The 72,089-nt window shown below is 35.3% G+C and overlaps 1 protein-coding gene and 1 long non-coding RNA gene across 2 annotated transcripts; both read right to left on the bottom strand.

The window, feature by feature from the left end:
* Positions 1-22,473: 22,473 nt before the first annotated feature.
* On the bottom strand, positions 22,474-24,916 carry LOC105443188. Its single transcript, XR_972667.2, has 3 exons — positions 24,849-24,916; positions 23,598-23,746; positions 22,474-22,769 (listed from the first exon to the last, which is right to left on the bottom strand). It is a non-coding gene; the product is annotated as an uncharacterized LOC105443188 (long non-coding RNA).
* Positions 24,917-28,826: 3,910 nt separating this feature from the next.
* On the bottom strand, positions 28,827-64,521 carry LOC115926515 (lactadherin-like). Its single transcript, XM_030991293.1, has 16 exons — positions 64,267-64,521; positions 63,471-63,626; positions 62,802-62,949; positions 60,714-60,977; positions 59,218-59,295; positions 54,945-55,022; positions 51,749-51,933; positions 50,877-51,029; positions 50,564-50,705; positions 49,766-49,950; positions 33,250-33,402; positions 32,907-33,048; positions 32,233-32,304; positions 30,737-30,876; positions 29,107-29,254; positions 28,827-28,846 (listed from the first exon to the last, which is right to left on the bottom strand). The coding sequence occupies exons 3-16, from the start codon at positions 62,866-62,868 to the stop codon at positions 28,827-28,829; spliced, it is 1,827 nt and encodes a 608-aa protein (XP_030847153.1). The 5' UTR covers positions 62,869-62,949; positions 63,471-63,626; positions 64,267-64,521.
* Positions 64,522-72,089: the final 7,568 nt, after the last annotated feature.

Here is a 72,089-nt window from a genome sequence, read left to right as displayed (position 1 = left end):
ATCTGGACATTATTAATTTGTGTGCAATTTTTTCCACTGACGAGTTGCACCATCATCTTCAGTAAATTTTTCTACACATTAGAGGTCATTTTCAAGTAGATGCCGAGGATGGGTCACAAAAAACAAAAACTAAGGCACTTTTGAGGGTTCACCCGGCGGTCTATTGGGGTCACGGTACAATCAGATTTGAAATGGGGAGAACATGTTCAAGAAATGGTGCGTAAGGCAAACAAGAGAATGTATATGTTAAGCGCCCTACTTCCGTTTCGGATACCAGTCTGTGATTTGTTGACCATTTATACAGGTTTCATTCGCCCCCTTGTCGAGTATGCTACCCCCGTTTGGCACCCAGGTCTTACCTTTTTCCAAACTAGTCAAATTGAGAGAGTGCAAAAACGTGCCCTTCGTTTGATCATGGGTTCAGCTTATTCATCTTACGACGAAGCGCTGGACCACACACGTCTTGAGAAACACGAAGTTAGAAGGGATCATCTTTGTAAGAAATTTGCCCAGGCCCTCACGAAATCTAGCCACTTCAATAGCTGGTTACCCCTTTGGAGACAACATGAAGGTTCCCGATCACTTAGAAATAAAACCCACTACCAACAAATGCGCTGTAGGACAGAAAGGTACAGAAATAGCCCTATCCCTTTCTTGATTGACATACTAAATACCTCATGAAAAGTCTAATAATCATATTATTGCCTTTGATGAATTTGCTTTCTTAAAATTCATTGATGATATCAAGATTGTGGATATTGGTGAACATTGTTATCGATGTATAACTATATAGTTATTAGGGATGATGTTCGGTTTACACATACCTTAGATTTGGATATTGATGAATCTTGACTTTTTCTTTCACCTCCTTCCATTTTCTCTCTTTTACTAAATTACTCTTTCTCTCCTTCTGTTATTCCTTCTCTCACATACTACCTTTTCTATCTTATTTGTCCCCCTCTCTCTCTCTCTCGCTCACCCACTCCATATTCATATTATGATATACATCTGCCTTTGCTGTTGTATTGCCTAATTCCCCGCATCCTACATTCTACATATATATATCTATATATATATATATGATGTTTTAAACGTAAATAATAGCCTACTTTAGCCTAATTTGTTGGGGCACTGTATCCAATGACCGGGTATTTTGTAACGCTTGTATTAAAGGGATAGTTGAGTTCTGTTTTCAGACCGCAAATGCCTTCAAAGTGCATGGTTATTGCTCTTATTCTTATCAACATGTATGACATTTATAATGCCCTGTTAGAACCTAACATTGCTATGGAGGTAATTTTAGACCCCAAAATGTGTGAAATTTAGCCAATACGATACCAATCCAGCTACACTTGAAAAAAAAACACGGCGACCGTTAATCAATCATTTATTTAAATGGGCCAGCTAATTGTAGGTAAAAAAAGCAACACGAAAATGCCAACAAAAAGGCCAACATCGGTATTGGCTGAAATACGACGTAAAACTGAAGGCGTTATTTCGTTTTTTTCTAAGTTTTTTTCTTCTCATCTCTCTCTTTCTCTTTCTCTCTTTCTCTCTGTCTCTCATCTCTCTCTCTCTCTCTCTTTCTCTCTCATCTCTCTCTCATCTCTCTCTCTTTCTCTCTCTCTCTCTCTTATCTCTCTCTCTCTTTCTCTCTGTCTCTCATCTCTCTCTCTCTTTCTCTTTCTCTCTCATCTCTCTCTCTCTCTCTCTCTCTTTCTCTCTCTGTCTGTCTGTCTGTCTCTCTTTGTCTATATCTGCCAATGTCGTTTTCCATCTTTATCTTTCATATTGTTTTCTATTCCGCCATTTGCTTACAATATAATATAATGAAAATACACATTCAATTCATTCTGTCCGTATGATGGACATAATCATAATCTATTTTAAGCAAAGCGTGACCAAAAAATGATTATAATTATATATCTTAAAAACGACAGTTCGACCCGACGTATATACCCGATGAAACACCAAAATGCATTGTTACCTTGGCATCTAGGGTCAAGGAAACCTACAGTACAAGGCTCCCATCTTATCCCAATCCTTTACTTTTAGATTACAGCGTGTCTAGTGTCTAAGTACCAGCAAAAAAATATGTACCGTGGCGCTAAGTAGAGTATTAAAGTATTAAGTATCGTGTATTTTAAATAATAATAATAATAATAATAATAATAATAAAATAATAATAATAATAATAATAATCTAATCTAATAGTCCACTCCAAATTTTATTTAACCGAAACGGAACTTCTTTTTGCCCAATTGATCGTGAGCCCGGCAGCCACTGAGCAGCGCCAGATCGACGTTGGTCTATCCCTTATTGTTGAACGCCAAACAAGGTACCAACAACTCCCATCTTTTAACGTCACATATCATGCGCATCATATTTCAAAATTTTCTTTTCATGAAGCTTCGCAATTCCGAAAAAATAATCCTTTACCAGAATGTTCATGAATGAGAAAATGGCATTGGGTTAATAATTTAAAATTGTTGCTTTAGTCTGAAGGTTCATTAGTCTGAAAATTAAATTATTCCGAAGCTTCATAATTCTGAAAGTGGGATGGAGGCTCCATTCCATTGATAACAACCTTCATTTAATAATGCCCTGAATAATATCGAGTTATCATCCTGAACACCTAGTGGGTGTATCTGGTATAACAGTTATTATCAGACTCAAGGTTTTATAGAAGCATCACTTCTGTAACTAGGCATGATAGTAAGGGATCCCTAAAACGACTTCCCCCAACAAGGATTTCCAATCCTTTACATTTAGATTATAGCGTGTCTAAGTACCAGCAAAAAATATGTACCGTGGCGCTATGTAGAGTATTAAAGTATCAAATATCGTGTTTTTTTTATCACATGCGCATCATATTTCCAACATTTTCTTTTCATGAAGCTTCGTAATTCCGAAAAATTTATCATGTACCAGAATGTTCATGTATGAGAAAATGGAATTGGGTTAATGATTCAAAATTGTTGCTTTAGTCTAAAGGTTCATTGGTTTGAAAATGAAATTGTTCCGAAGCTTCATAATTCTGAAAGTGGGATGGAGGCTCCATTCCATTGATAACAACCTTCATTTAATAATGCCCTGAATAATATCGAGTTATCATCCTGAACACCTAGTGGGTGTATCTGGTATAACAGTTATTATCAGACTCAAGGTTTTATAGAAGCATCACTTCTGTAACTAGGCATGATAGTAAGGGATCCCTAAAACGACTTCCCCCAACAAGGATTTCCAATCCTTTACATTTAGATTATAGCGTGTCTAAGTACCAGCAAAAAATATGTACCGTGGCGCTATGTAGAGTATTAAAGTATCAAATATCGTGTTTTTTTTTATCACATGCGCATCATATTTCCAACATTTTCTTTTCATGAAGCTTCGTAATTCCGAAAAATTTATCATGTACCAGAATGTTCATGTATGAGAAAATGGAATTGGGTTAATGATTCAAAATTGTTGCTTTAGTCTAAAGGTTCATTGGTTTGAAAATGAAATTGTTCCGAGGCTCCATTCCACCAAATAGAACATGTAGTTACCAATATTCAACAAACATTTGATCATATTCATAAGTGAGAGCTCTCTCTGTATTTCATTATTATTTGATTTCGTATTTTTTGATAATTTTGATAATTAGGTTAGGTTGTTTGTTTTATATATTTGATTTCTGTATTTTTCCAAATACAATAACTAAATAACAGTAACAACCATATCTTTATAATAGAGAAACTTAATATTTCATAAATTATATTATTATAAATTTAAAGTATTATCCGAACTCTCTGTGGAAAAAGTGCAGAAGACCGCAATTAAGGACGATGCTTGTCTAAAATGGCGGCATCGAAAGAAAAATCTTAAGGTGAGCTTTAAAATGAAAATGTGTTTATACAATCTTTGTGTATAAGTTTGTGAGTGTTATATGTGAGTGTATTGTGTGAGTGAGAGGATAGTGTGCATTTTCATTGGTCGACGAAGGAATGATGATAAAGAAACTTAAAGCACTAATTGTATGATGTATTCTTTTATGTCTTCTTTAATTTTATGTTATATTGTTCCATACCAGGATTATTTGTGTATTACCAATGTCCATATGTTTCCATTCGTTTTTATGGAATGGATTTGAGTTTTGTTTGTTGTCTTGTTTTTTTCTTCTGTATTGAATCATTTAATGAGTTATTAATACACTGTATTAAGAAGAAAAACAAAAACAAACAAAAAGGATTTGTTTAGGAGAGGCGGAGGGGGTTTTAGGGAAAGAAGCAGTTTGAGGTATTTTATGTTATACCTCAAATTGTAAGTGTTGTGAAATAGGGATGGGAGTTGATTATCAGAATATTTATACGTAAAAAAAATGCCTGTCTGTCAAATGTTTCAGTTATTAATCTTGCGAATTGCTCTCTTTCGAAGCAAAATAAGAAATTAATTTTTGTTATATTACAACTTCCTGACTCTGATACCGTTCTTATAAAATGGTGTCTTATAGTGCTATCTGTATCATGAAAAGTCTAGGCCACCTACCAACTACCTTACTTATCAATTATCCTACTGGTAATTATATTCATAATGTATCGTCTTTCTTTATTCCCCTTCTATTGGTTCGGATGGATAATTCATCCATAAACAAGGAGTATCAATTGGCAAGACTTTGGTCTCAGTTGGCTCCTCTACTCTAAATTTAATCATACCCATCATACTATTTTTTTCTCATCTACGTACATGTATACATGAACGAGTATAACTTGTATATGTATATGCTTTAACTGCTGTTATTCTTTGTTGTTTTTGTCTCTTAGTTTGCTATCTTCTTTTTTTAAGGATAGGCCTAATCCATTTCCTTGGTAGTAACTATAATAATTTTGTATTTTCATTTATCTAGTCTTTGAGTATACCAATCAAATTCATGACGTCTTCGCAACACGGTGTAACCGACAAACAAATAACCGTGAAAATGAGAGCATGATTATCATCTAAACAATAACAAAACAACTCGATATTTACCAACAGTGGTTTGAGATGTCACAGTTTCCGACTGTACAGGTGTCGGTGTCGTTGGGCTAGTCGTGGGTTCGGTCGTTGCTGTAGGAATAAGAGTGGGGACTATTGGAAACAAAGATTACAAAAAAAATGACTGAGAACTGGGAAGAACGGAAATTTGGATGAAGAAGATGAGAAGATGAGATGATAAACAACGAAATGTATATAATAATGATGAACAATAACAACCACAAGAAGGTCAACTACAACATTAACAACAAAAAGAACAACATCAACAACAACACTAACAAAAATATTAACAGGAAGGAAGAACCCAGAGGAAAAATACCTCGGAGCATATTCTTTAAAGCTTTCTCGTATGGATAACTTGACAACGGCTCGGGATTTGATATACTATTATAGTTGCAAGTAAAAAAAAATGAAATTGCAATAATTACCTGACTGCTAAGAAAGCATAAATTGATTTGCTTGTTAGTAATCAACCAGAGGGCCGAGGGCTTTAGTTCTTCTCCGAGGTACCTGGTAAAAGAGGATTAATGCCTTACCAAAGGGCACGAGCGCATCGACTTGGTTTCGAAACCGACTGAGCTATCGCTCCTTCATTAGTTTATTATTGGTTTAGGAGAAGATCATCCGGAGAAGAGGTGGTGGTGGGGGGGGGGGGGGGGGGGTAAAGATGGTCATGGGTGCATGTGCGAAAAAAAAAATGTGCCCTGAGATGTGCCTATTGGCAGCACTTGTAGCCTGATATGCTTGTCAGAGGATTTCTTTTTTAATTGGGGATTTTTATCACTTTCTAGAGAAATTTCGGACATGTTCCCATCGGCAGGTGTTTTGAATCGACAATAGACTAATTTGAGTGGAGAATGAAAGATATTGTAACAATGTGATGTTTTAACTTCTTTAGTTGTGAAATGTATGCCCATATATATACAAAATGTATTCTTTCTTTTCTTCTTTTAATTGTTAATACATCTTTGTACAGTTATGAATGCATGTATCTTGATGTTAACTGATCAGTGATCCCCTTACATCTCAAGGCTTAATAAGACCCGCCGTGCCTACGCGTCGGATCGCGTTGTCGCGTTACACGAACACGAACAAGAGGTTATTCAATTTGGTCCACCCATTTCCCTCGAAAAAGCTTTTATATTTCAACATGTTTTATTCATTTGTCTTTGATTGATTAAAACAAATAATGTATTACAGAAGTCTGTTATTTATAGTTTCCCTGCACTCTGGATTGCTTTTTATCTTTTTACATATTTTAATTATTTTCAATTTGATGTATATTACATATTATAACAAGTTTTGTTTATCAAGTGTGGGACGAATTATTCTTCAAAATGGTTTATAATTAAGATAGCAAACAATTTTATGGCACACCAAAAAGATATTTAGCCGTGACGTGTACATTTAAACACGGATGCGGAGGCCAGGATGCAGTCCACGCGTGGATGGCATCACGGGGAGTAAAACCCAATCCAAAACAAGTTCGAATTGGTAGGTGTTTTAGTAATTCTCTCATTCTAACTTAAATCTAACGATGATAACAACAAGTTAAATTATTATATCTCATCAATTTTCAATATAGGATAAGACAATGAACGGATAATGCCAAAGGGGCCTACTATTAACTGTTATGATAATAATGAAGTTTGGATAGCAAACAGTTTTATAATTATGATATTTTTTCTCAAATCTGGGTTAATCAGGTCATGGCGGCTGGGGTATTGATAACAACCTTCATTTAATAATGCCCTGAATAATATCAAGTTATCATCCTGAACACCTAGTGGGTTATCTGGTATAACACTTATTATCAGACTCAAGGTTTTATAGAAGCATCACTTCTGTAACTAGGCATGATAGTAAGGGATTCTTAAAACGACTTCCCCCAACATGGATTTCCAATCCTTTACATTTAGATTATAATAATAATAATAATAATAATAATAATAATATGGATATTTATATAGCGCCGGTTTCCGCCAGGCTCTGACGCTCATGGCGCTGTACATACACGTATTACTATCACAAAAATATAACATTCTTAACTAAAATAAAGTAAACTAAAACAACACAAATTATTACGCTACATTGACATGATTAAATAGCACTGTTTAGAAAGATGGGTTTTTAGAGCAACTTTGTAGCGTGTCTAAGTACCAGCAAAAAATATGTACCGTGGCGCTATGTAGAATATTAAAGTATCAAGTATCGTGTTTTTTTTTATCACATGCACATCATATTTCCAACATTTTCTTTTCATGAAGATTCGTAATTCCGAAAAATTTATCCTGTACCAGAATGTTCATGTATGAGAAAATGGAATTGGGTTAATGATTCAAAATTGTTGCTTTACTCTAAAGGTTCATTGGTCTGAAAATGAAATTGTTCCGAAGCTTAATAATTCTGAAAGTGGAATGGGGGCTCCATTACACCAAATAGACCATGTAGTTACCAATGTTCAGCAACCATTACATCATATTCATAAGCGAGATCTCTCTGTATTTCATTATTATTTGATTTCGTATATTTTGATAATTTAGATAATTAGATTAGGTTGATTTTTTTTATATAATTTTATTTCTTCATTTTTATAAATACAATAACTGAATATAAACAGTAACAATCATATATATATATATATATATATAAAAACGAAACTTAATATTTCTATATTATATTATTATAAATTTAAAGTATTATCCGAACTCTCTGTGGAAAAAGTGCAGGAGACCGCAATTAAGGACGATGCTTGTCTAAAATGGCGGCCTCGAAAGAAAAATCTTAAGGTGAGCTTTAAAATGAAAATGTGTTTATACAATCTTTGTGTATAAGTTTGTAAGTGTTATATGTGAGTGGATAGTGTGTGTGTGTGTGTGTGCGCGCGAGCCATTTTGGTCTTCGAAGGAATGATGATAAAGAAACTTAAGGCACTCATTGTATGATGTATTCTTTTATGTCTCCTTCAATTTTATGTTATGTTGTTCCATACCTTGATTATTTGTGTATTATCAGTGTCCATATGTTTACATTCGTTGTTATGGAATGGATTCGAGTTTTGTTTGTTGTTTGTTGTCTATATTTTCCTCTGTATTGAATTGTTTAGTGAGTTATTGATAAACTGTATTAAGAACAAAAACAAAAACAAAAAAGGATTTTTTAATTTTTTTTTTTTTTTTTTTTTTTTTTTTAGGGGAGGTGGAGGGGATTTTAGTTAGGGAAGACGCAGTCTGAGATATTTTATGTTATACCTCAAACTGTTAGTGTTGTGAAATAGGGATGGGAGTTGATTATACAAATATTTATACCTAAAAAATGCCTGTCTGACAAATGTGATTATCTTTTACTTTTAATGGTTTTTAAAAGATGAAATGAAGGTTCCGTGCATATGTGATAACTAATTTGAGTTATTCAATCTTGCGAATTGCTCTCTTTCGAAGCAAAATAAGGAATTAATTCTTGTTATATTACAACTTCCTCATTCGATTATGACACATATAATGAAATTAGAGAATTATGCAGTGCGTCCCAGAAAAAAAACCCGAGAATTATCGATGTTTTATCATAATTTAGTCACATTTATAATTAATAAATGACACATATTTGGAAAGCTTAGATCCTCTTCTTTCATTTTATGCAACTCATATGATGCATATTTCACGCATTTCAACCATGCATAAAGTCTTTTGTCTACGGCTGATTTTCAACGAAACGGAGTTTAGTCTTTTGTTAATTCCGTTTGTTGCTACGGCAGGTAGCCAGTGAAAACGAATTCGTTTAATAAAATTATGGAAATGCAAGCATTACATTAAACAAACAGAACTTTGTTATTCCTAGCTTATTTTTCCTTATTAAGGTGTCATATGAAAGGGCAAAAACTCAATTTTCTAGAATTGTAATTTTCTCTTTCAGATACCGTCCGCCAAATGACTTTTTGGTTTACTCTCTTCATATTCATTTTAATCACTAATGCGCGAAATATACACTATATAAGTTTTATCGAATGAAAGAAGAGGATCTAAGCTTTCCAAACATGTGTCATGTATCAATTATAATTGTGATTAAGTTATGATAAAACATCGATAATTCTCGGTTTTGTATTTTTCTGGTACGCACTGTATAATATAATCATAAATTTTTCAGAAAGATTATCTCAACAACTTATACAGTATTAAAATATTCTTTTAAATTGACGTAATATACATATTACGTAAATGCTCATTACGTCAATTTTAAATGAGAGTCAATAGTGACTCCAAAGGTTACATATTCTTTTTCAATGAGAGGCAAGCCGTAAATATCAATATTACAATTCCTTATATCATGCATGTTAGCTCCTGATGTTAGCCGTTTTAAATTAAATGAAATTTGTCTTACTAAACATTTAAATATAACTTTTAAGACTTAGACCAGCTAGCAAATTGTCATGAATTCACAATTTAACTGCGTCATGACGGTTACGATGGTTATATTAAGAAACTGGAAAGATGTTCTTCTGGCAAAAAAGACCATCAGACCATCGCGCCATTGACGAAATCAGGGCCATACGCATCTGGGACCAAGTGACTATAATGCAGTAACTCCCTGTGTACATCATCACTGTTATCCCAATTAGTAGTATCATATTGATTCTGTTTACTCTTTTTTTAATACGCATTCATTTAAAGATCTTTCAAGAAATAAATAAAAGGGCAATGTCTTTTCATTATGTTATGTCATTGCCTGTAGCAATCATGCTCGAATGACTTAATATGCCATTGGTTTCAACAGAATAATTTACCAATAAACTAAGAGAATATTACAGCTATTTTAAAACATTCAAATTAGAAGAGTTTGGCATGAAACGTGAGTGTCTGGTCGTGTATGCGTGTGTATCGTGTGTGTGTCTGTGCGTGAAAGTGTGTGTGTGTGTGTGTGTGTGTGTGTGGTGTGTGTGTGGGTGTGTGTGTGATATTGCGCGCGCGCGCGTGTGTTTGTGTGCTGGAGTTATGCACTGAAAACGATAACAACATCACCACGGCTGCATTGCGAGCTAGATCCTAACTAGAGTCACAGCTTTCACTTCATATATAAAGAGAATTAGAGAGACAGACATAGAGAAAGAGAGAGAGAGAGAGAGAGACAGTTAGACAGACAAACATATAGGAAGAGCGAGAAGAGAGAGGGAAGGGGAGGGGGTGGGTAGAGAAAACAATATTTACTCGCGCATTTTAATCTCGAATCTAATTGTGAGCTTTGACGACGTTTTGCAGTTTGTTCCATATCAATTCCTTCTGTGCGGTGTTATACGTAGTAGTGGCATACGTATCGGTGAAATAATGACATATGAAAACAGTTACTTAGTGCGGAAGTGACATCTTGATAGGGAAATCCAACACAAATATACAACTATTCTAAAAGAAGGCAGAACAATCAGAGAAGCAAACTGATAAAAGTTTTAATTACATCGCACTAAATATGAGCAAACTATGAATTTTTGCACGTTGAAAGCAATTTAGGTATAGGCACTTCAAATTAGCTGTAGTGGTAATGTCAATGTATAAAACATGCAAAATAACTAAAATTTTGACAAAACATGCTATCTATAATATATTTGAGTAGTGCCCAAAGAAAGAAGGAACTTACGAGAGAAAGCACAGAAATTAATGATATTTGTTTACACGGCAAATGGGAGATTTATCCACTTCCTACGTCACAATCCACTGACCGTACTACTAATATGAGATTAGCATAGACTAAGTGATCTCATATTTCAAACTTTCATAACTTGCTTATCATTGGTCGGATTCATTTCAAACTGTTGCCATTCTGTTTCTGTGATCTTTTAATGAGGTCACACAAAAAGTATTTATGAAGTACCTCTACCACTTCGGCAGAGAATATTCTAAAATACACAAAGTTAGACTTCTCGATACATGTGTAGATGATCTGTGCATACTTAGGCTCAACTGTACTATCTCCGAAGTGATCTATAGGTTGGGCAGGATGTTTAGCCATTTCTTCAGAAACCTTTGATGGAGGCTTCGGCCAAATGTGGCATTTCCCTTCTCTTTAGTTTCGCCTTCACTAGTCTATCAATTTTATTTTGGCAGAGGCGGATCAACCAGGAGAGAGGGGGGGGGGGGTGAAGGGGGTTTAACCATATCACATTTTCACTTGGCTGAAAATGTGATATGCATAGAAAAACGCCATCATTTGTCCAGCCCACACAGTATCCGCATCGTCATTTGGTCAAACCCCGCTTCCCCTCCCTGGATATAACTTTGTATTAAACTGTTACTTGATTTTATGCGCTGCTTTTTATGGTCTCCATTGTGTTAGTAGATGCCAGGAAAACATCACTTACGGGGCTTTAAGAAAGCCCCCCCCCCCTCCAAACAAAAAACCAAATACAAAATCGACTCGCCGCTATGCGGCTCGTGGATGATATGCCCCGCATAGTTATTGAGTCGACCCCCCACTCTGGATATAACTGTGTAATAAAATGTTACTTGATTTAAAAAGACGGCCAGGGTTACGCTCTAATTAATGTAATGAGTATAGGTATTGTTTCAGGACTGAGGTCAGTGAGAAATATAGGGAGCATAGAAAAGAAGTGCTTATGATAGAAGTTGAGTGTTTAAAAGCATTGCATGTTGTTTGTATTATAGCGCCCTCTCTCATTGTAAACTTTATTTCTCATCTTGCCGATGAACACGTCCCACTGGAAACTGGAGCCCTGCACGGGATGACATGGATAATCAGAAAGACATGGGTAGTGCAAATCTAAACAAACCTGCCAAAAAACATAACACAGAATCAAGGCCAAATAACCCTCAGAGAGCCAATCCGAATCCTCAGAGAGCCAATCCGAACCCTCAGGCCCATACCCCACACACAGTACGAGAAAGAAAGGGACAGGAAGAAAGGGACAGGGCAATACCCAGATCTCATTCCCAGATCCCAATTCCAGTACGAAAAACAAAGAAGGAAACTGCAACCCAAACTCCAGTAAATATGACATCTATTGATTTGATTATGTTTATTCTGTTTGTGGTACGACAGTTGCCTCAGTCCAGTAATGATGATAATTTCTTGGAAGCGGTAGTTAGAGCAGGCAAAGAAATTTTGAAGGTAGACATTACCATGGAAATGGTAAAAAGTCGCCTCATATGACTAATAAGTCCATATCAGACCTATTGATTGTACAATGGAACGCACAAGGCTTGACGGCGCATGGCGCAAACTTTTTATCTTCCCTTATTGATAACAATTTGTTAGGTATTCACCCAGATATAATGTGCATCCAAGAAACTTGGTTTAACGATTTTAATGTTTTGTCTATACCCAATTACGTTTGTGTTTGTAAAAACAGGCCGGACGGCAGAAGAGGTGGTTTGGTGATGTATTTAAAAAACGACATCACTTTTCAGGCGATGGATACACCCAGGAACGCCGAATACCAAAAAGTTGATATTTTTTGTAAAAACGGAGTTATCTCAATCTTCAACTATTATAATCCGTGTAAAAAGATTGAACTGATAGATCTAAATAACATGATAAGAAATGTGCCGGGGAAGTATTTGATTCTAGGCGACTTTAATAGCCACAATCCTCTATGGGGGAGCAACAAATTAGACACAAACGGTAGAACTGTGGAGTCTTTTATAGAAAATAATGATTTGGTTTTATTAAATGATGGATCTCCTACAAGGTTAGACCCATATTATGGTACATACTCAAATCTGGATTTGTCCTTAGTATCGAAAGAATTAGCACGTAATACAGAGTGGAAAGTACTATCCAATAATTTTGGCAGTGATCATAATCTGGTTTGCTTAAATTTTAAACATGTGTACAATAGACCAGGGGGTGAGAATATGGGACAGAGATGGTCTTTTAGAAAGGTTAATTGGGAAGAGTATAGAGAAGAAATTGAAGAGGCATTGAGAAAAGAAGGATATGAAAATCTTGGTGCAGAACTAAACATTCAAGGCAGATACAATGTGATTGTTAAGGTGATCAAGGAAACGTCGAACAAGTGCATTCCGCGTGTGCAGATTGCCAAGAGAAGAAAAGTAAATCCCTGGTGGAACAATGCCTGCAAGAAGGCGGTGCAAGAGAGAAATCGTCTTAAAAACAGGTTAAGAAGGTATTATGATCTAAATGATGTTAAGAAATACTTAAAGAAGAAAGCTGTCGCTCAGAAGGTAATCAGGAGAGCTCAATATGATTATTTGTTAGAGTACTGCCGTAGAATGAATAGATAATACAGACATTGGGAAAGTCTGGGAACAGGTTAAAAGAATGCGGGACAGTACAATGAACAAGCACATCTTTCACAATCTATTTGTAGACGGAAATATCTTGAAAGAATCTGAGGAAAAAGCAAATGCAATGGCAACCTATTTTAAATCGGTTGATGAATCACTTTCCGTAACTAAAAATGAAAACGAAAATATCTTGTACAATAATTCTTCAACAAATGATGATGATTGTATCAATGATGACTTTAACATGAGTGAAATGGGGAATGTTTTAAAGGAGATGAAAAACTCCTCATCCGGTAAGGATGATATTTATTTAATTATGATTAAGAATTTGCCGAACAAGGCACTCGTGTATTTATTAAACTTGTATAATGACATTTGGAAAATCTCACTTTTTCCACATCAGTGGTATGAGGTTATTCAAATACCAATCTTGAAATCCAGAAAAGATCCGACTCAAGTGACCTCTTATAGGCCGATTTCGTTGATATCAACATTCTCTAAAATTATGGAAAAAATGATAAAAAATCGCCTGACGTGGTTTCTAGAAAAAAACAGACTATTAAATCCTATTCAATCTGGCTTCCGCAAATATAGGAATGTCAAAGATCACTTAGTGAGATTGGAGACGGACATACATATATCCTTGAAAAGTAAAAAAATATACCGTAGCGGTCTTTCTTGATTTAGAAAAAGCATATGATTCGCTATGGAAAACAGGTCTACTTAGAAAATTATCTATCTTAGGCATTGGTGGAAAAATGTTACTTTTTATAAAAGCATTTCTATTGAGTAGGATTTCTAATGTGAGGATAAATAACTATATGTCTCGCCACTACACGTTAGAAAATGGAATCCCGCAAGGAAGTTCATTAAGTCCTTTATTATTTACTTTAATGTTAAATGATCTCAAGATAAATGTAAGTGATGCTAAATTATCTTGCTATGCTGATGACATTGCAATCTGGTGTTCAAATAAGGATTTAGAGCTGGCCCGCAGGAAATTACAAGAGGCCCTGCATGAGCTTGAGATATGGTGTTGGACGTGGAAGTTAAACGTTTCCCCTACCAAATCTGCAGTATTAGTCTTTACCAACAAACAAAAGAAAGATATTCTTCTACAAATAAAAGGACATAAGCTGCCTATATGCGAGCAGTATAAGTTCCTTGGTGTGAGGTTTGACTCCAATTTAACTTGGTCTGTCCATATAGATTCTATCATTGATAAATGTAAGAAAAGAATAAACTTGCTACGTTGTGTCTCCGGCACCCCTGGGGAAGTAAGTATGAGATTTTGATGATGATTTATAAAGGACTTATCCTATCCATTTTGGACTATGAGAGTGAAATGTATGATTCTGCTTGTATATCTTTAACAAAAAAACTTGACTCTATCCAATACAGAGCCTTAAAAATTATTACAGGCACAATACACAATGTGTCCTTGGAGGCTTTACAAGTTTTGACCGGGGAGCTGCCTCTGAGATATCGTAGAAGGTTGTTAAATGATAACTTTCGAATTTATTTACTGTCTAGTACTTTAAACCACCCAACAAAAGAAGTATTGGGTGATGACTATGATTTAAATAACTTAGAATGGAAGATAGGAGAAGGACCTTTTAAACTGCGATCTTTTAGAGACGAAGTAGTGGTGGAAGGGCAAACCAACTTATTGCCGAAAATCCCAGAATGGCGGTTAGCACGACCACAAGTGTCTTTCGAACACCATGGCAAAGTGCAAAAAAAGGAAATGCCTCCATTTGAAATAAAATCGATTGTTCTAGATAGCATTGGAAATTCATGGAATGGGTTTTTACATATATATACAGATGGTTCTAAACTCGAGGATGGGAAGACAGGAGCCGCATTTTATGTGTCTCATTATAATGTGGTGAAATCTTTTAGATTATCCCATGTCTGTATTATGAGAGCAGAACTAGTGGCCATACTAATGGCACTAGAGTGGATTAATACATTTATTGAATCCTCTTCGGTGGTAATTTTTAGCGACGCTTTGTCAGCTTTACAAATGATCGATTCATACTTTATTAGATGTGCTATTGTAAATGAAATTTTATCCATAATTAATATTTTGCAGTTTAAGGATGTTTGTGTTGCTTTTGAATGGATTCCGTCACATTGCGATATTAGGGGCAATGAGATCGTAGATCGGGCTGCCAAAAAAGGAGCCATGAAAAGGTGTATAGACATAGTTATACCAAATACAAGAAGTGAATTGGCAGCCTCTCGTTTGATCCATTATAACAAATTATGGCAAGCAGAATGGGACAATGCAGAACACGGTAGATTTTTATATGCTTTGCATAGCGACGTTTCAAAGCCCATACATAGACAAGGCCTATCTCGCAGAGAAGAATGCTTGATACAACAACTAAGAGTAGGTAACTGTAGTTTAAATTATTACCTTTTTCAAATTAACCAACACGATACTGGTCTTTGTGAAGTTTGTCAAGAAGATGAAACAATTAAACATTTTATTTTCTATTGTACAAAATACGACAAAGATAGACGTCTCTTAAAAGAAAGGATTAAATTGAACAACCCCAATCTGAAACAATTATTGATGTCTAACCCAATTTTTACTCGTGAATTATTGGGTTACATATACGATACTAATCGTTTTAGATAGCTTTTAAAGCTATCAGGGATCCCCTTAACTTATGTCGATCCTGTAATAATATATAAAATGAAGTATTTGCGGTTTTTCCATGAACAATTGCAACTAACTCCCATCTCGCCTTTTATGTGCCTTTTATGCAATTTCAATATTGCCTATTTTTTTTTTTTTTTATTTTTTTTTATAAAACCATATCACTATTAATTTCATTTCACCAAGGAAAGTCGCCCGTGGGCTTGATTTCCGAAGCCCACGCCAAAGCTATACACGAAATTGACTGGCGCAAATAATCTTTGAGATTGAAGAGCGCCATCTAAACGAAGAACCAACCATCTTGCAGATTGCTATAAAAGAATATTTTTACAAGTTAAATTGATATGAAATAATAGGAGTAAGAGCTCGTGTTTAGGGTTAGACCAGGAGATTATTGGAGTTTGTTTGGAAGTAAGAAAAGCTTGGAAAATAAATATTTGGATTGGAGTGGTTGGTGAAAGTTGTATTTGATGCAGATATAAAAAGATTTATAGTTTCCAGGATTTATCAATGTTTCTGGTTTTGGGATACTCTGATTTTTTTAAATTCAATTTTATTTCCAATTTACAAATAAATAAACATATGCATATGAATAATAGTGGCGGGGTCATGAAAAGCACTAAACTGGTTTATTGAAAATTACCCCCTTACAAGTATTTACATAATGTACAATAATTTAAAGCAGAGATATTTTGTCTTTATTCCATTATTATTCCATTGTTAGTTTCATTATTCATTCTTTACTATGTGCTTACTTTGAAAAAGGGAAAACAGGATAGCCCTATTGAAGTTTATGTTATTAGAATATTTGCATTGTCCCAATAATATAATGTACAAGTTAAATGTATATTTTATTGAACAAAAATTAAGTAGTGATATAGAGGTCACATGATAAGGTTATTAAACCTAGCGGGGTGTGTTTGTTTATCCATATCTGTGAATGTGTTGCTCTATATGAGTTTAATATCGACTGCTACGTATTTGCTTAAGTATTTGGCATAGGTATTTACCTGTGTTAATGTTGAGAGTTTCAGCTACATTGTACTGTGGCAACAATTTTTTAAAAGGCAAATGTATTCGTTTTATGTTTGATAAAATGACATGTTTTCGGGAATGCATGATCGCCATGAGAATCAGCATTATTAAGTGATATGTAATGTGTCAGTTACTGATTACTACTAATAAACATACCTTTTGCTTGTCCCTCTCACAGGATCCGTCTGTCTGTCATTGATCTCGAGATCTCGACCACCTCACAAAAAGAAGGGTGACTTTTGTGAAAGCACACAATTATTTTTGCGCTTTCCCATTTTGTTTATGGATTTCCCTTGTGAAAAACTGTTCTTGAAATGCCTCCCCAATAGTCCACACGTGCCTAAAATGTATTCAAATTGCTCTCCTGATTTTTAATGCCGCATGCAGAGTATTATTTACTCGTACTTGCGTGCAGAGCTTTTCATTGTCAGTGGTTAGAAAAAGATTGAGTCAATAAATTGTCATTTCATGTTTTCATAACTTAACAATACCTACTTGATCAGCCATTCCACATAACTTGAGGACAATATCTTGAAATATGCAATCCCGAGACCCGTTTCTAACCTGTAATTCTTCCATTGAGGTGTCCATGGTTGTTGATGCTTCAGTTGATACTGGGGTTAAACCAGAAAATACTTACCTTTTTTATTTAATTATTCATTTATCTACTCTTTTACATATTGAATTATTCATCGAGTTTTTCATATATTTATTTTGTATACCATCTAATCCCTTCAGATAATTATACATTTAATGCAGAGCTCATTGAGAAGTGATCTGCGATGATGTTCTGTTAAAAACCTCTATACCTATTTCATCAAAAAAATAATAATTACACTGCATTATTACATAGTAACACAAAATTGGGCATAATAGAAAGATATAAAAAACGATATTTTCAGTTCAGTTCAGTTTATTAAATTCCATCTTTAAAAACATTTTTACAAATTAAAAACATGCAATTTCATGTAAAATATAATACATAAATTGGGACAACATATACATGTGAAATTAATTAATACAAAACAGAATAAGGCACAGCTGTAAAAAAAAAAAAAACAAGAAAAGGTTTTGCCTTGACAGCTTCCTATCTAATTAGATATAATAAATATAGTAAGAAAACAAGTAGCAATTAAATTTTTGGATAGTTTCATTCAGAAATTGCATAACAACCGGCAAAAATCAAGTACACGAAATGCATTATGATATGATGCAAAAGTCAGAAGATGTCAAAGGCTAAATGTGAGGGGAAAAAGAAGAAAGGGAGAGAGAGAGAGAGAGAGAGGGCGATAACAAGCTGGCTAAATACATTCAGTGTGAGTCATGCGCAATCAAGAAACTTTGAGATAAGTTTTAAACTGTTGTAAGATGAGATGGAAGTTATATTAGTTGGAAGCAAGCTCCAAATTTCAGGTGCATGATGTCTGCAAGAATATGATGCAAAATTTGTATTAACACACCATCGATGATATTTCTTCTTATTTCTAGTATTATAGTTATGTATTGTACTGTTTGTTATTAACATATTGGATACGTTTTTAGGAAGCAGAGATTTTTCATTCCTAAATAAAAATATTGCACACAAATATTAATTCAACTGGTAAACATTTAATATGTTAAGTTGTTTAAAGATTGGTCTTGAATGAGACTGCAACCCTCTTTTTTTTAGAATATATAAAAAATGCAGTACGGTTGGGTAAGTATTTGCCCAAACAATGTTGCAATAACTAAGAAACGGTAATATAAGTGTATTGTATAACATAAGGAGAACAGATTGAGGCACAGTATAGCGGAGTTTGATGATGACACCAGTATTCCTAGACATTATCTTATTAATAAGGGATATATGTGTTTTCCAGGATAAGTTTTCGTCAATAAAAATACCCAAGAACTTGGTATGAGCAACACGATTAAGAATATTATCATTCATTTTGATTTGATATGAATTGAGGAGCTCTATAGAATCGGTTTATATTTGGAATCAAAATATATAAAATTTGACTTTCTAGCATTCAAGATTAATCTATTGCATTTGAACCAATTCGATACTTTACGCATATCAATATATAAAGTGCTATATAAAAAAACAATATCATTTCAAGTGTAGAGAATATTGGTGTCATCAGCAAAAAGAATGAATTTCAATTTATCTGAACAATATGGGAGGTCATTAATATAAATAAAAAACAGTAGGGGCCCTAGGATTGACCCCTGGGGTACACCACATGAGACTTCCGAATAATCAGATAAAACACCATAATATGATACACATTGAGTTCTACTTTGTAAATAACTTTTGAACAAGATGAGTGGTAAACCTCTTATCCTATAACAGGCAAGTTTAGATAATAATATAGAGAAATCAATTGTATCAAATGCCTTGCTTAAATCTAAGAAGACACCAATAGCATGTAATTTGTTTATTAAATAATCTTGAAGATCAAAAAACAGCCAATATCGACACATGCTTTAAAAAACCGTACTTACTTTCATCCAACATAGGATTTGTGCATAAATAACTATAATTTGTACGATTATAGACGAGCCTTTCTAGGATTGTTGAAAAGTAAGGAAGTATAGATATATAGGCCTATAATTATCAACCTTATGAATATATGAATTTATGAACAGATACAACCTTTGCAATTTTTAATCTAGAGGGAACGACTCCACTGGAAATCGATAAGTTAAAATATAGTGTATTACATTCTTTATGACATCAGGATTGAATTCATCAAGACCACAACTGTTTGTAAAATTTAATTTATTCACTACATCAATAATTTCATTTTCAGATACAGCTTTAAAATATACAGAATTGGAATTTTGATTTGGCCAAAATTTGGCAAAGTTGTCAGTATTGCTTAAGAATAAGGATTTTTTTCAAAGACAGACCAACATTTACAACAAAAAAAGTTAAAATGATTGGCAATATCTTTAAAATTAGGTAGTTGTTTCCCATTTACATTCGTGAAATTAGGTAAAGCATTGTGAGATTTACCCAGGATACCATTGATTAATTACCATGTTTATTTCTTCATATTTCCCTTTATTGCATAAAAAATTTCATCTTGTAGTAGTCTTTGCGGGCAAGTTTTAATAACGTATTAGTGTTATTTCGTATTTGAACGTGTTTCCTCTTGTTTTTTCTGTACGTGAATGACAATACCTTCCATTTATTTTATTTTGAAACCTTATCTTTTTATACAAGTCAAATGTAATCCACGGTTTTCTAATCTTTTTACGAACAGATTTAAAGATTTTCTTTACAACGCTCTGTTATATAGTATTGATAATGTTGCCGGGAACTTTACAAAAGCTGCGACTACATCGCTAAATTTGACGGTATCGATCATGACTAACAGGAGCGAGAAAAGGATTTAAAGCGCAGGAGAGAAGGAAAGAAGGGGAGAGATGAGAGCAAAGAGAGAGAAAGAGTGTGTTGAAAGAAAGAGAGAGAGAGAGAGAGAGAGAGAGAAAGAGAGATAAAGAGAAGGGATGAAAGAAAAGACAATTAATTCGTTATATACAAGGAGAGTGGTGTCTCAATTGACATGCCTTTCACTCATGTAATTGCAAATTTTACGGCTTTTTTTTTCGTCGTTGGTACGATTCTGCAGTCATCAATATGAGATTCTTCAAGCTCATACATCCGCTGAGGGCGTTCTTGGTCTGGTTCCACCTTTGGTAGGGAGGTAGAAGAGGGATTAAGAGAGAGAGAGAGAGAGATCGATCGAAAGAGAGCTAGATTTTATTTGTCAAGACAGTGCACGAGAAAATAAAAAGTATACTAACATTCAATCTTACAAAAACCAAGTGAAATCGATACTCCAACACTATTACATTTGATAATATATTCTTTGAGAATTGAATAGGCTGTTTATCAAAGTGTGATTATGGATGGCTGAGCGCTAACAACGTATAATAAATATAAAACTAACATGGTCGCAACTACATTAGAAACATCAACTCTAGAGCAATTCAGCACCCCACTGTTAATATGCCATAGAAATCACGATCTGATTATGTAAAACGTCATTGTAATGTTCGCATGTTTCAAACGGTGATAAAGAGAGCTATTGAACTTCCCTTAAGTTAATATTTCAAAAGTAGTCGCAATCATGTTAAATCGCCTTTACCTAAGTTGGAATGAACGATGTTCAGGAGTTGAACTTAGGTGATAGCTATCACTTAAGTCGATTTGACAACTATTGGTCGTTATTTTCCCAATAAAAGCCTTTTTCAAGCCCTTTCGTTTTAACCCTATTTAGCCCGGGCTATTTTGAAACTGCATAGCCCGGGGTGAGGGGGGGGGGGGCTGCTTCTAAAGCCCCCCCCCCCCTATGATCTCGGCCGTGGAACGACCGATCGCCGCGAAAATTTGCATACATGTCAAGTGAAATGTATAGAATACTATGGTAATTACAATTTTTGAAAAATGCACTCATTTGCATATTTATGGTAATTTATGCAAATAAGGTCATAAAATTCACATTTTTGCCCATAAATCAGACATTATTGATATTGAAGCATTCTTTTTCACTACATATATTTATTAGACCATTTTGAATAATAATAAAACACAAAAGATTGAATAAGCAGGGTTATTCCTCATGTTATCTATTGTTTTGATAATTTCATATGTATTTCTCTGTTTTTTTAAACTATAATTAAACTATTTTGACCTCCCAAAAACACCTAAAATATAAACAAGACCAAATAACCAATGTTTTATCTCTTTATTTGAAAAATGAGATTTCCGTATGTTTTGTACACAAAACACAAAAATGAGCGATTTTCGGGTTGACATGCAAAGACAAAAGGACACGAGACTTTGTAATGGTAGGTCCGATTTTCGAAAAATTTCTTTCAAAAGATGTGCAAGACTCGAAAGAAATTTCAGTGCAAGATTTTCTTGCGTTAAAAAATTATCGCGAAAAATGTCGAGGGGGGGGGGGGGGGGGGGGGGGGGGGGCTTCTACAATATTTTGATTTTTTTTCCAGTCCGTATTCAAATACGTATATTGCTTGCATTTGTCAGTTTTAAGACATTTGAAAGAAACTGTTGTTTATACTGAGAATCGTCTTGATAAGAATTGGAAATCAAGTATTTGGAACTAAATTATTGTTACATTTTTGTTTTTAGAAATGTTGAGAGAATGATAATATCTACTTTAATTGAATAATTTTACTAATAAAGAGACAAAAATGACAGCTATTTCGTCGCATTAAAAATTAAAAGAGTTTAGCGTGACACGTGAGTGTGTGGGTGAGTGTCTGTTGTAAGTGTGTGTGTGTGTGTATATATATATATATATATATATGTGAGAAATGAATTATGTACCTATTGCATAGGGAATTATAAACTAAAAGTTAGAAACTATGTCATGATGACATTAGCACTGCAGAGCATTACGGGCTAGATCCTAACCAAAATCACAGTTTTCACATGAAGAAAAAAACACGACATAATTTAGAATACAGGAATATAATGTGCGACAAAATATCAGCGCAGTATCACATTGAAGCTAAATTTGACGGAATAGATCATGACTGACAGGGGCGAGAAAAGGATTTAAAGCGGAAAAGAGAAGGTGAGAAAGGGGCAGAGAGAGAAGACAATATACTGGTTATATACAAGGAGAGTGATGTCTCAATTGACATGCCTTTCACTCATGTAAAATTGGCAACGAATGCAAATTACACATTTTACGGCTTTTTTCGTCGTTGGTGTGGTTCTACAGTCATCAGATTCTTACTAGCTCATACATCCGCCGAGGGCGTGCTTGGTCTGGTTCCACCTTAATTAGGGAGATAGGGGATGGATGAAGAGAGAGAGAGAGAGATAGATTTTTAGTCAAGATAGTGTAAAAGACAAAAAAAGTATACTAATATTCAATCTCTTTCTCTCAAAAGTGTAGTGAAATCGCTAAAATATATAATAGCAGTATTACATTTGATAATATATTCTTTGATAATTGAATAAGTTGCTCATCAAAAAGTGATTATGGATGACTGAGCACTAACAACCCATAATAAATGTAAAACTAACATGATCGTAATTACATTAGAAACCTAAAATCAAGAGCAATTTTAACCCCCATAATTGTTTATACCATAGGAATCATGACTTTCGGCTTACATTAAACGTTATTGTAATGATCGCATGTTTCAAACGATGATAGAGGGAGCTGTTGAACTTCCCTAAAGTTAATATTTCTAAAGTAGTTGCAATCATGTTTAATCGCCTTTACCTAAAGCGTTTGTCACAAATGCCATTACGGACGGCTACGAACGCCGTACGAACGATTTTCAGACAATATAAATTCGGGAAGACAATGGAAAAACAGGGAGATTCGTACGAAATTATCGTTCGTACGAACCTTTGTGACCATAGCATTTGTTGGATTGAACGATGTTCAGGAGTTGATTAATAAGATGTATGTGCGAGTTCTTTCTATTCATATATAAACCATTCAACCAAAGTTTTGATTAACCTTTAATTCTTTTCCTTCAAAACTTAGGCAGAGGCAAATCGACATGAAGCAGGAAAAACAATACTGTTTAGCTGTCTTTGCCAAGATTCAATTAATTAAGTTGTCAAATCGATCGTTAGCTATTTCGCTAACCTCTTTTTTGTTTAGTCCTCTAATCCAAAGGACGATGAAGCGCAGAAGGAGAGCCAGCATGAGAAATGTGAAGTACAAAATCATGGGCATCGAAATTCCAAAAGCTACGGCTTCTACCTCGTTCATATCCGCTAAAACACGTAACAGACCTGTAGGTTCATACAAAGAAGATCGATAATGTATATGACTCAACTGCGATGCAGCAGTAGCCATCATAACAAATATCATCTCAATCTTAATAGCTTCAGATTTGAATAAAATATGGTTAATTTAAAAAAGAGATGATAATTTGACTTTCAGTTTTAAAGCGATTTATATTTCATTTTATAATTCGCAACATATCGTTCAGATATACTTCATATGTACAAAATGTACCAAGTGTACAAAGTGTATTAGTTAAAGAGCAATTGAATGTAAATATGTATATAACAATTTTGGTATCCCGTGCGTTAAGATATATCAGATTATTAAATGAACGTTTAATTTTTTTTAATTTTTATATAACTTGAAAATTCCATTTACATATTTCTTGTAAATGATCAAGGGTGATTCTTGAATGGTCAGTTATTTCATGGAGATACCAATTAATTTGTATTTTACCTGCTTATATGCTTTTGTATTTATCTATTTTGTTTTTGATGCTGTTATTTGTTTTATCATTACCCAACAGGGTCTCATGGAAGACCTCCACATTGGTGATATGTGCCACCCGGTATAAATATCAGAAGTAAATAAATAAACAAATAAATACAAATATTTTTCGGTACGTAGGTATTAAATTACAGGATAAGCCACTACAGACATATGATCGACGCATGTGCAGTTGAAAAGTCATGTACACAAATCTGTAAAAGCAATCGAAACGAATGCTAGAAACGGGTTCTTGAAAGTTAGGCAATCATCACCGAGTGTGCAATCTATGGTACACAAGCGGAAGTATTCTTTTCATGAGGTCAAACAAAATGTATTCATGAAGAACCTCAAACACTTGGGCAGAAAATATATTATAAAATGCACAACGTTAAACTTTCCCTTACATGTGTAAAATATCTTTGCATACTTGGGTTCTACTGTACAAGTACCTACGAAGTATCTTCGAAGTGGTCTATAGGTTGGGCAGGATGTTCAGCCATTTCTTCAGAAGCAGTTGATTAACGCTTAGGCCAAAAGTAGCATTTCCTTTCATTTTAATATCGCTTTTACTAGTCTCTATCCATTTTATTGTGGGGAACGATAATATACGAGGTTTACCTTGAAGCTTTGGGGGCGTTGTTTTGGTCGGTGCGGTCACAGCGACAGTTTCTTCGCTCGATGTCTTCAAGGTTGTTGATGCTGCCCTGGTCGTTACATGACCGCCTCGTGTCGTCTCCAAATAAACGGTAGTCTCACCTGCAGTACTCTAATGAGGTTTTTTTTTTTAAAGAGAAGTGTGATTTTTGTGATTTTTTGTCTTCATTAGTTTCCCTTGTGAAAGAATGTCATAGAAGCAATGGCATATACTGTTCTTGAAATGCCTCCCAAAAATCCAAACATGACGAAAATAGTATCAAAATGTTTACCTAATTTGAATGCCGCATGCAGGGTAATTTTTTACTCGTAATTGTATGCAGAGATTTTCATTGTCAGTGATTCGAAAAAGATTGAGTCAATCAATTGTCATTTGATGTTTTCACTACCTAAAAACACGACCTATTTGATCAACCATGCCATACTACTTGACGACATTATCTTTCACTATGCAATCACGTGACCCGTTTCTAACCTGTAATTCGTTCATCGTGGTGTCCATGGTTGTTGCTTCAGTTGATACTGGAGATAAATAGGAATACTTACTGAATTATTTTATTATTCTTGATTTTACATGTTTATTTGTTTAAGTTTTTCATATATTCATTTCTTATATCATTTAATCAATTCAGATAATTATGCATGTGCCGGATGGCTCATTTAAAAGTGGTCTTGCATTAGGTTCTGTTTACAACCTTCGTATCAATTTTATCATAGCAAACAATAATTAAACTGCATTACCACATAGCAACACAAAATTGGGCATACTAAAAAGATATACATAACAATATGTAAACCAAATCATCCCGTCAACAAGCAAAGAGAAAATTACAGGCAGTATATCTTTCTCTGGCTTAAATTTACTGACATGACTGTAGAGCTGATGGAAAATTGTCTTAAAATTGTGATTTAAAAAAAAGTTTGTTTTCACATTTTTCTCGAACTCTCGATATTTTAGGATTTTTGATCTCTTCTCCTTTGTTAATATTTCCAATGTTTTAATTATAAAAGTTAATAATTAATTGCATTCTACTGCATTTCTGAAACTAAACAGTTGTAGTTTTAATTTTGTAAGGGTGAACCTTAATCTTAATCTTAATAGCTTTAGATTTGAATAACATATGGTTAACTTCAAAAAGAGATGATAATTTGACTTTCAGTTACAAAGCGATTTATATTTCATTTTATAATTCGCAACATATCGTTCAGATATACTTCATATGTACAAAATGTACAAAGTGTACAAAGTGTATTAGTTTAAGAGCAATTGAATGTAAAGTTGTATATAACAATTTTGGTATCCCGTGCGTTAAGATATATCAGATTATTAAATGAACGTTTAGTTTTTTTTTTTATATAATTTGAAAATTCCATATACATATTTCTCGTAAATGATCAAGGGTGATTCTTGAATGATCAGTTATTTCATGGAGATACCAATTAATTTGTATTTTACCTGCTTATATGCTTTTGTATTTATCTATTTTGTTTTTGATGCTTTTATGTGTTTTATCATTACCCAACAGGGCCTCATGGAAGACCTCCACATTGGTGATATGTGCCACCCGGTATAAATATCAGAAATAAATAAATAAACAAATAAATACAAATATTTTTCGGTACGTAGGTATTAAATTACATGATAAGCCACTACAGACATATAATCGACGCATGTGCAGATGAAAAGTCATGTACACAAATCTGTAAAAGCAATCGAAACGAATGCTAGAAACGGGTTCTTGAAAGTTAGGCAATCATCACTGAGTGTGCAATCTATGGTACACAAGCGGAAGTATTCTTTTCATGAGGTCAAACAAAATGTATTCATGAAGAACCTCAAACACTTGGGCAGAAAATATATTATAAAATGCACAAAGTTAAACGTCTCCTTACATGTGTAAAATATCTTTGCATACTTGGGTTCTACTGTACAAGTACCTCGTTGGGCAGGATGTTCAGCCATTTCTTCAGAAGCAGTTGAGTAACGCTTAGGCCAAATGTAGCATTTCCCTTCACTTTAATATCGCTTTTACTAGTTTATCCGTTTTATTGTGGGGAACGATAATATACGAGGTTTACCTTGAAGCTTTGGGGGCGTTGTTTTGGTCGGTGCGGTCACAGCGACAGTTCCTTCACTTGATGTCTTCAAGGTTGTTGATGCTGCCCTGGTCGTTACCTGACCGCCTCGTGTCGTCTCCAAATAAACGGTAGTCTCACCTGCAGTACTCTAATGAGGTTTTTTTTTTTTTAAAGAGAAGTGTGATTTTTGTGATTTTTTGTCTTCATTAGTTTCCCTTGTGAAAGAATGTCATAGAAGCAATGGCATATACTGTTCTTGAAATGCCTCCCCAAAAATCCAAACATGACGAAAATAGTATCAAAATGTTCACCTAATTTGAATGCCGCATGCAGGGTAATTTTTTTACTCGTAATTGTATGCAGAGCTTTTCATTGTCAGTGATTCGAAAAAGATTGAGTCAATCAATTGGCATTTGATGTTTTCACTACCTAAAAACACGGCCTATTTGATCAACCATGCCATACTACTTGAGGACATTATCTTTCACTATGCAATCACGTGACCCGTTTCTAACCTGTAATTCGTTCATCGTGGTGTCCATGGTTGTTGCTTCAGTTGATACTGGAGATAAATAGGAATACTTACTGAATTATTTCATTATTTTTTATTTAACATATTTATTTGTTTAAGTTTTTCATATATTCATTTCTTATATCATTTAATCAATTCAGATAATTATACATGTGCCGGATGGCTCATTTAAAAGTGGTCTTGCATTATGTTCTGTTTACAACCTTCGTATCAATTTTATCATAGCAAACAATAATTAAACTGCATTACCACATAGCAACACAAAATTGGGTATACTAGAAAGATATACATAACAATATGTAAACCAAATCATCCCGTCAACAAGCAAAGAGAAAATTACAGGCAGTATATCTTTCTCTGGCTTAAATTTACTGACATGACTGTAGAGCTGATGGAAAATTGTCTTAAAATTGTGATTTAAAAAAAAGTTTGTTTTCACATTTTTCTCGAACTCTCGATATTTTAGGATTTTTGATCTCTTCTCCTTTCTTAATATTTACAATGTTTTAATGATAAAAGTTAAAAATTTATTGCATTCTTCTGCATTTCTGAAACTAAACAGTTGTAGTTTTAATTTTGTAAGGGTGAACCTTAATCTTAATCTTAATAGCTTCAGATTTGAATAAAATATGGTTAACTTCAAAAAGAGATGATAATTTGACTTTTAGTTATAAAGCGATTTACATTTCATTTTATAATTCGCAACATATCGTTCAGATATACTTCATATGTACAAAATGTACCAAGTGTACAAAGTGTATTAGTTAAAGAGCAATTGAATGTAAATATGTATATAACAATTTTGGTATTCCGTGCGTTAAGATATATCAGATTATTAAATGAACGTTTAATTTTTTTTTTTATATAACTTGAAAATTCCATATACATATTTTTTGTAAATGATCAAGGGTGATTCTTGAATGATCAGTTATTTCATGGAGATACCAATTAATTTTTATTTTACCTGCTCATATGCTTTTGTATTTATCTATTTTGTGTTTGATGCTTTTATGTGTTTTATCATTACCCAACAGGGCCTCATGGAAGACCTCCACATTGGTGATATGTGCCACCCGGTATAAATATTAGAAATAAATAAATAAACAAATAAATACAAATATTTTTCGGTACGTAGGTATTAGATTACAGGATAAGCCACTACAGACATATGATCGACGCATGTGCAGATGAAAAGTCATGTACACAAATCTGTAAAAGCAATCGAAACGAATGCTAGAAACGGGTTCTTGAAAGTTAGGCAATCATCACCGAGTGTGCAATCTATGGTACACAAGCGGAAGTATCCTTTTCATGAGGTCAAACAAAAAGTATTAATGAAGAACCTCAAACACTTGGGTGGAGAATATTATAAAATGCACAAAGTTAGACTTCTCCTTTCATGTTTAAAATATCTTTGCATACTTGGGTTCTACTGTACAAGTACCTCCGAAGTATCTTCGAAGTGGTCTATAGGTTGGGCAGGATGTTCAGCCATTTCTTCAGAAGCAGTTGATTAACGCTTAGGCCAAATGTAGCATTTCCCTTCACTTTAATTTCGCTTTTACTAGTTTATCCGTTTTATTGTGGGGAACGATAATATACGAGGTTTACCTTGAAGCTTTGGGGGCGTTGTTTTGGTCGGTGCGGTCACAGCGACAGTTCCTTCACTTGATGTCTTCAAGGTTGTTGATGCTGTCCTGGTCGTTACCTGACCGCCTCGTGTCGTCTCCAAATAAACGGTAGTCTCACCTGCAGTACTCTAATGAGTTTTTTTTTTAAAGAGAAGTATGACTTTTGTGATTTTTTGTCATTAGTTTCCCTTGTGAAAGAATGTCATAGAAGCAATGGCATATACTGTTCTTGAAATGCCTCCCCAAAAATCCAAACATGACGAAAATAGTATCAAAATGTTCACCTAATTTGAATGCCGCATGCAGGGTAATTTTTTTACTCGTAATTGTATGCAGAGCTTTTCATTGTCAGTGATTCGAAAAAGACTGAGTCAGTCAATTGTCATTTGATGTTTTCACTACCTAAAAACACGGCCTATTTGATCAACCATGCCATACTACTTGAGGACATTATCTTTCACTATGCAATCACGTGACCTGTTTCTAACCTGTAATTCGTTCATCGGTGTGTCCATGGTTGTTGCTTCAGTTGAAACTGGAGATAAATAGGAATACTTCCTAAATTATTTTATTATTTTTGATTTTACATATTTATTTGTTTGAGTTTTTCATATATTCATTTCTTATATCATTTATATTATTTATTTCATCTGAATACCAATTAAGATAATTATACATGTGCCGGATGGCTCATTTAAAAGTGGTCTTGCATAAGGTTCTGTTTACAACCTTCGTATCAATTTTAATTAAACTGCATTACCACATAGTGACACAAAATTGGATTGGGCATACTAGAAAGATATAATTAACAATATGTAAACCAAATAATCCCGTAAACAAGGAAAGAGAAAATTGCAGGCAGTATATCTTTCTCTGGCTTAAATTTACTGACATGACTGTAGAGCTGATGGAAAATTATCTTAAAATTGTTTTTATTAATACAAAAAGAAAAAGTTTGTTTTTACATTCTCTTCTCGAACTCTCGATATTTTGGGACTTTTGCCCTCTTCTCATTTGTTTAATATTTCCAATGTGTTAATTATAAAAGTTAATTTTTTATTGCATTCTACTGCATTTCTGAACCTGAACAGTTGTAGATTTTACTTTGTAACGGTGAACCCGGCTACCCCCCCCCCCTGAGCATATCTGGGAGCGTTTCCGCAAGCATGAAACTTGGACCGTCACCCTAATACTAAATCATCTAATAAAATCATCAAATGCTTCCCTTTCTTTGTTCGAATGAAGGAGGCTTAGTTTAAACCTGAAGCTCACCTAGGAATTCTCCAAAGAGCTCCATGCGAAGAGAAATATGTTGATTCCAGGTGGAAGGTAGAAGGCGAACATATCGACACGTCATTGGCACCGGGAAGCGATTGTAAACCACGGTGTTTTGGTCACTATTGCCGGGAAAGATCTGAGGAAAACACGCAAGATCGATCACTTGAGAATAGAACAACGTGTAATTTCAAAGAGAGAGAGAGAGAGAGAAATGATATGATTAACATCATGAATAAAAAGGAATTAAGAAACATTCAATAAACGAATCACACGTGATTGGTAATCGACTAATTACCTGATTAGGGTCGAAGTATGAGTAAATTGGTACTTACGTTGTCGTTGTCGGTGTTAGTGGGGTCTTTCACTGTATCAAAGGTAATACTGTTTATACTGCAGGCAATCTTGAAGCTGGTTACCCACTGGGAATAATCCTCACGACCTTGTGTTGCCACTCTTACGATGATGTACGTAGCTAAAAGATCAACCTGAGATTTGAATGATAATTGTATCGTAAATGGAAATAGTAAAAACCATGTTTGTATATACACATATATGTACAAACTTGTTGCATTAATATGACATCTATATATAACTCTACGGAGTTCCTTCGTCAATTCCTTGTTTAAAATAACAATAGTTAAAGGTAATACAAAGTTTTGGTATGGGGTCATGAATTTGGTTCAAATGAACATATTGGAAGCATATACGTTCCTACACTATTCAGTGATCGTTGTCGCGGTCGAAATCGACTCTAAAGTTATGAAATTGTAAATAATAAACACTTTATGTTGAATAGCTCCCTCTCAAGGTTAAGATATTTATTAACCTATAAAACGATGTTTATTGACTAAAATCGACCAATTAGCTATTCTCGTTCGGAAATTATATACCACAACTACATACTCTGAGATTTTCATGGTCGAAACTACCATTGTACGGCCATAGGAGCTATTTGAAATTTATCAAAATTTACCGGGAGCACCGGTAAATCTTTATATTCAATTTTTCTCGAAAGCAGAAGGGTTTTAGGGGCTAATGTTTTTAGTGCTTATAATACATCCACACGGGCATCCAAATATATCAAAATTGTAAAGAATCACTATCCACCCATTTTTCAAAATTTCCCAAAACTTTGTAATATCTTTAAACTCAGCAATTTGTTTTTTGATTTTTGGCATTCGGACCTTGGTCTCCTTCCCTTTTTCCCTTTTTCTTTTAGGTAGGGGGAAGGGGGTGGGGTATTTTTCGGAATTTGTTAATATTTTTTGTTTATTCAGTTAAAACTGTGCCCCATATAGATGTTGATTGGTTACGTGGTTCAATTGCGGGATAGTTTATTCTTGCACGCTTGATCTGAAGTATTTATGTCTATTTGTGAATATGTATCTGTAGTAATACGGCTCAGCTCTCGGACTGGGTGTGTGCATTAAATACTTAATTAATACATGTATAATTAAAAAATGCTGTTGGTCATGAGCCCTGCATACGTCGGGATTAAATGTTAGATATAGATCGTTGAACAGATTTCCAGTTTGTCAATTTTTTCAGAAGGAATTATTATTTGAAGGTATATTTGTTGTGATCTCTTGGTTGAGCGAGTAACAAGGTGAGACAGGTTATGTGTTGTGACGGAGAGATACCCTTTATGAGCTTGAGAAGCTTTATGGAGGAAGACTTCACACAAACAAGAAATAAATTCAGGAAAAGAGACTGACCTGAATTCATTGATCCAAATCATTTGTTTTGGCAGACCATCCTCCCACCAGGGCCCCGACTTTAGCTATGTTTAACCGTGCTCGACGCGGACCGTGGTCGGCGTCGTACTCACTAGAAGCTGACAAGCTCGAATCTGGGATTTCCCCACTTTCCAATCCTAGAGGGCTTGCATCCTTGATAGGACCTTTTTACAAAGAAAGAAACTTGACTTAAATGAAATAGATTAATTTGTTCTTACAAAAGTCATTGATGTAAAAAATAAAACATATAGGCTAGAGCTGCATAGTCTTTTAACGCAATAAAACTACTGGACCTCACTTATTGGCATTTTTTTTGTATGTCAGCAAATTTCGAAGAAATTTCGAAAAGAATCACAGAGAATTTTAAGGCAGTATGTCTTTCTCTGGCTTAAATGTTGTGCTTTAATTTACTGAAATAAATGTAGAGCTGATGATAAGATGCCTTTAAGTAATGATTTTTCTTTTTCTTCATATTTTTCTCGATGTTTCACTGTTCTGGAATATTTTCTTTTTCTCATTTGTAAATATTTGTAATGGTTTAATGAAAAGTGTCGAGAATGTTTTTCATTCTAAAGCATTTCATAACCCGAGCAGTTATAGTCTTCATTCTGTTAACCGTGAACCCCCCCTCCTCCAAACATTTCCGGGGCCGTCATCTTGGTAAACTTGATCATCTAGTATATATATATATATATATATACACTACATCACATTTTACCCTTTCTTGGTTCGAATGAAGGAGACTCAGTTTACACCTGAAACTCACCAAGGCGTCTCCCCAAGAGCTCCATACGAAGGGAAATACGTTGCTGCCAGGTGTAAGGTAAAAGGCGAACATATCTGCACAACATTGGCACGGGAAAGCGATTGTAAACCACGGTGTTTTTGTCACTATTGCCGGCAAAGATCTGAGTAAAACACGCAAGATCGATCACTTGAGAATATAATAAAGTGTAATTTCAAAGAGAGAGAGATCAGTGCTACGATAAACATCATCAACCAATAAAGGAATTGAGAAACGCTCAATAAACGAATCACATGTGACCGGTAATCGTAATCGACCAATTGATTACTGATTAGGGTCGAAGGATGAGTAAATCGATACGTACGTTGTCGTTGTCGGTGTTATTCGGGCCTTTCACTGTATCAAAGGTAATACTATTCATACTGCAGGCAATCTTGAAGCTGGATACCCACTGGAACTGGTCCTTACGACCTTGCGTTGCCACTCCTACGATGATGTACGTATCTAAAAGATCAACCTGAGATTTGAATGATAATGACGTTGAAGATAATATTTTTTTTTTATTTTTTTTAATTTACATGTATATATATATATATATATATATAACAATTTTTTTGTATTAATAGGACATCTATATATAACCTTAGATGAGTTACCTCGTCAGCTTCTCAAGAAAATATTTAGCAATAGCTAATAGTTAGCAATAATTTGGAAAGAGCCTCATTTGATTATGTCGGCTTCTCTAAGAATTAGTTTTGGGATTGTCGGCATTTGAATCTTGTTTTTATTCCTTTTCAGGTGGGCTGTATATCGTACAGACCACCTTATAATTTCTTTAGAATTGCCTTTATTATTTATTTATTTATTTATTTATTATATATTTTTCTTATTTCTAACCACTTTTTTGTTGGCAAGATAACTTGGAAATGGCTCCATCAAATGCATTGAAATTTGGCACACATATGTATAGGCATATGTACAAAGCACAATAACGTTTTCAACATTGACCTTTACTGATGACGTAATCTAGGCGCCATTTTGTAAAATTTTACGAAAGTCAACTCATGATCATATCTTCATAACCAAAAGGTATTTCTCATCCATATTTATTATGATCAAGGTCAATATCCGTCCGGTCAATTTCAGGTCAAAAAACGCGCGCATGCGCGTACGTCCGCGCGACAATGCGCGCGCAAAATTTTAAAATGCTCAAAATCGTCCCAAAATCATTTTGCCTACGTTTCAAGCCATTTTAAGCATTTTGCAAAAAAAAAACGCGCGTTTTCGTGCGTACTGGTATTTTCCAACATAGAATCGCCAATTTTTCTCTGTCATCATATTTGGCACATTTTTTCAAGCATTTTGATACCTTGTTCACCTTTTTCTGACCATTGATAACGGAATGAGCGTCCGTTTAAGATAATTTCCGTGCGTGCAAGCTCTTGTAATACACAGCATACATGGGCAAAAACATGCCTATACAAAATCCATTGTAGCGCTTTAGGATGCAAGGTGAACCCAATTTTTTTCCATATTTTAATAGAGTAAGAATTGGAGATATGATTTTATGTCTCATTTGACCCTCAATTAACTCATGACGTCATCATAATGGCCTCCCAACTCAAAATTTCAATTTGCATATTATGACGTCAGCATATTTCTGAAAAATTGACTGTATCTCTGTAAATTTCCAAAGTAAAAACTTCCAAATTTTGATATGATCTAGCTTAGACAATTCTCTACAAATGTAGTTGCCACAATATTTCATTTTGACAAAGGCATCATGGCGTATTTTTGCGATTAAAGGTGGCATGTCAGTTTTTCACATTTTGCGTGTATTCTCTAAGGGACATGACTTTTTCTCAAAACTGGATTCTACATCCTGTCTTTTGCGAGCAATATCTCCGTCGTTTTAGCTTTGTTTTCGCTGAGCTTTGAGTATGTTGTAGCTGAGACAATAAGCTATGTCAAATGTGCCCTTTATTTTTCGATCAGATGCCGGGATCATGCTTATATCTCACTTGCAAAGTGGGATTTGATAATTCCATTTTCCGTTTACGTGTAATCGCTATGGGAAATGTTTTGTGATATCGGTAACGCACTTGACTTCCGACCTCGAGGTCCCTGGTTCGAGTCCGGGCGTCTCCAACAATTTCTTTTCTTCACTTTTTTTTTCTTTTTGACCTTTCACTATACCATCTCCTTTGAAGGCACCAAATAATGACATTCATATTTTAAATGTAGATCATGTTATAAATGAACCCTTTTTTATAACAGAATTTGAAAAGGCAGTGCAATCGCGAAAAAGGACTGCCCCAGGAAAAGATAATATACCTTACGTTGTTTATGAAAATCTGCCAAAAGCAAACAAGGAAATCATGCTGAATATCATTAACTTAATATGGAAAACCGGGGAAATTCCAATTCAACTAAAGCATTCTATAATAATCCCCATTCTCAAACATGGAAAAGATTCCAGAAATACATCGTCATATAGACCAATTTCTTTAACATCATGTTTTGCCAAGATAATTGAACGAATGATAAAAGAAAGACTACAATGGTATGTTGAAAAGCATAAATTATTACCCAATTTTTTAAGTGGATTTAGGAAAGGTCGTAGTGTGACGGACAATATTGTACAATTAGAAAACGACATCCAAAAGAGCATAAACTGTAATGAACATGTAATAGCGGTTTTCTTGGATGTCGAAAAGGCTTTCGATACAGTTTGGATAAAGGGTCTGGTTTGTAAATTAGCAAAAAATGGAATAGAAGGGAACATGCTGAGGTATATAGAAAATTATCTAACAGCACGAACTTTTCAAGTACGAATTGGAAATATAGAATCTAAAACTTATAAAACGCATAACGGGTTACCACAAGGGAGTGTTTTAAGTCCTCTTTTATATAATATAATGATGGGTGATATACCGACAGACCAAGATGTAAGAATATCTATGTATGCAGATGACTGCGCAATATGGATATCAGGCAGGAACATTGTACATATTACTAAAAAAATACAGAAATATTTGAATCTTTTAATTCGTTGGTTTGAAGAGTGGGGGTTTCGACTCTCACCTGTCAAAACAGTGCCCGTATTTTTTACGAAAAGCTGGAATGCCGTTCTTTTTAGGGGTTATATTTGATAAAAGGTTAACTTGGCAACCACATATCGAAAATGTAATCACGAGAAGTAAAAGAAAATTAAATATCTTAAGATGTCTAACTGGAACAAACTGGGGAAGTTCCTCGAAATCAATTATTATGGTGTACAGAGCACTTATAAGGTCTCTTTTTGATTACGGATGTGAGGCGTATGACAGTGCAGCTGCTACCACCAAAAAAGCCATTGACTCTGTCCAATACCAAGCACTGAGGATATGCGTAGGTGGGCTGCCCTTAACCTCCTTAGAATCACTACAGGTGGAAATGGGGGAAATGGATATAAGAAGACAAATGCTTTCAAGTAAATATAGACAAAACATCGAAAGATGGGCGAATCATCCGTTGTTAAAAAACATTGAACCATGTTGGCATTTTGAATACTTGAAGGGGAAAAACGTAAACAAACCTTTTGGATATAGAATACAAAGCAAGCTGGGAAAACGTATAGAAACGATAACCTACTCCCCATTTCCACCATGGTTATTCTACCCTCCGGCAGTGTCAACGGAATTAAGTACTCGAATAAAGAGAACAGATCATCCTACACAACAAAAACAAAGCAGCCTGGAAATCATACATACTAAATGGGCGACTCAATTACATATATACACCGATGGATCAAAAGTACCTGAAAGAGGGACCTCTGCAGCTGCTTTTTACGTCCCTTACTATTCTGTACATCGGAGCAAAAGGTTAGCAAATGTCACCTCTTCGTACAGGGCTGAATTGGCTGCCATCATTCTTGCTCTCAGAGGGGTAGATGAATTAGACATCTATGCGGAGGTTGTTATTTTTAGTGATTCACTGAGTGCACTTATTGCATTACAACAACAGAAGGACGAATCTTTTATTCTGGAAATTCTCACCATGACTACTCACTTAAAGAATAAAGGAGTTGATATATATGTAGAGTGGATACCTGGACATTGTGGACTAAAAGGGAACGAGATGGCGGATTTCCACGCAAAGGCCGCATTAGAAAAGAAAATAGCAGTAAATAATAATCTAAATATGTCAGAAATGAAAAGATTAATTACTACAACTTCCAAACTCCTTTGGCAAGAAAGGTGGAACAAAACCAACTCGTATTTGAAAACATATCAAAAAGATGTTAATAAACCATATATATGTTCATTAGAGAGACAACATTCAACAATTATTCATCGACTCTGCTTTGGAGTCCTTGGACTTAACCAGGATCTCCTCAGATTGAGAATTCGTGCTACTGGTTTCTGTAATAGATGCCCCAGTGAAATAGAGACTGTAAAACATTTTTTAGTACATTGCCCTAACTATATTATAGAAAGGGCTATGCTTTTAACAGAAATTAACGAATCCCAACCGGAAAAAATTATGGAATACTTAAAAAAGAGTGAGTCCAGTATACAAAAAGCTATTGTACGGTTCTTTCTCAGAACGAAACGGTTCCCTATCAGGAAGTAATACCTCCCTTGATGAACAGTAAAATATAATACAATAATATAAATATGCTAAATTACACTCAGTACATTAAAAATATAATAACATAATGTAATAAGAAAATAAAATAAGAACAGTAAAACATTATACAATATTATAATATGCTAAATTACACTCAGTACATTAAAAATATAATAACATAATGTAATAAGAAAATAAATTAAGAACAGTAAAACATAATACAATATTATAAATATGCTAAATTACACTCAGTACATTAAAAATATAATAATATAATGTAATAAGAAAATAAAATAAGAATAGTAAAACATTATACAGTATTATAATATGCTAAATTACACTCAGTACATTAAAAATATAATAACATAATGTATTAAGAAAATAAAATAAGAACAGTAAAACATAATACAATATTATAAATATGCTAAATTACACTCAGTACATTAAAAATATAATAACATAATGTAATAAGAAAATAAAATAAGAATAGTAAAACATTATACAATATTATAATATGCTAAATTACACTCAGTACATTAAAAACATAATAACATAATGTAATAAGAAAATAAAATAAGAACAGTAAAACATAATACAATATTATAAATATGCTAAATTACACTCAGTACATTAAAAATATAATAACATAATGTATTAATAAAATAAAATAAGAAAAAGTAACAACAATGATAAAAGGTATGATAAGATTACTGAATATAGAGGCTTGTGTAGGTGCTATCTTATATACATATGTATGTATGGTGTGTATGTGATATAACAAATAATCTGCACGTACTGTTAAGAAACACTAACAAAGCCCATGAATGTTTTGCTTACGATATTATTTTTCGATACTATCTTAAAAGTTAAATAAATATAAAACGAAATAATATATATATTTTTTTAAATCCAAAATTGAGAGATATAACACGTGTCGTAAAGTATTTTGGCGACAATAGTCAAATCACTGACTTATCGCCAATAACTCAAAACACAACAACAACAACAACAACAACAATATTAAAACACGTAGTATCGCAAATAATGTACTAAACAACTATATTTACTTTATTATTACCCTATTATCACTTGATCCATTACTGTTTGCGTGTAGTCCCTATGGGAGATGACTTTTTCTCAAATCTGGATTCTACTTTCCGGTCTTTTGCAAGCAATATCGCCGTTATTTCCGCTTGGTTTTTGTTGATTTTGGAGTATGTTGTAGCTGAGACTATATGCTATCTAAATGTCCCCTCATTTTTTTCAATCAGATGTCATCATGGTCTGTTGATGATGATCATCAACATCATCGTGATCATCATGATCATCATCATTGTCATCACCGTTACTATCAAGATCATCATCATGATCATCATTGTCTACATGTCTATATAACTTCTCCCTTTCTCAATACAGTAAATATTATAATCTATCATAAGACTTGAAGACAGACCACCTTATTCGTCCTCGTGACGAATTAAATTCTAGTCAGGTCTGGTGGGCTGTATAACGTAATTTCGTTAGAATTGCCTTTATCAGGTGGGCTGTATAATGTACAGACCACCTTATAATTTCGTTAGAAATGCCTTTATATATTTTTCTTATTTCTAACCACTTTTTTGTAAGCACGATTACTTGAAAATAGTTAAATCAAATGCCTTCAAATTTGGCACACATATGTATAGGCATATGTACAAAGCACAATAACGTTTTTCAACATTAACCTTGACTGATGACGTCATCTAGGCGCCATTTTGTAAAATTTTCGGAAAATCAACTCATGATCATATCTTCATAACCAAAAGTTTTTTTTCATTCATATTTATCATGATTAAGGTTAATATCCGTCCGGTCAATTTCAGGTCAAATAACGCGCGCATGCGCGTACCTCCGCGCGTCAATACGCGCGCAAAATTTTGAAATGCTCAAAATTGTCTCAAAATCATTTTGCATACGTTTTAGGCCATTTTTAGCATTTTATAAAAAATCGCGCACACGCGCATGCGCGCGCGTTTTCGCGCGTAAAACTATTACACAACATAGAATTGCCATTTTTTTCTTTCATAATATTCCACATATTTTTACAAACAAACTTAAAACCATGTTTGTCTCTTTATGACTATTAATAACGGAATAATCGACCGTTTAACATAAATTCCAGTGCGCGCGAGCTCTTGTAATACATAGCATATATGGGCAAAAACATGCCTATACAACATCCATTGTAGCTCTTTAGGATGGAAGGTGACCCCACTTTGTTTTCATATTTTAATAGAGTATGATTCGGAGGTATTGTTTTATGTCTCTTTTGACCCTCAATTAACTCATGACGTCATCATAATGCCCTCCGAACTCAAAATTCCAATTTGCATATTATGACGTCAGTATATTTATGGAAAATTGATTGTATCTCTGTAAATATTGATCGATTTTCTTCCAAATTTTGATATGTTCTAGCTGAGACAATTGTCTACAATCCAGTTTACACAATTTTTCATTTTGACAAAGGCATCATGGCGTATTTTTGCGATTAAAGGAGGCATGTCAATTTTTCACATTTTGCGTGTATTCTCTATGGGACATGACTTTTTCTCAAAACTTGATTCTACATTCCCGTCTTTCGCGAGCAATTTCTACGTCGTTTTAGCTTCGTTTACGCTGAACTTCGAGTATGTTATAGCTGCAACAATAAGCTATCTCAAATGTACCCTTTATTTTGTCTCAATTTTTTGTTGGATCAGCCCATCTATACTTGTTCCAAACAAGTATTACAAATCTACCCAATAAACAAAATCACGTGAAAATCACGCCAATATCAAGGTATCGACTTGAGGAGAGTTACGTTTTTCAAACACCGGACATTTACGTAAATGTGTTAATACGTTTATTGCATTAGGTAACTTAAAACACACGTACACTAAATCACGCAATTGTCACTGCAATATCACCATTATAATAACGTGATTATCCCTACCTTGGAGACCATGGTTTGTAAACCTAATACTCCCGTGTTTGTTTGGTTATGAAATTACATCTTCATACACGAAATTATCGCGTCACAGAAACACGTGAAGTGTTAGTGATAGTTTTAGTCAAAATATCTGCGTGAAATTCACGTGAATATTACGAGGCTGACTTGAGATGAATCATGTTCTTCATTCACGTGAAATTTACGTCGAAGAGGAAGTATGTTACTGTAACCCGCGTTCAACCTAATAATTACGCAAATGTTACACAATAAATGAACCAAAATAATGACGTTCTCATCCCGTTTCTGAACATCGTGTCTTGGATCTTCCATAATTACGTCCAGGCGCGCCGGAAGCAGTTTGGGATTAGAGGGGGTTGGGTGGGGGGGGGGGGGTGCAAACATCCCAGAAGAGAAAGCTAGTTGCAACTGGTCCAGTTGATGAACCATTTAATGCCAACTGGTAACCCTGGAAATTGAAATGGGCTAAAGGATCCAGTTGATCCAGGCCAGTTATAATTCAACTGGTCTAGCTGAGCCATTAGAACCATTCGGTAAAACTTCCAACCAGTTGAACAGCAACAATACTTCAATACTGGTACGTCTGTATTTCCAATGTAAGGGCATTGGTAATAAGTAGACTTACATAATTGAATTAATCGACAAAATTTCGTATACTTGTACTTTATTGAAATTATTTTAGTTCACAGTTAATGTTTCCCTTATTCATGTTTAACTAAATGTAATTTATACGAAGTAGCGAAATGTCCTAATTACTGGTAATTTATATTTGTGGTATTTTCGAAATAAATTGCATATAACTAAATCATCAGTAATTAAGAAATATGCTGTAAATTCAGATAAATTGTTTTAAAAACATAGATCTGCACGCACCCCATATTCAATATGCAAATGAATTGGTGTCAGCTGGGTCAACTCGAAATATGCCAACGCTCAGTCATCAACTGGTGCAACTGGAAATATGCACACTCCAGTTATCAACTGGTGCAATGAAAATATGCCAACAGTCAGTTATCAACTGGTGAACATAGAAATATGCCAACAGTCACGGGATTATCACCACGGAACTTAAATGGTAACTGTGAAACCATCAAGACACCCAAGAATAACTCATTTTCACACATGGAAAACACGGCATACCCAGCTTATATTAATAATCCGTTTGAGTCACGCGATCATCACCGCGGAACTGCTGGCACCTTTGACTACGATTTAAATAGGTATTTTAAGACACCTAATCATGACTTATTTTTTCACACCTAAAAGTCACGTATGCCCAGCTTAGATTAATAATCCGTTTGAGTCACGAGATCATCACCGCAGAACTTATGGCAACTTTGACTTCCATTTAAATAGGTGTTTTAAGACACCTAATAATTACTAATTTTTCACACCTAAAAGTCACGTATGCCCTGCTTAGATTAATATTCCATTTGAGTCACGAGATCATCACCGCGGAACTGCTGGCAACTTTGACTACCATTTAAATAGGCGTTTTAAGACACCTAATAATTACTAATTTTTCACACCTAAATATCACGGATTCACAGCTTAGATTAGTAATCAGTTTTAACTACGTGATCATCACCAAGAAAGTTATGGTAACTTTGAAACCATTTAAATAGGTGTTTTTAAGACACCTAATAATGACTAATTTTTTCACACCTAAAAGTCACGTATGCCCTGCTTAGATTAAAATTCCATTTGAGTCACGAGATCATCACCGCGGAACTGCTGGCAACTTTGACTACCATTTAAATAGGTGTTTTAAGACACCTAATAATTACTAATTTTTCACACCTAAATATCACGGATTCACAGCTTAGATTAGTAATCAGTTTTAACTACGTGATCATCACCAAGAAATTTATGGTAACTTTGAAACCATTTAAATAGGTGTTTTAAGACACCTAATAATGACTAATTTTTCACACCTAAAAGTCACGTATGACCAGCTTAGATCAATAATCCGTTTGAGTCACGAGATCATCACCGCGGAACTTATGGCAACTTTGACTACCATTTAAAAAGGTGTTTTAAAACACTTAATAATTACTAATTTTCACACCTACATATCACGTTTTCACAGCTTAGATTAGTAATCAGCTTGAGCCACGTGATCATAACCAAGAAATTTATGGTAACTTTGAAACCTTTTAAAGAGGTGTGTAAGACACCTCAGAATTACTAGTTGAATATAACCAGAGATTCACGGACAGAACAATAAGACGATTAGCCGGTGTAAGTAACGTGATTATTACCATCAACCTTGGATAACCTGTGAAACCAATCAATAAAGGTGCTTACAAGACCAAATAATTACGTATTTATCGCCACCATCGGTTAACTGACAAAAAACTCGTTGCTTGGTCAAGTGGTTATTTGGTCATAAACACTTGATTTACAGAGGTAAGTGGAATCACGTTACTCCAGTCGCGTGATAAACTGGTGGTTTTTAGGTTAGATGAAAACGTGAACAGGAGTACCTTTTTTGTTTAAATGAAGGCACGTGTCGATAACGTTTAAATCTAGTTCAAAAGGCACTATACTTTAAAATCACTTAAAAGACACTCCCAAAAGAGGTTACTTTTTAGTGTTCTGTTTATTGGGTAGTTTCTTCCTGTTTTTCTGTGAGGGAGGGGAGGAGGAATTTTCGGCATATTTGGATATTTTTGGTTTATTTTATTAAAACTGTGTCCATTTTTTAAAGAAAGTTCTTCAATTGAATGAAGGTTACGTGATTGGTTACGTGTTTCAATTGAGGGATAGCTTATTCTAGCATGTTGATCGGAAGTATTTAAGTCGATTCGTGAATATGTACCTGTAGTCATACGGGTCAGCGATCGGACTCGGTGTGTGCAAAAACTACTAAATTTATACATGTATAATTGAAAATGCTGTACACACAGAGAAATAAAAGGTGTTCTTGGGAAGTAAAACGAAATTGGAAAAAAGGGCGCCCCCCAATTACACATCTTAGGGAGTAAAACCACTGACCTCTACCACCTGGACGGATCATCGCCCAGTCCCGCCCGTGCTAACGCTTGAAGTGGGCTCCCACGCGCGGCGGCCATTTTACACTTCCAAGAGAGATAGGCTCACTATACGTTACGTACTAAAAGGCTGTACTGTTTGACCATTTATACACCATTTTTCATTACCTGGGATGTTTTGCTTCATTTTTTATTATTATAGGAGGCCTTAGAAGTTAAATCAAGCCCCTTGTTTTATTATTCTCTAGAAAGAAAACATACAAATGCATAATTATACGTATAGTTTCTCCTAATTCTAACACTTTCTCGAACTCCTCGAAGGCTATTTCGCTTCCTCTTCCTCCCTTTCATCTCTCTCTTGATATTAATGTTCATTTTACTTTAATATCTTTAGCCAATTATTTTTTTAATATAATGTACCCTCCTCTTCTCTTGGTACTTTTTTAATTCATTGCAATCCTCCTTCCGTCTCTCTTTCTAACTGCTCACTCTCTCTCTCTCTCTCTCTCTCTCACTAGTGTACCTTTCCTTTCTATCTCTCTCTCTCTTTGTTTCTCTAATTCTTACTGCTTTCTCACTAGTGTACCTTTTTATTCTCTCTCTCAGTCTAACTGCTCACCCTATCTCTCTCATTATCACCGTATTTTTTACCTCCCTCTCTTTCTAACTGCTCTCTCTCTCTCATTCTATACTGTCTTTCCAACAGCTCACTCTCTCCCTTACTGTGCTCTATCTATTATCCGTTCTTTTTGCTCTCTGTCTTTCTAACTCTCTTTCTATACGTAATATTTCTCCCCTTCGTACATCTACAAACTATATCAGAAGGTTTATTTCCAGGGTGGATGACTGTAAAAAGTGTTTCAGTATTTTCAATTAAATTAAATTAAATTGATCATCTGACATCTAGACATATTTTGTCCAAAACAAAATCGTCTTCCTTTGTGGTAGTTTAGTACAGTTTCATATATATAGGGCCCATACGAACAAGTGACAAGTGAAGGAATCATTATGTAGGAAATTCAGATACTTCCACTGTTCTAGAAGAATAAAGACTACTAGAGTAAACCGATGGTGAGAGTCTGAACACAATTCAGAGGAAATAAAATAAAATGCAACGAAATTAACCTTAATAAACAATGTCAATGCTATGCTCGAAGTTTACTAATTACTTATCAGGTGGGCTGTATATAATACAGACCACCTTATGTTTTCGTTAAAATTGCCTTTATTTCTTTATTTTATTTCTAACCACTTTTTTGTTAACAAGATAAGTTGAAAATGGCTCAATAAAATAACTTGAAATTTGACACACATATGTATAGGCATATGGAGAAAACACGGTAAGGTTTTCAACTTTGACCTTGACTGATGACGTCATCTAGGCGCCATTTTGTGAAATTTTCTGAAAATTTACTCATGATCATATTTTCATAACGGTAAGTCATTTCTCATTCATATTTATCATGATTAAGGTCAATATCAGTCCGGTCAATTTCGGGTCAAAAAACGCGCGCGTGCGCGTACGTTCGCGCGTCAGTGCGCGCGCAAAATTTCAAAATGCTCAAAAAAGTCTCAAAATTATTTTGCATACGTTTTAGGCCATTTTAAGCATTTTATAAAAAATCGCGCCGGGCGCATGCGTGCGCGTTTTCGCGCGTAAAACTATTACACAACATAAAATCGCCATTTTTTTTCTTTCATGATATTCCACATTTTTTTACAAACAGATTGATTCCATGTTTATCTCTTTTTTGCTATTAAAAACGGAATGAGCGTCCGTTTAACATAAAGTTCCGTGCGCGCGAGCCTATGTAATACATAGCATATATGGGCAAAAACATACCTATACATAATCCATTATAGCTCTTTGGAATGCACCTAGACCCCAATTTCTTTTTCATATTTGGATAGAGTATGAGTCGTAAATATGATTTTATGTCTCATTTGGCCATTAGGTGTATCGTGACATCATTATAATTGCCTTGGAACTAAAAATATGAATTTGCATATTATGAAGTCAGCATATTTATGGAAAATTGATTGTATCTCTGTATATATTGATCGATTTTCTTCCAAATTTCGATATGTTGTAGCTAGGACAATTCTCTACAAGCTCAGTTATCACCATTTTTCATTTTGATGACGTCATCATAGTGAAAATTTCGATTAAAGGCCTCATGTTAAAAATTTCATAATTTGCGTGTTGTGCCTATAGAAGGTGAATTTAGTTCACGTTATGAATCAACATGATATTGTTTTTTAAGAATATTTAAGCAGTATGTCGCTTATTTTTGCTCAATTTGGTCTCAAATTTTAGATGGCAGCCCACCTATACTTGTTCCAAACAAGTATTATATGTCTAGTTGTATTTGTATTCATAAACTTCAATAGAGTCACTCACGCTGTAATTAGCATTAGATTAAATGGGGGTAAATCTATGATAAATATACAAATAATACCCTTTTCAAGTCAGACACTCGTTGTTATCTTTAGTTTAAGACGTTGCGTGACTGTCAATTTCAGGTAACAATTAACAAGATAATATTAATTATGACTAGTAGACTAAACGTTAGAAATTGAATCTACTTAGTCTAGTCAAAATCTACTCCAAAATATTACATAGCATGGCATTGCATTGCTCTAGATCTAGTATAGATTAACAGCAATTGAAATGATCACAATCAGATTGAATTGCATTTCCAGTGACATTATGCCATACGTAATACGTACATGAAATACAACACATGGGACTACAGAGAGCGCTTTAGACGCTAACTACTTCGAACTTCCAACCTGCTTTTATAATACATAGAAAACATAGTTGAACTTTCGAATGTAATGTCCGTCAATATTCTTTATAATACTGGTTTGAGCAATTAATTGCAGCACATGTAGGCATTTTCAACGATTACATTCCTCAAAACAAAGTTCAGAAACAGAACCTGCAGTAGAGTTGTACACAAATCTGTATTCCAACTCTCTTGCAAGTCGATTTTTCGGAAGTGCAACATGGCGGACCCACGCAGTCATTTCTGTGAGCCAATGAAATGTCCAGGCGTAGAGGTCAGTGAGTAAAACACGGAAATACGCAAGGGTGTCCGGAATAGTCATTTGACGGGTGCATTTTACACCCCATTTTAGTCGGACGAGCTCTGATTGGTCAAAGCGTTTTTCTGTTGTGGGTGCATATGAGCATGCACTACAGCAATGGCGCATTGTGTCGATATAGGTACTGCCAAATGAAGAAGAATTAGCATAATTTACATAGTTTAGTCATGTTGGGGGAATTATCATGTTTCATTTGGGCCTATTATTTGTCTGAAAGTTATCTGATCAAGAATAAGGGGTTGTACATAAGGTTATATTTGGAAATTTAATGAAATTAGCAGAAGTGTCGGTTTACTAACTAGTATATATTTGCCTTCATATACGTGTGAGTAAAGGGAATATGTGGTGGAAGGCAGGATTGTGTACTTAGGTAGTTCCACAACAAGTGATACGATACATCCATCCAGGCCAGCCAAACCGAGGCTAACTTTATAGTTGGTTCTTGCAGTCTGCATTTGTGTTGAGTTCACACTAACTGTTTAGGTAAGCATTAAAGCTTTTCGACATATAATCCGAGATTCTAATCTGATTTCTTTAGAGCAGTGAAACATAGACAAAATGGTGAGAATCAGTGACTGTCAGGTGATTACGAAGCATGTCTGATTAAATGCTCGAGGAATGATCAATTGGTTGATGCTGTGCATAAGAAGGGTGTACATTCACTCCCCACAGGGTGTGGAATCGATCATAAAGGGTATAAAATTCAACCCCACGGGTGTAAAGTTGCACCCCAAGGTTTTTATTTTACTCCTTTTAAGGAGTGAAATTTGCACAAAATGGTATTTAAGACCTTTTGGTTCCATTTTCATGAAAAATGGGTTCAAATTTACACCCGTGGGGTTGAATTTTATACCCTATATGATCGAATCTTGTGGGGTGTAAATTCACTCCCTGAGGGGTTTTACTTATACAAAAAGCATTTACTCCCTATAGGGAGTAAATTTAAACCATTTTTTTCTTCTCTGTGTGTAGATCATGAGCCCTGAATACGTCGGGTTTGAATGTTAGATATAGATAGTTGAAAATATTTCCAATCTGTCAGTGTTTTCGGAAGGAAGTAATATTCGACGGAATCTTTGTTCGTGTGATCTCCTGGTTGAGCGAGTAACAGAGTGAGACAGGTCTCGTCTTGTGACGGAGAGATCCCCTTAACCCTCAAAAGGCCAAGCTATTTGAGGTCTTAGTACGGCCGGGGGGCCATTATGGCCCCCCTCCCTTAAGATCTCGGCCGCGAAGCGGCCGATCGCTGGGAAAATTTGCACGTATGTCAAGTGAAGTGTATAGAATAACTAGAAAGACTTTGTGCATTAACTTTGCAACGAAAGCATCTAGGTCTGAAGTTGGTAGTGACTGGTTCACCGAAAACAATCCAACAAGAAATTTGAGAAAAAATAAACGTTATCGTGAGCCTAGGTGTCGTACAAATCGATACCAAAACAGCCCTATTCCATTCATGACAAAATTAATGAACTTTAATTGAACTTTGTATAAACTTTAATAGAAGGGGCAAACAGACTTTAGTATGACTGATTTTAAATGATATTTGCATGTTTTTAATTACTCACTTTGAAATTAAAATAATGTTTTTAAAACATATAGTTTGGGATTATTACTATTGCTTATTTCCAATGCATGAAACCTTCGGGCGTAGACGCGGAGGAGTGGTCTATTGTTAGTGAGGAGGATGTCTGTTGTTGTTTTCTTTGTTCATCCCCTCACTTCAATAGATAACCTACCGTGCCTGCGCCTGCCAACATGGTTATGTTTTAGGATCTTGTTTATTACATCCCAGCCTTTTTAAATAGATTTAATCCACCTTAGCTAAACTGGATCATGTTTTTTTTACCCTTTACTAATTAACTGGATAAATCACTCGAGCATTATATTACATGTACCATATTTAAAGCATGACCTATAGTATTTATTCATTCACAAAAAATGTGATTTCATAGAAAATTGAACGATTAATGCTAAACATAGATTTATATTTTTGTAATTTTCCACATGCAATACTACTATTTTCAGAGTTGAAATGTTCTAAACCAGTTAATTGCCATGTACAGTATTACGCATGTATTTCTTGTTAAGTATGTAATGTTTTAATCATGTAAAAGTTATCATTTTCTTATACTCCCTCCCCCTTTCTTTTTCTCCTCCGCCATACCTGTCCTTTTGTATTCATTATTTCACTGTGAATTGTGCTGTATATTGTATGCATGGGTGTTGATGCGTTGCGTCGTGCTATTCATCAGGGGGTATATGATCTTACTGTTTCGTGCCCCACTGGTGACTGGGGTGGCGCAGCGGTTCGACGCCGGTGCCAAGAGTTGCATTATTATCTATAGTAGTTTATTATTAGTAAATGCAATTTTACCTTGTAATACTTAATTCTGTAATCCATTGCGCAATTTAGTTTTTAGCTACGAAGCATGGAATTAATGAACATTTATTGTTTACATGTTTGATTTGATTTGAATAAACCATTTATCTATCTATCTAATATGATAAATTCAATTTTTTGAAAAATTTACTCATTTACATATTTATGGTAATTTATGCAAATAAAGTCATAAAAATCAAATGTTTACCCATAAATCATATATTATTCATATCTAAGCATTCTTTTTCACTATATATATTCATTAGACCATTCTGAATAATAATACGACAAAAAAAAAATGGAAGAGCCAGTTTATTCCTCATGTTATTTTTTGTTTTTATAATTCCTTCTGTATTTCATTGTTTTTTGTTTTTTTTTAATTTCTTACTACAATTCAACTATTTTGACTCCCAAAACAACCACCTAAACTTTAAACAAGACCTAATAACCCATGTTTGATCTGTTTTTAGGAAAAATGACTTTTCCGTATGTTTTGTACACCAATCACGAAAATGAGCGATTTTAGGGCTGACATGCAAAGACAAAAGGTCACGTGACCTTGTAACCGTAGGTCCGATTTTCAAAAAAAATCTTTTCAAAGTTGCGGAAGATTCGAAAGAAAAAAGTCAGCGAGCGGCGGGGCGCCATCCATATGCGTTCCCGAGCAATCAGAAAAATTGTGGAGGGGGGAAATGGCGCCCCCCCCCACCCCCGGCCTTATTAGGGTTAATGAGCTTGAGAAGGTTTTTTGGTGTGATACTTCAAACAAACAAGAACAAAATCAGGAATATAGTCTGACCTGAAACCACTGATTCAAATCATTTGTTTTGGAAGTCCATCCTCCGAACAGGGCTCCGACTTTAGCTATGTTTAACCGTCCTCGACGCGTACCGTGGTTGGCGTTGTACTCACTAGAAGCTGTCAAGCTCGAATCTGGGATTGCCCCACTTTCTAATCCCAGAGGGCTAGCATCCTGGAAAGGACCTTTTTTCAAAGAATAAAACTTTAGCTTAAATGAAATGGATTCATCCATCCTAACAAAATTCATGTTCGTACAAATAATACATATTGGCCGGAGCTGCATAGTCTTCCAAATCAATAAAGCTACTGGACCTCACTCATTGGCATTTTATTTGTATATCAGCAAATTTCGAGGACATTTCGTAAACAATCAAATAGAAAATTGCAGGGCAGCATGTCTTTCTCTGGCTAAAATGTTATGCTTAATTTTACTGGGATGACTGTAGCTCTCATGAAAAGTTGACTTTTTTTTTTCTTCAGTTTTTTTCCATATTTTTCACTTTTTCAAGTTTCACTGTTCTGGGATTTTTATCCCCATACATTAGTTAATATTTCAAATAATTTAATGAAAAAAGTTAATAATGATTTACATTCTAAAGCCTTTCATAACCTGAGCAGTTATAGTCTTTACTCTGCTAACCGTGACTCCACCCCCCCCCCCCCGAATATTTCCGGGGCGTGTCTGCAGGCAAGAGCCCGGGACGGTTACCCTGATAAACTAGCTCATCTAATATATATACACTACATCACATTCCTTGTTCGAATGAAGACGACTCAGTTTAAACCTGAAACTCACCAAGGCGTCTCCCAAAGAGCTCCATACGAAGAGAAATACGTTGCTGCCAGGTGTAAGGTAAAAGGCGAACATATCGGCACACCATTGGCACGGGAAAGCGATTGTAAACCACGGTGTTTTTGTCACTATTGCCGGCAAAGATCTGAGTAAAACATGCAAGATCAATCAATTGAGAATAGAATAAAGTGTAATTTCAAAGAGAGAGATAAATGCTTTGATTAACATCATGAAAAAAAGGAATTGAGAAACGCTCAATAAGCGAATCACACGTGTTAACTGATTATGGTCGAAGGATGAGTAAATCGGTACGTACGTTGTCGTTGTCGGTGTTATTCGGGTCTTTCACTGTATCAAAGGTAATACTATTCATACTGCAGGCAATCTTGAAGCTGGATACCCACTGGAATTGGTCCTTACGACCTTGCGTTGCCACTCCTACGATGCTGTACGTATCTAAAAGATCAACCTGAGATTTGAATGATAATGACGTTGAAGATATTTTTTATCTTGATTTACATGTATATATATATATATATATATATCATTTTTTTTGTATTAACAGGACATCTATATGAAACCCTTCATGAGTTACCTCCTCAAGAAAATATTTAGCAATAGTTAATAGTTAGCAACAATTTGGAAAGTGCCTCATTTTATTCTATCGGCTTCTTGTTTTTCTGTAGGGGAGTGGGGGGGGGGGTCGGCGTATTTAGATATTTTTGGTTTATTTAATTAAAACTGTGTCCATTTTCTAAAGAAAGTTCTTCAATTAAATGAAAGTTACGTGATTGGTTACGAGGTTCGATTGCAGGATAGCTTATTCTAGCATGCTTGATCTGAAGTATTTATGTCTATTTGTGAATATGTACCTGTAGTCATACGGGTCAGCGCTCGGACTGGGTGTGTGCATAAAATACTTAATTGAAAATGCTGTAGATCTTGAGCCCTGAATACGTCGGGATTGAATGTTAGATATAGATAGTTGAACAGATTTCAAGTCTGTCAGTATTTTCAGAAGGAATTAATATTTGACGGAATCTTTGTTCGTGTGATCTCTTGGTTGTTCAAGTAACAAGGTAAGACAGGTTTCGTGTTGTGACTGAGAGATACCCTTTATGAGCTTGAGAAGCTTTATGGAGGAAGACTTCAGACAAACACGAAAGAAATTAAGGAATAGACACTGACCTGAATCCACTGGTTTAAATCTTTGGTTTTGGCAGTCCATCCTCCGAACAGGGCTCCGGTTTTAGCTATGTTTAACCGTCCTCGACGCGGACCGTGGTTGGCGTCGTACTCACTAGAAGCTGTCAAGCTTGAATCTGGGATTGCCCTACTTTCCAATCCTAGAGGGCTAGCATCCTGGATAGGACCTTATTTTCAAAGAAAGAAACTTGATTAAATGAAATAGATTCATTTGTTCTTACAAACGTCAAGTATCTAAAAAATAATACATATTAGCAGGAGCTGCAAGGTCTTTTAACGCAATAAAATTACTGGACATCACTCATTGGTATTTAAATTGTATGTCTACAAATTATGAAGACATTTCTTTGAACAAAAAATGTTTCCAGTGCAAAAAAATATCGGTGTCTGGAAATAAATTTACACATTATTAATTAAAAAAGTGACACAATTACTATTTTGCATGAAAAAGCAAAAGCAACAACTTTAAAAACCTTCAACTTATTCCCTGTTAGCATCCACTGCTCCCATCTTTACAAAAATTCCTGTGTCAAAATATGAACCAGAATTACACTACCTGTATATCCGTGCAAGACTGAGACTCGAATCTCAAACCTATACATCAAGGGTGTCGATTTGTATCCGTGGTTGGGGGGGGGGGATGATAGGTGCCAAAATATTGTTGGCAATGGATCAAAGCAACCAAGAGGTAGAAGCGTGCGGCAGGTTGCACCCCTCCCCAAGCGCGTAGCCAGTAGATTATTAAAGAAAGAAGATGATTCGATGTACCGTTCTCGACTCTTAATCCTTGTTTGAATCAAGTTCCCCTTCCTCCGCGCGTAGCGCGGAAGCTCTGACGTTTAATTAGATTATTAAAGAAAGAATGCGATTTCATGTACTATTTTCGACTCTTAATCCTTAACGTTTGAATCAAGTTCCCTTTCCTCCGCGCATAGCGCGGAAGCTCTGACGTTTCAGTAGATTATTAAAGAAAGAAGACGATTCGATGTACCATTCTCAACTCTTAAACCTTGTTTGAATCAAGTTCCCCTTCCTCCGCGCGTAGCGCGGAAGCTCTGACGTTTCATTTGCTTATTAAAGAAAGAAGACGATTCGATGTACTATTCTCGACTTTTAATCCTAAATGTTTGAATCAAGTTCCCTTTCCTCCGCGCGTAGCGCGGAAGCTCTGACGTTTCATTAGATTATTAAAGAAAGAAGACGATTCGATTTCCATTCTTGACTCTTAATCCTTGTCTGAATTCAGTTTCCCCCCTCCCGCGCGAAGCGCGGAAGCTTTGACGTTTCACTCAATTATTAGAGAAAGAAGACGATTCGTTGTACTGTTCTCTATATGAATCCTTGTCTGAATTCATATTCCCCACATGATGTACGTATGGAACGTTCGTTCGCAAATCTCTGCATGCAAAGCCCGAGTGGTGGGTAGTATGTTATCTCCCCGTAGTGCTTGTCGCAATAGCTTCTGGAAAGGAATTGTATACTACTGTTAGTGTTAACGGCCACTAATTAGGCATATTAATGACTATACAAAATATATGCTCTTCGTGGCTTTTTGGGAATGTGTCAGTTTGCAACAGAAATAAAGAAACGCGAATTTTGTTGAAAATCATGTGATATCACGAAGATTTTTAAATCACTTGTATAAAATTGAAAAAAAGTTATAGTTGGATTTTTTTTTTTTTTTTTTTTTTTTTTTTTTTGGGGGGGGGGGGGGGGGGCTAGCGCCCCAGGCCCTGCTAACAGTTTGCGAGTGACATAGGTCTACATCAGCTTTTCAATAAAACAAAAATAAATTGTGACATAATAATCTTACTTCAAAAATGAAAAATGTTTTAGGAAATATCAGGGAATAAAATAAAGATACAATGACGTGAATTTTAAAAAGGATGAACGGAAACAACATAACAACTAGTGAACTATCTTATAAGTCATACTAATGTCCGAAAATCTTTCTACTTGTCTCCGATCTCATCACGAATTCGTCACAGAGTTCATCTATGTTTACACTGTCCAGGATTGTCTGATGTGCATTGCAGATTGCTACTCTTGCGCTTCGCGCTTAACATTTAGCTCCTTGCTTTTTAACGCTGCGTCTTTGCATTTGGCGCATTGCATCTCTATGATGCTGTTCATTGAACAAATTGAATAAATTCATCAATTCCTGATGAAGCCGTATGAGCGAGAATTCAATTTATTCTTGTCTCATATACGGTTGTCTCATTTACTTCGTATACTGTATATGTATGTATTATGAAAATGAGATAGCAAAATGTGTATATTGATAGTCATCTTACGAGTAATAATCATTAACTACTCTCATCGGGCTCTCATCATTAATATTTCTCTTAATTTTTTTTTAGGGTGAATTATTGGGAGGGGGATGATTGTACAGGCCATCCTCCCCCCACCTGAATTATTGGGGGGGGGGGGATATATCCCCCCATCCCCCCCCCCCCCGGGATCGACACCCATGCTATACATCAACTACCAAAATGTTGAAACCACTAAAGCACCATACCTCTGACTCTGACACCTCTTGTATAAATGGTGTCTTCGAGTGATATCTGTATCATTAACAGTCTAGGTCTACTGGCAATTGCCTTACTTGTCAATTATCCTATACTGGTGAAAATATTCACAATGTATCTCTTTTTTTTTAATATTCCCCGTTCATTGGTTCAGATGGATGTTTCATCCATAAACAAGGATAGCATTTAGCAAGTTTTTGGCCTCTGTTGCCTCATCCATTATTAATTTGATCATAATCACCCTCCCTCTTTTATTCTCATCTACGTACATGACTTGTATTTGCATATATGCTTTAACTGCTGGTATCGTTTGTTGCTTTTATCTCTTCGATCGCTATCTTTATTTAAAAGAAAACGAAATGCCTAATCCATTGCCTTGGTAGTAAACAATACATATTTGTATTTTTATTAATTTAGTCTTTGAGGTTAAATAGCTATTGAATTCATCTCGTCTTCGAGTTTCTACAGGCAACATGGTGTAACCGACAAATACATAAACGTGAAAATAAGAGCACGATTGTCATCTAAAGTACTACATACTTGCTCATAGCTCTGCCCCTATACGAAAAAATCCCAAGAAGATCAAGAACAAGGAAAAGAACAACTACAACAACAAAAACAACAAAAACAATGAAACAATTTTTTTTTACCAACAGTGGGTTGAGATGTCTGAGTTTCCGACTGTACATGTGTCGGTGTTGTTGGGTTTGTCGTGGGTTCGGTCGTTGCTGTAGGGATAAGAGTGGAGACTATTGAGAACAAAGATTACAATAATGACTGGGAACTGTGAGGGACGGAAAGATGAACGATGGCGATGAGGTAAAATTTTGTTAACAACGAAATGTATATATTAATGATGAACAATAAAAAAAATAGTGTAAAATACACAATAAACAAACAACAACAACAGCAACAATAACATTAACAACGAAGAAGATATAAGAGCAAGTAGGAAGAAGCGAGAAGAGAATTAACTCGGAGCATATTTTTTAAAGCTCCTTTCGTTTAGGGATATGTTTTCGGATATCTGGACCACATGCGAATTCGATATACTTTACTTTCAAGTTAAATGACAATGCAATTAGTTAGTTTTTACATCCTTTTAAGGTACCCTACCAAAACAGTTTAACTGGCAGAGTTAAATGTAAGCCACATTTACGGAAACTGTCATCAAAATAAGGAACCCAGGGTTTGTATTATTGGTGTAGGAGGAAAGCATCACAGTAGTGTAGGATCAAAGGTGGTCATGAGTGCACATGTGAAAAAGATATGTGCCCCAAGATGTATAGCAATTGTAGCCTGTTAAGCTTTTCCGAGAAATTCTATTTGTTTTTTTACTTTCCGGATAATTGTCGGACATGTTCCAATCGGGAGGTGTTCAGAAACGACTATGGACCATTTTGAGTGAAGTGGGAATGATATTCTACTACTGTGTGTTGATGGGGATCCTGAGAGGTCCATTCTTGACAAGTATGATTGTTGATTGTCTAAGACAAGTTCCCTCTGTAGTTCACTCCTGTAGGATATCCAAGGCATGCAAGTCTTAAAGGTAATACAAAGTTTTGGTATGGGGTCATGAATTAGGTTCAAATGAACATATTGGAAGCATAAGCGATTCTACAATATTCGGTGATCGTTGTTGCGGTTGAAATCGAGTCTAAAATTATGAAATTGTATTAATACACTCTATATTCTATAGCTCCCTCTCAATGTCAATATATTAAGTAAGCTATGAAACAATGTTTCTTCAATAAAATCGACCTATTAGCTATTCCCGTTTGGAAATGATATTTCGTATCTACATATTCTGAGATTTGCATGGTCGCAGCTACCATTGTACGGCCGTAGGCGCGATTTGAAATTTATCAAAATTACCGGGAGCACCGATAAATGTTATTTTCAATTTTTCTCGAAAGCAGAAGTGTTTTAGGGGCTAAATTTTCTAGTGCTTAAAATACATCCACAGGGGCATCCAAATATATCAACATTGTATAGAATCACTATCCACCCAATTGTCAACATTTCCCAAAACTTTGTATTACGGTTCTAGGACAATTACCCCCTGGGCAATCACCCCCCGGAAAGTTACCCCCCGGAAAACTACCCCAAGGACAATTACCCCCCGGAGAATTACCCCCCGGAGAATTACCCCCGAGGACAATAACCCCCTAAGGACAATTACCCCCCGGAAAATGACCCCGCGGAGAATTACCCCCCGCGGACAATTACCCCCCAAGGATGATTACCCCCCCCCCCGGGGACAATCAGGATTCAATAGCAAAAGACGATCTGTCACGTTGAGAGATGCTGTGAAGGCTACGAGCCCATAAAATCCCGTGCATGAACCCACATTCGTTCAAATACTTGCGCGTGATCTTCCTCATTACTACACATTTTTCTTTAACTATAATCTATGCAACAACACTGTGGTTACTGTTTTCTACGAAGGATTTCTCTTGTGCAGCGTTATTTCAACTTTTTGTTCGACACGATGCCCTCTTAAGAAATGAAAAGTTTCGCCCAATCTTAAATTCTTCACAAACTATTTATTTTGCATCACTCTGGCACTCGTCAAGTGCTATGTACACACGTATGGGCACATTTGTTTCTTGATTTAGTGAACGAGCAAGAAAAACAAGGACAAGACATTTTCAAAATGGTAAAACATAATGTTGTAATCAACACACTAGCACAGATTTAAGGTATGCGGGCGCCTCACCGCCGAATGTACACGAATATAAAGTGAAATATTCGGTCATGACCTTGATACACGAATATGAGGATATTCGGGCCTCTCGTTGCCTTGATTCATCATGTTTATAATTGTGATGAATGTGGTAACAATGTGATGTCGAGATAAAAGATATATATTCGCAAAATATTGTCAGTAAGCAAGTAAAAAAGACATTTTATTATTTGTTTACATTTTATTTTCTCATGAAAATAAATACTCTACCCGTTTCTGATATTTGTTTTTCACAAAATCAACGTTTGCCAAAAAAATTGTCATGTAACTAACATTCTCTTGCGGCACCCCAGTTGAAAAAACGCTGCTCTGGAATTACAAAATCATTGAGATGAATGTACCCAAGTGCGGATACTTATTTTCTTTTAATATGGCACCGTACATACCATATATTTAACTTGAAGGCAATTTTTATTTCAAAATAAATTACAGTACAAGAAAACATATTTTAGTTCACCATGACAACAGAAATATATATATATATATATATATATATATTACATTACATTTATAAACATGAAGAGAACCTTAATTTTGGAATAGATCATGGATGAGGGCCCATTATACATACAAAGACAAATATACGATCAGCTGATTAGAAAAGTTACAGAGGATGCATAAATAATGATATCTTACATCCTAATTTATTTGTTGGGCCATTTTTGGGGAGACTAGCTGTATTAACGCGTACTCATCTGCGCGCAATGTATTGTTAAATTTCTAAGAAATGTAAATTCCGTACTTTGATTTGATACATGCGTCTTCTGGCAATTGAATTTGATTCAATACACGTGGCATATTAAGTAAAACTTCACAAAGGTGTAATGGATACAGAGCGAGAGGGGTGGGTGAAATCTCCTCCTAGGAGGATACATGTACGTCAAGCAAAAAGATTTGGCAGATGGGTACGAGGGCTTTGAATGTGAGCTACGAATATAAATATAATTTATACACAACCCCTGTACGAAACAAATCTATTCCGTCATAAATAACTAAGAAAATGAAAGTTCATGACATTTTCTCTAAATAGCAATTTGAAGAGGAGCTCGCATTATACGTCACAGTGTTACAAATACCCTGGGTGTGATTGTCCTCGGGCCGCGGTAATGGTGTTTCGAGGGGGGGGGGGGTAATTGTCCTCGGGGGGGTAGTTGTCCTCGGGTGGTAATTGTCCTCGGGGGTAGTTGTCCTCGGGGGTAATTGTCCTCGGGGGGGGGGTAATTGTCCTCGGGGGTAGTTGTCCTCGGGGGGTGATTCTCCGGGGGGTAATTTTCCGGGGGGTAATTGTCCTTGGGGGGTAATTGTCCTCGGGGGGTAACTCTCCGGGGGGTAATTTTCCGGGGGGTAATTGTCCTTGGGGGGTAATTGTCCTCGGGGGTAATTCTCTGGGGGGTAAATTTCCAGGGGGTAATTGTCCTTGGGGGGTAGTTTTCCGGGGGGTTTATACGTAAAAAATGCCTATCTGTCAAATGTGAATATCTTTTAGTTTTAATGTTTGTTAAAAGATGAAATTAAGGTTCCGTGCATATGTGATAACTAATTTGAGTTATTAATCTTGCGAATTGCTCTCTTTCAAAGCAAAATAAGAAATTAATTCTTGTTATATTACAACTTCCTGACTCTGATACCGCTCTTATAAAATGGTGTCTTCGAGTGCTATCTATATCATGAAAAGTCTAGGCCACCTACCAACTACCTTACTTATCAATTATCCTACTGGTAATTATATTCATAATGTATCTTCTTTCTTTATTCCCCTTCTATTGGTTCGGATGGATACTTCATCCATAAACAAGGAGTATCAATTGGCAAGACTTTGGTCTCAGCTGGCTCCTCTACTCTAAATTTAATCATACCCATCATAGTATTTGTTCTCATCTACGTACATGTATACATGAATGAGTATAACTTGTATATGTATATGCTTTAACTGCTGTTATTCTTTGTTGTTTTTGTCTCTTAGTTTGCTATCTTTTTCTTTTTTAAAGGATAGGCCTAATCCATTTCCTTGGTAGTAACTATAACAATTTTGTATTTTCATTTATCTAGTCTTTGAGGTAATACATACCAATCAAATTCATGACGTCTTCGCAACACGGTGTAACCGACAAACAAATAACCGTGAAAATGAGAGCATGATTATCATCTAAACAAGAACAAAACAACTCGATATTTACCAACAGTGGTTTGAGATGTCACAGTTTCCGACTGTACAGGTGTCGGTGTCGTTGGGCTAGTCGTGGGTTCGGTCGTTGCTGTAGGAATAAGAGTGGGGACTATTGGAAACAAAGATTACAAAAAAATGACTGAGAACTGGGAAGAACGGAAATGTGGATGAAGAAGATGAGTAGAAATTGTATAAACAACGAAATGTATATAATAATGATGAACAATAACAACCACAAGAAGGTCAACTACAACATTAACAACAACAAGTACAACATCAACAACAACACTAACAACAATATTAACAGGTAGGAAGAACCCAGAGTAAAAATACCTCGGAGCATATTCTTTAAAGCTTTCTCGTATGGATAACTTGACAACGGCTCGGAATTTGATATACTATTATAGTTGCAAGTAAAAAAAAAAATGAAATTGCAATAATTCAGCTCTTTGATATAAGCTACATTTAAGGGAAATATCATAAAATAAGGAATCCAGAATCGTTATTAAGGGTAGTGGTGGTTATTTTACCTGACTGCTAAGAAAGCATAAATTGAATGCTTGTTAGTAATCAACCAGAGGGCCGAGGGCTTTAGTTCTTCTCCGAGGGACCGGGTAAAAGAGGATTAATGCCTTACCAAAGGGCACGAGCGCATCGACTTGGTTTCGAAACCGACTGAGCTAACGCTCCTTCATTAGTTTATTATTGGTTTAGGAGAAGAGCATCCGGAGGAGAGGTGGTGGTGGGGGGGGGGGGGAGGGGTAAAGATGGTCATGGGTGCATGTGCGAAAAAAGAAATGTGCCCTGAGATTTGCCTATTGGCAGCACTTGTAGCCTGTTTTGCTTGTCAGAGAATTTCTTTTTTAATTGAGGATTTTTATCACTTTCTAGAGAAATTTCGGACATGTTCCCATCGGCAGGTGTTTTGAATCGACAATAGACTAATTTGAGTGGAGAATAAAAGATATTGTAACAATGTGATGTTTTAACTTCTTTAGTTGTGAAATGTATGCCCATATAAATACAAATGTATTCTTTCTTTTTCTTCTTTTAATTGTTAATACATCTTTGTACAGTTATGAATGCATGTATCTTGATGTTAACTGATCAGTGATCCCCTTACATTCTTAAGGCTTAATAAGACCCGCCGTGCCTTCGCGTCGGATCGGGTTGTCGCGTTACACGAACTTTTGCGAAAACATGCCCCTATATCCACGAATGGTCGGGTAACTCAAATGGAAATAATCACATATATTGAAGCACGGCTCTAGAAAAACGGCTAATACTATTACACATTTGTGAAAACATGCTCTTAGGTGGATTATTTATTAGAGTGTTTGTAGATTTGCTGTAGGTTTTTCAGAATGTGTCAGGTGAACTTGACATTACGCTTTGGTGATATGAGAGGTGCATTTCACAAGTGCTACATGAGGAATAAGGGCTTGATTGTTCACGACAGTTCGACCCGACGTATATACCCGATGAAACACCAAAATGCATTGTTACCTTGGCATCTAGGGTCAAGGAAACCTACAGCACAAACCTCCCATCTTTTCCCAGGATCGGTGGTGTAACACCAAGCAGTCTCATAATCATCCGGGTTTCTGCAATAGTTGTCGTCTAGTCCTGCGTTAGGATAGTTAGCTGGAGTCCTATCGTGTTGTTGAGGATCCTGAGAGGTCCATTCTTGACAAGTATGATTGTTGATTGTCTGAGATAAGTTTCCTCTGTAATTCACTCCTGTAGGATCTTCCTGGCATGCAGGTGTGTCTCAAGAAGAAGAAAAAACAAGAGTTTATTCAATTTGGTCCACCCATTTCCCTCGAAAAAGCTTTTATATTTTAACATGTTTTATTCATTTGTCTTTGATTGATTAAAACAAATTATGTATTACAGAAGTCTATTATTTTTAGTTTCCCTGCACTCTGGATTGCTTTTTATCTTTTTACATATTTTAATTATTTTTAATTCGATGTATATTGCATATTATAACAAGTTTTGTTTATCAAGTGTGGGACGAATTATTCTTCAAAATAGTTTATAATTAAGATAGCAAACAATTTTATGGCGCACCAAAAAGATATTTAGCCGTGACGTCTACATTTGAACACGGATGCGGAGGCCAGGATGCAGTCCATGCGTGGATGGCATCACGGGGAGTAAAACCCAATCCAAAACAAGTTCGAATTAGTAGGTGTTTTAGTAATTCTCTTATTCTAACTTAAATCTAACGATGATAACAACAAGTTAAACTAGACTTTAATTCGTCACTTTGACGAATTAGGTGATACGTATGATAATAGTTTACATAACAAATAATGTATTACACGATATATTATTTTGTAACATGCTTCTCCCATTATGATCTATCTATATGTCAAGTTTAAATTGTGTCCCCTTGATAATCATGGATCTAGGGAAGATAGATTGAAACAATATATAACCGTTGACCCTGTACAGTAACCAGTTACACCTTTGACTCTAATTTACATCATGAAGAACACATTTTGACGATTTTATCTTATTCAAAGAAATGAAAATGTAATTGATAAATGATTATCATTATTATGATAATGATGATCATGATGATAATGATCATGATCATGAGCGCGATCCTGATTTCTAATTGAAAAATTGAGGAATAATTTAGATAGCATATAGTCTCAACTACAACATACTCAAAAATCAACTAAATCCAAGCAGAAATAACGGCGATATTGCTCGCAAAAGACAGATATGTAGAATCCAGATTTGAAAAAAAGTCATCTCCCATAGGGATTACACGCAAAAAGTAATGGATTAAGTGGAAAAAAGGGCAATAATAAGGTAAATACGGTTGTTTATTATATTATTTGCAAATCTAGGTGTTTTAATAATCAAAGGAGATGGTACAGTGAATCTGGGATGACATAACTCTCAAGTCCCAGAGGGTCAGGGTCATTTAAGTTGGCTGTAAGTTATTAAAAGCGTGACAATTTATAGCACAATTTAGGTAGTGGTGGTCAAATATGCAAATATGAATGAGTGGTCCAATCAGATGAACATGCAAATCTGGGTATGAGCAGACAAAAGGTCATTTTAAGGTAATTTTAAGGCCCTCACCGAGACAACTACGTGATGTTTGCTGATTAATACACAAGCAAAACATTCTATGTTCTACAGGTAGATGTACTCCTTCGAAAAGGGGTAATCAAAAGCTGTTCGGAAAGACTTCAACTGTGGACAACTACAATTTAGAAATTTACCCCGGAGGACTGGGGTACATGCTAAGAGATCCTCAAAAGTTCAATCTCAACCCTCTCTAAAAAGAATAATGTGGAGCCCGGCCTTGCGTCAATTGCCTTCTACAACACGAATTCTAAGATACAACAATCCTCAACACTCAATGCCATATATCATAAACTAACTGAAATCTTAACTTCAGTCCTTGAACAAGGACTATTCCTAACCCTAACTTTTAACCTAACCTAAAACCAAATCATAAGCATAACACTAAGCCTCTATCATTGGTGAAATATATCCCAGAGCAATTGCCGCCGGAGAAATTGAAGATGGAGCAAACAATGTTGGAGCGTCACTAGTTTTAAAACTTACCTGTGAGAGGGCCTTCACCGTAGATCTCCATTCGAAGACTGATGTGGCCTAACCAGCTGACAGGCATCAAGCGAACATAACGGCAAATCTGGGGCACAGGAAGAGTGTTGGTCACGATGGTGTTGCGGTCAACATTACCGGTGAAGATCTTCAAAGAAACAGGAAAATCAATCCATTTTTGAATAATTATGACTCAAATGATTCTCCAGTTAATTGCAATCAAACCAAAGAGAATCTGATTTAGCATGCTGAATTAAAAAATATGTTTGCATCTACAGTGCCTATACATTTGTTTCTATTTAAATTTATTTTCTAATGACAACAATTTCAAAATTAAGAGACCTAGTAATAAAATAGAACAAAATGAAATGGATTGAACATTTTTAACTTGAAGTGCATTTCTTGCTGTAATATATTAACACATATAAACAGTTCTTCAATCCTACCTAATAATTTTCTCCTCTTATACTCTGTGTATGCGGAATAGTTAATAGTAAACCAAAAATGTGTGTCTGTTCTTGAGGTAACGATTGCATTTATTGTTGAAAGAAATTATCCTAATATCAAAATATTCAAATAGTTTTCAATGAGAAATCAAATGCCTTCAAAATTCTTCAAGAATAGAGTCCAGATAAAATTAACTAATGAATAATTAGAGAACAAACTTACCCTGTCAGCTCCAGGATTTGTAGAAATTCCCTGCACGGTGTGAAGGATCGTGCCATCAGTACTACAAGCAAGCTTGTAGCTTGTAACCCACTGGCTTAAATCTTCTCGCCCTTGAGTCGCAACTGAAATGACACGGTAAAGGTCCAAAAGATCCACCTTGTAGAAAGAAAAGAATGGGACGAAGAATTCTTGATGTTTATCCTCATATTCATCTAATTTGTCTATCTCCATGAGAAAACTTTTAACCAATGATCATGCACCTATCAATGAATTTACCTTGCTTTCATTCAGTTCAGCTCATCAATAATGTAACTATGGCAATCTTATAGTAGCTTTACCTAAAGAGAGGAGAAATAAATCTACGAACTCATAAGTCACCTCAAAAATTGGCGGGAAGAAAACAAATTTGTACGGTGTCAGTGACTTTTTCATTACTGACATGGTGGCAGCGGTGGGATATGAATCCATGGTATAGAACTGACTGGTGACTCTTTCATTAATGACCTGGTGGTAGCGGTGGGATATGAATACATGGTATAGAAATGACTGGTGACTTTTTCATTACTGACATGGTGGCAGCGGTGGGATATGAATCCATGGTATAGAACTGACTGGTGACTCTTATTACAGAATTATGGCAGTGTATGGATACAAATTAAACTATGGCATCAAAATTGACTGTCGACCCTTTTCATTACTGATACGGTGGCAGCAGTGGGACACGAACCGATGCCATAGAAATAAGGGTTGTCTAAATGTTTCGTGTCTGAATTGGCCTAAAAAAAACCTTTCGTACCTGGATCCACTGGTTGGCATTGTTTGTTAGTGCAGACCAGGCTCCACGCAGGTTACCGACTCGGGCCAGGTTAAGACGACCTCTCTTTGCACCATGGTCAGCATTATACTCACTGGAAGCTGTCAGACTTGAACCTGGGATGACATAACTCTCAAGTCCCAGAGGGCCAGGGTCATTCAAGTTGGCTGTAAGTTATTAAAAGCGTGACAAAATGAAGAAAAACAATTGTTGGAGACACCCGGACTCGAACCAGGGATCTCGAGCTTGGAAGTCAAGTGCATTACCGATATACCAAAACATTTCCCATGGCGATTACACGTAAACGGGAAATGGAATTCTCAAATCCTACTTTGCAAGTGAAATATGAGCATGATCCCGGCATCTGATTGAAAAATAAAAGACACATTAGTGATAGCTGATTGTCTCAGCTACAACATACCCGTTAAACAAAGGAGATATTGCTCACGAAAGACAGGAATGTAGAATCCAGTTTTGAGAAAAAGTCATGTCCCATAGAGAATACACGCAAAATGTGAAAAAATTTACATGCCTCCTTTAATCGCAAAAATACGCCATGATGCCTTTGTCTAAATGAACAATTGTGAAAACTGCGTTTGTAGAAAATTGTCTCAGCTAGAACATATTAAAATGTTGTAGAAAAACAATAAATATCTCTAGAGATACAATCAATTTTCCAAAAATATGCTGACGTCATAATATGCAAATTTAAATTTTGAGTTTGGAGGCCATTATGATGACGTCATAAGTTATTTAAGGGTCAAATGAGACATTAAATCATATCTCCAACTCATAATCGATACAAATATGAAAGAATATAGGGAGTTTCTATCTATTCTGAAGAGTTACAATGAATTTTGTATTGGCATGTTTTTGCCCATGTATTGTGGGTAAAGATAACGCAGGCCCGCGCGCGCTGTCAACTTTGACGGACGCTCATTGTGTTATTAAAAGGTGAACAAGTTATCAAAATGCTTTGAAAAATGTGCCAAATATGAAAACAGAGAAAATTCGGCGATTCTACGTTGCAAAATGCGCGTATGCTCCAAATGGCCTAAAAAGTATGCAAACAATATTTGGAATGATTTGGAGCATTTTAAATTTTTGCGCGCACGTAAACGCGCGGACGAACGCGTGTATGCGCGTATTTGCGCACCTTTTTTGACCCAAAATTGACCGGACGGATATTGATCTTAATCATGATAATTATGAATGAGAAATAACTTTCCGTTATGACGATATGATCATAAGTTGATTTTCACAAAATGGCGCCTGGATGACGTCACGATGACGTTGAGTCTATGAAAAGTCACGCAGTTCTAAGTTAGACTAAGATCTATCATCATGGCAAGTTTCATGATAATAGCTTAAGCCATTCTTGAGATACCCTGCGAACAAAATTGAGGAAGAATAATAATAATTAACTAGACTTTAATTCGTCACTTTGACGAATTAGGTGATACGTATGCTCATGTGTAACATAATGAAGAACGCATTTTCACGATTTCATCTTTCGTTCACTATTCCCATTATGGTCTATCCATGAGTGAAGTTTCAACTGTAGGACAGAGGAAGACAGACCAAGAGAATAAGAGGGAGGCAAGGCAAGAGAGAGAGAGAGAGAAGGAGAGGGTGAAAGAGAAGAGAGATAGATAGATGCAGAGACAGAACAAAAAAGGAGAGGGGCAGAACATGAGAGGAGAAAGAAAAAAGAGCAAGAGAGAAATGCAATTGAGAACAATGCCATCCAGATGACCATGATTAAAAGTGGTATAGCGCCCCCTTCAGGTATTCGATTGAGGATTGTTATATAATTATGATAATTGACATGTTACCTATGATTGAATTTTTGACTATGATAACGTCATGATAATGTTAGATAGTCTACATAAATCTTGTGGAAACTTGTCCCAACATACTAAAAAATCAACAAAATCCAAGCAGAAATACAGGCGATATTGCTCAAAAGACAAGAATGTAGAATCCAGATTTGAGAAAAAGTCATCTACCATAGGGATTGCACGCAAAAAGTAATAGATTAAGTGAAAATAGGGTATTAATAAAGTAAATGGGGTTGTTTTATACATTATTTGCGAATCTACATGTCTTAATAATTAAAGGAGATGGTACAGTGAAAGGACAAAAAGAAAAAAAAAGTGAAGAAAAAAAATTGTTGGAGACACCCGGACTCGAACCAGGGATCTCGAGGTTGGAAGTCAAGTGCGTTACCGATATACCAAAACATTTCCCATAGAAATTACACGTAAACGGGAAATCGAATGCTCAAATCCTACTTTGGAAGTGCAATATGAGCATAATCCCGGCATCTGATCGAAGAATAAAAAGCAAAATTGGGATAGCTTATGGTCTCAGCTACAAGATATTCGAAGCTCAGCGAAAACTAAGCTAAAACAACAGAGATTTCGCTACACTAAATTTTCCATGAATATAATTACGTCATAATATGCAAATTGAAATTTTGAGTTTGGAGGCCATTATGATGACGTCATGAGTTAATTGAGGATCAAATGAGACATAAATCATATTTCCAACTCATAATCTATCCAAATATGAAAAAATATTAGGAGTTTCTATCTATTCTGAAGAGTTACAATGAATTTTATATAGGCATGTTTTTGCCCATGTATTGTGGATAAAGATAACGCAAATCCGCGCGTGCTGTCAACTTTGACGGACGCTCATTGCGTTATTAAAAGGTAAACAAGTTATCAAAATGCTTGGAAAAATGTACCAAATATGATGACAGAAAAAAATCGGCGATTCTATGTTGCAAAATGCCAGTACGCGCGAAAACGCACGCGCATGCGCGTGTGCGTAATTTTTTTATTAAATGCTCCATATGGCCTGAAACATATGTAAAAAAAATTTGGGATGATTTGGAGCATTTTTAAAAATTTAGCGCGCGTAAACGCGCGGACAAAAGCGTACGCGCATTTTTTGACCTGAGATTGACCGGACGGATATTGATCTTAATCATGGTAAATATGAATGAAAAATTACATTCCGTTATGAAGATATGATCATAAGTTGATTTTCACAAAATGGCGCCTGGATGACGTCACGAGGATTTTGAGTCTCTGAAAAGTCACGCAGTTCTAAGTTAGACTAATATCTATCATCATTACAAGTTTCATGATAATAGCTTTATTCATTCTTGAGATATCTTGCGAACAAATTCGAGGAAGAATAATAATAAAAACTAGACTTTAATTCGTCACTTAGACGAATTAGGTGATACGTATGATAATGGTTTACATAACGAATAATGCATTACACGATATATTATTTTGCTTCTCCCATTCATATGCTTCTCCCATTATGATCTATTCATATGTCAAGATTAAATTGTGTCTCCTTGATCATCATGGATCTAGGGAAGATAGATTGAAACAATATATGACCTTTGACCCTGTGCAGTAACCAGTTACACATTTGACTCTAATTTACATCATGAAGAACACCTTTTGACGATTTTATCTTATTCAAAGAAATGAAAATGTAATTGATAAATGATTAGCAAAATTATGATAATGATGATCGTGATGATCATGATCATGATCATGAGCGCGATCATGACATCTTATTGAAAAAATGAGGGTTGATTTAGATAGCATATAGTCTCAGCTACAACATACTCAAAAATCAACAAAATTCAAGCCGAAATAACGGCGATATTGCTCGCAAAAGACAGGAATGTAGACTCCAGATTTGAGAAAAAGTCATTTCCCATAGGGATTACACGCAAAAAGTAATGGATTAAGTGAAAATAGGGTAATAATAAAGTCAAAAGGGTTATTTATGACATTATTTGCGAATCTACGTGTTTAAATAATCAGAGGAGATGGTACAGTGAAGGTCAAAATGAAAAAAAGTGAAAAAAAAAGTGTTGGAGACACCCGGACTCGAACCAGGGATCTCGAGGTTGGAAGTAAAGTGCGTTACCGATATACCAAAACATCTCCCATAGCGATTACACGTAAACAGGAAATGGAATTCAGAAATCCTACATTGCAAGCGAAATATGAGCATGATCCCGGCATCTAATCGAAAAATAAAGAAAACACTTTTGATAGCTCATTGTCTCAGCTACAACATATCCAAAGCTCAGCGAAAACGAAGCTAAAACAACGGAGATTTTGCTCGCGAAAGACAGGAGTGTAGAATCCAGTTTTGAGAAAAAGTCATGTCCCATAGAGAATACACGCAAAATGCGAAAAATTGACATGCCTCCTTAAATCGCAAAAATACACCATGATACTTTTGTCAAAAATAAAAATTGTGAACATTACATTTGTAGAAAATTGTCTCAGCTAGAACATATCAAAATTAAAAAGAAAATTGATCCATATTTACAGAGATACAACCAATTTTCCAAAAATATGCTGACGTCATAATATGCAAATTAAAATTTTGAGTTTGGAGGCCATTATGATGACGTCATGAGTTAATTGAGGATCAAATGAGACATGAAATCATATCTCCGACTCATAATCTATCCAAATATGACAAAATATTAGGAGTTTCTATCTATTCTAAAGAGTTACAATGAATTTTATATAGGCATGTTTTTGCCCATGTATTGTGGATAAAGATAACGCAAATCCGCGCGTGCTGTCAACTTTGACGGACGCTCATTGCGTTAATAAAAGGTGAACAAATTATCAAAATGCTTGGAAAAATGTACCAAATATGATGACAGAAAAAAATCGGCGATTCTATGTTGCAAAATGCCAGTACGCGCGAAAACGCGCGCGCATGCGCGTGTGCGTAATTTTTTTATCAAATGCTCCATATGGCCTGAAACGTATGTAAAAAAAATTGGGGATGATTTTGAGCATTTTAAAAAATTTCGCGCGCGTAAACCCGAGGACGAACGCGCACGCGAAATTTGTGCACGTTTATTGACCTCAAATTAACCGGACGGATTTTGATCTTATTCATGATAAATATGAATGAAAAATTACTTTCCGTTATGAATATATGATCATAAGTTGATTTTCACAAAATGGCGCCTGGATGACGTCACGATGATTTTGAGTCTTTGAAAAGTCACGCAGTTCTAAGTTAAACTAAGATCTATCATCATTGAAAGTTTCATGACAATGGCTTTATTCAGTCTTGAGATATCCTGCGAACAAAATCGAGGAAGAATAATAGGAAGAAGAAGAAGAATAACTAGACTTTAATTCGTCACTTAGACGAATTAGGTGATACGTATGCTAATTGTTTACATAACGAAGAATGCATTACACGATATGTTATTTCATAAAATGCTTCTCCCATTATGATCTATCCATATGTCAAGTTTAAATTGTGTCCCCTTGATCATTAGGGATCTAGGGAAGATAGATTGAAACAATATATGACCATTGACCCTGTGCAGTAACCAGCTACAACTTGAACTCTAATTTACATCATGAAGAACACATTTTGACGATTTTTATCTTATTCAAAGAAATAAAAATGTTATTGATAAATGATTATCATCATTATGATCATGATGATCATGATCGTAAGCGTGATCCTGACATCTTATTGAATAAATGAGGGGTGATTTAGATAGCACATAGTCTTAGCTATATCATACTCAAAAATCAACAAAATCCAAGCAGAAATAACGGCGATATTGCTCAAAAGACAGGAATGTATAATCCAGATTTGAGAAAAAGTCATCTCCCATAGGGATTACATGCAAAAAGTAATGGATTAAGTGAAAATAGGGTAATAATAAAGAAAATGGGGTTGTTTATTACATTATTTGCGATTCTACGTGTTTTAATTATTAAAGGAGATGGTACAGTGAAAGGTCAAAAAGAAAAACAAAATTAAGGCATATATTGTGGGAGACACCCGGACTGTAACCAGGGATCTCGAGGTTTGAAGTCAAGTGCGTAATCGATATAGCAAAACATTTCCCATAGCGATTAAACGTAAACGGGAAATGGAATTCTCAAATCCTACGTTGCGAGTGAAATTTGAGCATAATCCTGACATCTGATCGAAAAATAAAAGGCAATTTGTGATAGCTTATTGTCTTAGCTACAACATAGTCGAAGCTCAGCGAAAACGAAGCTAAAACAATGGAGATTTTGCTCGCGAAAGACAGAAATGTAGAATCCAGTTTTGAGAAAAAGTCATGTCCCATAGAGAATACACGCAAAATGCGAAAAATTGACATGCCTCCTTTAATCGCAAAAATACAGCATGATACTTTTGTCAAAAATAAAAATTGTGAACACTACATTTGTAGAAAATTGTCTCAGCTAGAACATATCAACATTAAAAAGAAAATTGATCCATATTTACAGAGATACAATCAATTTTCCAAAAATATGCTGACGTCATAATATGCAAATTTAAATTTTGAGTTTGGAGGCCATTATGATGACGTCATGAGTTAATTGAGGATCAAATGAGACATGAAACCATATCTCCGACTCATAATCTATCCAAATATGAAAAAATATTAGGAGTTTCTATCTATTGTAAAGAGTTACAATGAATTTTATATAGGCATGTTTTTGCCCATGTATTGTAGATAAAGATAACGCAAATCCGCGCGTGCTGTCAACTTTGACGGACGCTCATTGCGTTAATAAAAGGTGAACAAATTATCAAAATGCTTGGAAAAATGTACCGAATATGATGACAGAAAAAAAATCGGCGATTCTATGTTGCAAAATACCAGTACGCGCGAAAACGCGCGCGCATGCGCGTGTGCGTAATTTTTTTATCAAATGCTCCATATGGCCTGAAACGTATGCAAAAAAAATTTGGGATGATTTGGAGCATTTTTAATTTTTGCGCGCGCGTAAACGCGCGGACGAACGCGCACACGCGCATTTGCGCACTTTTATTGACCTCAACTTGACCGGACGGATGTTTATCTTAATCGTGATAATTATGAATGAGAAATACTTTTCCGTTATGAAGATATGATCATTAGTTGATTTTCACAAAATGGCGCCTGGATGACGTCACGATGATTTTGACTCTCTAAAAAGTCACGCAGTTCTAAGTTAGACTAAGATCTATCATCATGGCAAGTTTCATGATAATGGCTTTATTCAGTCTTGAGATATCCTGCGAACAAATTCGAGGAAGAATAATAATAAATAAATAAATAAATAATAATAAAAATCTTGACGAAATCAAAAGGTGATACGTCTACGTACGTATCACCTAATAAACTAGACTTTAATTCGTCACTTTGACGAATTAGGTGATACGTATGCTCATGTGTAACATAATGAAGAATGCATTTTCACGATTTCATCTTTCGTTTTCTACTCCCATTATGGTCTATCCATGAGTCAAGTTTCAACTGTAGGGCAGAGGGAGACAGACCAAGAGAATAAGAGGGAGGAGAGGCAAGAGAGAGGGAGAGGGTGAAAGAGAAGTGAGATAGATAGATGCAGAGACAGACCAAAAAAGGAGAGGGGCAGAACATGAGAGGAGAAGTAAAAGAGCAAGAGAGCGGAGAGAGAGTGATGCAATTGAGAACAATGCCTTCCAGATGACCATGATTGAAAGTGGTATAGCGCCCCCTTCAGGTATCCGATTGAGGATTGTTATATATGATAATTGACAAGTCACCTATGATTGAATTTTTAACTATGATAACGTCATGATAATGTTAGATAGTCTACACAAATCTTGTGGAAACTTGTCTCAGCTACAACATACTTCATAATCAACAAAATCCAAGCAGAAATATCGACGATGTTGCTCAAAACACAGGAATGTAGAATCCAGATTTGAGAAAAAGTCATCTCCCATAGGGA

Source organism: Strongylocentrotus purpuratus, unplaced genomic scaffold, assembly GCF_000002235.5.
Source record: "Strongylocentrotus purpuratus isolate Spur 01 unplaced genomic scaffold, Spur_5.0 spur5_scaffold_2, whole genome shotgun sequence".
NCBI lineage: Eukaryota > Metazoa > Echinodermata > Echinoidea > Camarodonta > Strongylocentrotidae > Strongylocentrotus > Strongylocentrotus purpuratus.
This window is presented reverse-complemented; position numbering and strand designations above follow the sequence as displayed.

Excerpts from the sequence above, each read along its gene's own strand:
- LOC115926515 (XM_030991293.1), bottom strand. The coding sequence starts at position 62,868 with ATGCCTGTCAGCTGGTTAGGCCACATCAGTCTTCGAATGGAGATCTAC. Across the intron at positions 59,296-60,713 it reads CCTTGACCCTAGATGCCAAG|CAACGACCGAACCCACGACT; the intron begins GTAACAATGCAT and ends TTATTCCTACAG. Across the intron at positions 51,934-54,944 it reads GACATCTCAACCCACTGTTG|GTCCTATCCAGGATGCTAGC; the intron begins GTAAAAAAAAAT and ends TTTGAAAATAAG.